The sequence below is a fragment of the Ruditapes philippinarum genome, unplaced genomic scaffold (assembly GCF_026571515.1).
Source record: "Ruditapes philippinarum isolate M1 unplaced genomic scaffold, ASM2657151v2 ctg6097_1_1_1_1, whole genome shotgun sequence".
Taxonomy (NCBI): domain Eukaryota; kingdom Metazoa; phylum Mollusca; class Bivalvia; order Venerida; family Veneridae; genus Ruditapes; species Ruditapes philippinarum.
The window spans coordinates 20,664-92,752 of record NW_026853736.1 but is presented as its reverse complement, the minus strand read 5'-3'; the positions used below and the strand labels follow the sequence as shown (position 1 = coordinate 92,752).

General features: G+C 31.7%; 4 protein-coding genes and 1 long non-coding RNA gene across 6 annotated transcripts in view; all 5 read left to right on the top strand.

The window, feature by feature from the left end:
- Positions 1–13,830, top strand: part of LOC132737663 (protein-serine O-palmitoleoyltransferase porcupine-like) — a 21,991-nt gene extending 8,161 nt beyond the window's left edge. Inside the window, exons 4-14 of the mRNA XM_060724995.1 lie at positions 1–173; positions 4,965–5,005; positions 5,446–5,633; positions 6,106–6,212; positions 7,758–7,883; positions 8,699–8,799; positions 9,225–9,301; positions 9,622–9,685; positions 10,357–10,442; positions 12,752–12,856; positions 13,422–13,830. The exon at positions 1–173 is cut by the window's left edge and continues 41 nt beyond it. Of these exons, the coding sequence (XP_060580978.1) occupies positions 1–173; positions 4,965–5,005; positions 5,446–5,633; positions 6,106–6,212; positions 7,758–7,883; positions 8,699–8,799; positions 9,225–9,301; positions 9,622–9,685; positions 10,357–10,442; positions 12,752–12,856; positions 13,422–13,520 (1,167 nt within the window). The 3' untranslated portion in view covers positions 13,521–13,830. The remainder of the gene's footprint in view (positions 174–4,964; positions 5,006–5,445; positions 5,634–6,105; positions 6,213–7,757; positions 7,884–8,698; positions 8,800–9,224; positions 9,302–9,621; positions 9,686–10,356; positions 10,443–12,751; positions 12,857–13,421) is intronic.
- Positions 13,831–42,783: 28,953 nt separating this feature from the next.
- LOC132737662 (hemicentin-1-like) lies at positions 42,784–50,361 on the top strand. Its single transcript, XM_060724994.1, has 6 exons — positions 42,784–42,969; positions 45,114–45,284; positions 46,608–46,781; positions 47,274–47,450; positions 47,852–47,983; positions 48,844–50,361. The coding sequence occupies exons 1-6, from the start codon at positions 42,822–42,824 to the stop codon at positions 48,918–48,920; spliced, it is 879 nt and encodes a 292-aa protein (XP_060580977.1). The 5' UTR covers positions 42,784–42,821; the 3' UTR covers positions 48,921–50,361.
- A 1,989-nt stretch (positions 50,362–52,350) lies between these two features.
- Positions 52,351–54,146, top strand: LOC132737659 (uncharacterized). Its single transcript, XM_060724990.1, has 2 exons — positions 52,351–52,577; positions 53,179–54,146. The coding sequence occupies exons 1-2, from the start codon at positions 52,457–52,459 to the stop codon at positions 54,015–54,017; spliced, it is 960 nt and encodes a 319-aa protein (XP_060580973.1). The 5' UTR covers positions 52,351–52,456; the 3' UTR covers positions 54,018–54,146.
- Positions 54,147–56,105: 1,959 nt separating this feature from the next.
- Positions 56,106–60,028, top strand: LOC132737661 (uncharacterized). Its single transcript, XR_009626765.1, has 3 exons — positions 56,106–56,707; positions 59,328–59,430; positions 59,689–60,028. It is a non-coding gene; the product is annotated as an uncharacterized LOC132737661 (long non-coding RNA).
- A 7,243-nt stretch (positions 60,029–67,271) lies between these two features.
- Positions 67,272–68,746, top strand: LOC132737660 (uncharacterized). 2 transcript variants are annotated; one of them, XM_060724993.1, is made up of 3 exons: positions 67,272–67,429; positions 67,796–67,966; positions 68,438–68,746. In XM_060724993.1, exons 1-3 carry the CDS (start codon positions 67,306–67,308, stop codon positions 68,665–68,667), a joined length of 525 nt encoding a protein of 174 aa, XP_060580976.1. In that variant the 5' UTR covers positions 67,272–67,305; the 3' UTR covers positions 68,668–68,746. The 2 variants fall into 2 exon arrangements, with proteins under 2 accessions (XP_060580976.1, XP_060580975.1); XM_060724992.1 differs by having other exon boundaries at positions 67,796–68,746.
- The last annotated feature ends 3,343 nt before the right edge of the window (positions 68,747–72,089 follow it).

Below are 72,089 nucleotides of genomic sequence, written 5' to 3'. Positions count from 1 at the left end.
TCAAGTTTGATGTTTGGACTTCTTGCCCTGCACATGTTTTTCCAGCGGAACCTTTTCTATCTTTTACTGTGTAGTATACTGGCCTTTGCCGTACTGGTGATAACAAACTGGAGGAACCGAGATTATTGTGGCCTCTCACTCTCAGTATTTATCATAGTTTATCTTATTGCCTGGTAAGTGGTATATCATAGTTTATCTTGTTGCCTGGTAAGTGGTATATCATAGTTTATCTTGTTGCCTGGTAAGTGTTATATCATAGTTTATCTTGTTGCTCGGTAAGTGGTATATCATAGTTTATATTGTTGTCTGGTAAGTGTTATATCATAGTTTATCTTGTTGCTCGGTAAGTGGTATATCATAGTTTATATTGTTGTCTGGTAAGTGTTATATCATAGTTTACCTTGTTGCTCGGTAAGTGGTATATCGTAGTTTATCTTGTTGCTCGGTAAGTGATATATCATAGTTTACCTTGTTTGCCTGGTAAGTGGTATATCATAGTTTATCTTGTTGCTCGGTAAGTGGTATATCATAGTTTATCTTGTTGCCTGGTTAGTGGTTTATCATAGTTTATCTTGTTGCCTGGTAAGTGGTATATCATAGTTTATCTTGTTGTCTGGTAAGTGGTTTATCATAGTTTATCTTGTTGCCTGGTAAGTGGTATATCAAAGTTTATCTTGTTGCTTGGTAAGTGGTGTATCATAGTTTATCTTGTTGCCTGGTAAGTGTTATATCATAGTTTACCTTGTTGCCTGATAAGTGGTATATCATAGTTTATCTTGTTGTCTGGTAAGTGGTATATCAAAGTTTATCTTGTTGCCTGGTAAGTGTTATATCAAAGTTTATTTTGTTGCCTGGTAAGTGGTATATCATAGTTTACCTTGTTGCCTGGTAAGTGTTATATCATAGCTGACCTTGTTGCCTGGTTAGTGGTAGATCATAGTTTACCTTGTTGTCTGGTAAGTGGTATATCAAAGTTTATCTTGTTCCTCGGTAAGTGGTATATCATAGTTTATCTTGTTGCTCGGTAAGTGGTAGATCATAGTTTACCTTGTTGTCTGGTAAGTGGTATATCATAGTTTACCTTGTTGTCTGGTAAGTGATATATCAAAGTGTATCTTGTTGCCTGGTAAGTGGTATATCATAGTTTATCTTGTTGCCTGGTTAGTGGTATATCATAGTTTACCTTGTTGTCTGGTAAGTGATATATCATAGTTTACCTTGTTGTCTGGTAAGTGGTATATCATAGTTTACCTTGTTGCCTGGTAAGTGTTATATCATAGTTTATCTTGTTGCTCGGTAAGTGGTATATCATAGTTTATATTGTTGTCTGGTAAGTGGTATATCATAGTTTACCTTGTTGCCTGGTAAGTGTTATATCATAGTTTATCTTGTTGCTCGGTAAGTGGTATATCATAGTTTACCTTGTTGTCTGGTAAGTGGTATATCATAGTTTACCTTGTTGCCTGGTAAGTGGTATATCATAGTTTACCTTGTTGCCTAGTAAGTGGTATATCATAGTTTATCTTGTTGTCTGGTAAGTGGTATATCATAGTTTACCTTGTTGCCTGGTAAGTGGTATATCATAGTTTACCTTGTTGTCTGGTAAGTGGTAGATCATAGTTTACTTTGTTGCCTGGTAAGTGGTATATCATAGTTTATCTTGTTGTCTGGTAAGTGGTAGATCATAGTTTACCTTGTTGTCTAGTAAGTGGTATATCATAGTTTACCTTGTTGCCTGGTAAGTGTTTATATCATAGTTTACCTTGTTGCCTGGTGAGTGGTATATAATAGTTTACCTTGTTGCCTGGTAAGTGGTATATCATAGTTTACCATGTTGTCTGGTAAGTTGTATATCATAGTTTACCTTGTTGCCTGGTAAGTGGTATATCATAGTTTATCTTGTTGTCTGGTAAGTGGTATATCATAGTTTACCTTGTCGCCTGGTAAGTGGTATATCATAGTTTATCTTGTTATTTGGTAAGTGGTATATCATAGTTTACCTTGTTGCCTGGTAAGTGGTATATCATAGTTTACCTTGTTGTCTGGTAAGTGGTATATCATAGTTTATCTTGTTGTCTGGTAAGTGGTATATCATAGTTTACCTTGTCGCCTGATAAGTGGTATATCATAGTTTACCTTGTAATTTGGTAAGTGGTATATCATAGTTTACCTTGTTGTCTGGTAAGTAGTATATCATAGTTTACCTTGTTGCCTGGTAAGTGGTATATCATAGTTTACCTTGTTGCCTGGTAAGTGGTATATCATAGTTTATCTTGTTGTCTGGTAAGTGGTATATCATAGTTTACCTTGTTGCCTGGTAAGTGGTATATCATAGTTTTTACCATGTTGTCTGGTAAGTGGTATATCATAGTTTACCTTGTTGCCTGGTAAGTGGTATATCATAGTTTATCTTGTTGTCTGGTAAGTGGTATATCATAGTTTACCTTGTCGCCTGGTAAGTGGTATATCATAGTTTATCTTGTTATTTGGTAAGTGGTATATCATAGTTTACCTTGTCGCCTGGTAAGTGGTATATCATAGTTTATCTTGTTATTTGGTAAGTGGTATATCATAGTTTACCTTGTTGCCTGGTAAGTGGTATATCATAGTTTACCTTGTTGTCTGGTAAGTGGGTATATCATAGTTTATCTTGTTGTCTGGTAAGTGGTATATCATAGTTTACCTTGTCGCCTGATAAGTGGTATATCATAGTTTACCTTGTAATTTGGTAAGTGGTATATCATAGTTTACCTTGTTGTCTGGTAAGTGGTATATCATAGTTTACCTTGTTGCCTGGTAAGTGGTATATCATAGTTTACCTTGTTGCCTGGTAAGTGGTATATCATAGTTTATCTTGTTGTCTGGTAAGTGGTATATCATAGTTTACCTTGTTGTCTGGTGAGTGGTATATCATAGTTTATCTTGTTGCCTGGTAAGTGGTATATCATAGTTTACCTTGTTGTCTGGTAAGTGGTATATCATAGTTTATCTTGTTGTCTGGTAAGTGGTATATCATAGTTTACCTTGTCGCCTGATAAGTGGTATATCATAGTTTACCTTGTAATTTGGTAAGTGGTATATCATAGTTTACCTTGTTGTCTGGTAAGTGGTATATCATAGTTTACCTTGTTGTCTGGTAAGTGGTATATCATAGTTTATCTTGTTGTCTGGTAAGTGGTATATAATAGTTTACCTTGTCGCCTGGTAAGTGGTATATCATAGTTTATCTTGTTGTCTGGTAAGTGGTATATCATAGTTTACCTTGTCGCCTGGTAAGTGGTATATAATAGTTTACCTTGTCGCCTGGTAAGTGGTATATCATAGTTTACCTTGTCGCCTGGTAAGTGGTATATAATAGTTTACCTTGTCGCCTGGTAAGTGGTATATCATAGTTTATCTTGTTGTCTGGTAAGTGGTATATCATAGTTTACCTTGTCGCCTGGTAAGTGGTATATCATAGTTTACCTTGTCGCCTGGTAAGTGGTATATCATAGTTTACCTTGTTGTCTGGTAAGTGGTATATCATAGTTTATCTTGTTGTCTGGTAAGTGGTATATCATAGTTTACCTTGTCGCCTGATAAGTGGTATATCATAGTTTACCTTGTAATTTGGTAAGTGGTATATCATAGTTTACCTTGTTGTCTGGTAAGTGGTATATCATAGTTTACCTTGTTGCCTGGTAAGTGGTATATCATAGTTTACCTTGTTGCCTGGTAAGTGGTATATTCATAGTTTATCTTGTTGTCTGGTAAGTGGTATATCATAGTTTACCTTGTTGTCTGGTGAGTGGTATATCATAGTTTATCTTGTTGCCTGGTAAGTGGTATATCATAGTTTACCTTGTTGTCTGGTAAGTGGTATATCATAGTTTATCTTGTTGTCTGGTAAGTGGTATATCATAGTTTACCTTGTCGCCTGATAAGTGGTATATCATAGTTTACCTTGTAATTTGGTAAGTGGTATATCATAGTTTACCTTGTTGTCTGGTAAGTGGTATATCATAGTTTACCTTGTTGTCTGGTAAGTGGTATATCATAGTTTATCTTGTTGTCTGGTAAGTGGTATATAATAGTTTACCTTGTCGCCTGGTAAGTGGTATATCATAGTTTATCTTGTTGTCTGGTAAGTGGTATATCATAGTTTACCTTGTCGCCTGGTAAGTGGTATATAATAGTTTACCTTGTCGCCTGGTAAGTGGTATATCATATAGTTTACCTTGTCGCCTGGTAAGTGGTATATCATAGTTTACCTTGTCGCCTGGTAAGTGGTATATCATAGTTTATCTTGTTGTCTGGTAAGTGGTATATCATAGTTTACCTTGTCGCCTGGTAAGTGGTATATCATAGTTTACCTTGTCGCCTGGTAAGTGGTATATCATAGCTGACCTTGTTGCATGGTAAGTGGTATATCATAGTTTACCTTGTTGCTTAACAATGTTTGGTTATAAATGCTTGCCAGTATCTGTTAATATATTGTGTTGAACTATAAGAATCTTAGACTCACTGCTGGTACAGAACAGAATATCTAGCTCAAGGGTAATTGGCCATACAGTTACAATGTACCGGAAAACATATTTAGAAATCCTCTGATGTGAGACTTTAGATATTTCAAATGTTGCAATGCCAAGAAGACCTCTTACAATACATACATTGATTATGCTATCCCCATCCTGGTGTCTTATGTTTCATTGACTTATAAAAGAAATTTGTTAAAAAAAGTCCAGAGCTTAACTTTTAAATAATACATCTGGTGGGTAACTTTTCGCTATTTTACAAAATCATTTCTTAATTTGGATCTTAATTTGGATCCAGCTTTTGTTGATTCTGTGAAATGAGTCTGCTGTACATTTTCCCCCAGTAGAAACATCTCAATAATTTTTGTGTTAGATGACAGATTCTAAATAATTCAATGTGATACATTGTTTCGTATTTTTCTTTAAATAAATTCAGTTTTTTATTTTCAGTGAATTTCTTATGGACAAAACTGTCTGGCACAGTATTAGAGGTAAGGCAGAATAATTATAAACTCTGTATTGGATTATTAGATTTATTCTTTATTTATCTAAAGTTGCATGCCTTCATGTGTATAAAGAAGTTTTTTGAAATATCAAGAATGCCACTTTCCATGTTACTTCAAAATTGGAAACAAAAGCATTTCCTATTTTTATCACCGTATTTGAACTAATAGAGTAAGAGCCATATCTGCATATTTTGACATGTTCTATGTAATTTCTGTGGATACCTTGACTTTTATCACATGACATCCTGCTTTAATGCCATGTGTATGTTTCAAGTTTGGGGGCCATACCTAAATATAAAGCATAGATATGGAATCTATGGAAGCTGAAAGGTTCTGTCTTCAAGATTGTTTTATTACGCTATGGCACTATGAAGGATATTACATTAAAAACAAGCAACATTAAGTTATATAATTTTTTTTTTCAGGGGCACAGATTATTTTATCTATGAAGATAATAGGGCTTGCGTTTGATCTCAGTACAGGTGTGATGATCGAGTTCCCGAGTGTATTTGCTTTTTTCGGCTACAATTTTTGTGTAGGAACAGTTATATTTGGGCCGTGGATCAGCTTTTCTGAATATAAACATATACTGTCTCAGCATAAAAGACCAATGGTAAATATCTATAGTATATTTTACCTCTGCATTATTATCCTATGTATAAATTTGTATAGGAACACCGATATTTGAAAATTAGTTAAGTACTTTATTAGTTTTACAAAGGTTTTTGAAAGACAATATGGTCAAGTTTTAACAGTTGTAAGCTTACATGACCTGAATAGCTGTGCAAGGGTTTTATAATAGACATGGTCATATAACCAGTTTGTATATAAAATCTTTATAACTAATTTTACTGCACATAGATTTGATGAAAATAGAAAATTTATTATTAAAATTTAATAAATCAATAGCAGCTCTGTATAATTATAGATAATATAAAATAAAAAAGTCATAATTATCCAATGAAAATCAGTAGTACAAATGCATATATAAATGAATTAATATATAAATATATATATAAGATGTGTGTAAGATTGGCCTTTGTATAAAGTAATATTGTGTTATCTTATTTATATTTGTCTTTCAGAAAGTATTTTGGGTTTTAAAAGTACTGTTTAGTTTGATATGTGCCCTGTTATGTGTTGTGTGCTCTACTTGCCTTGTACACTGGCTTATACTGGATACAAACTTTAAGTAAGTTGTTTTATCTATCATATAGTTTCATCATCAAGTCATCACATGATCGCTTTTTAGCTCGACTATACGAAGTATATGGAGAGCTGTCCTACTCGCCCCGGCGTCGGCGTCCAGATTTCAGATTAAAGTTTTGGTGCAGTAAGATATTTTTCACTATAACTTTGTCATTTCTTAAGGGATCAACTTCAAACTTCAAATATATGTTCCTTATCATCAACCACATCTTATGTGACAAGCTTCATAACTCTAGCACCAATATTTTCAGATTTATCTCCCCTTGAACTTAGAATTTTCCTTTAAAAATACTATTTTTTACTGTTACTTCTTTATTTTTCTTAAGGGATCAACCTCATACTTCAAATATATGTACCTTATCATCATCCCCATCTTATGCGACAAGGTTCATAACTTTAACACCAATATTTTCAGATTTATCTCCCCTTGAACTTAGAATTTCTTTAAAAAATATTATTTTTTTACTGTAACTTATTTATTTCTAAAGGGATCAACTTCATACTTCAAATAAATGTACCTTATCATCATCCACATCTTATGTGTTAATGTTCATAACTCTAGCACCAATATTGCAAGAATTATCTCCCCATCAACTTAGATTTTTTTTCTAGAAAAATGTTATTTTTACTATAACTTTTTTAGTTTTAAAGGTATCTACCTCAAACTTCAAATACTTATTCCTTATAATCAATTATATTTTATGTGACAATGTTCATAACTCTTGAAGTAATTTTTACAGATTTATTTCTCTTTGAACTTAGGATTTTCTTTAAGAAATATTATAACTTTGTTACTTTTTAAGGTATCTACTTCAAACTTCAAATATATACTTCTTATCATTACATGCATGTTGTGTGACAAGGTTCATAACTCTAGTGTGACTATTTCTAGAATTATTTCCCTTGATCTTGGAATTTAGTTTAACAAATGTTATTTTTTTACTATAACTTAATACATAATTATACATAATTGATTTTTCTTTCATAGTTTTGTCCTCCTTACTGCGTCCAGTATTTTATTAGTCGAGCTTGGCTGTCTCCTGTGACAGCTCTTGTTAACTAAGATGTTAAATAATTTTTAAAAGTTAATAATTATACATCATTCATATGAATTATGACCTAACTTACACTTTTTGAAGTCATTATACTAACAGTATATAACAAGATATTTTTTTCATTTTTCTGTTTTGAGTTTATTTATACTTGCCAATGGTTGTCCATATTGGGGAGTCCAATTATTTTAGATTTTTGAGGATAGTGTAATATATAAAAAGAAGCAGCAATTTCAGAAGCTTCTCCTGCTTCTTTGGTGTGCCAAGTATTAAACACTCATACATGGGACATCGATTTAAAGTCTCATCTGAAAGACTGTAAGTAATTTTAGCAACAACCACTAAAAATAAAGAATGTTCTAGTTTAAATTCATGAAAAAAAATCTGTGATATGTCCACTTCATAAATTAAGAGATAGAATGTGTAAGGGTGGAATATTCATGTTTGGAAATAATTTTGTAAATTTATAATTTCAGATGGATTGTTGCATATAGAGATGCCCAGTCATTTAGGTTTAGTCATTATTTTGTCAGCTTTTTATCTGAGGTTACAGTTATACTATGTGGTCTTGGTGCGACACACCTTAATGATGATGTTAGATGGTAGGTTACAGATTCAGATTGCTTTTATATTTTCTTTATTTAGATCAATTTAAAGTGGATTGGTCTGTGATGGATAATCTGAAATAACAGTAATGTTGATAGTTTTTAGTATCCTACATGAAAACTAACTACAAAAAAGTTAAATATGAATATTGTTGGTAAATGTGAGATTCAATACGACATCAATATATAGTAGATAATAAAGTATTCAAGAACAAAATATTGTTATTCATTGTAGAAATTTTCATACCAATCAATTTAGAACTCTATGAACAGTTTGTTTGCCAGAGACATTTCATAATAATATATCAATAATATATTTTAATTGTTTATATCCATATTTGAAATACTTACGGAAAATGTGCCCTTAGTAGACCTGTCCACAAGCTCATTATCTTAAATAGAATTGTCCATCTTTTAGTCTGGACAATATACCATTTATAATTTTTAGGGAAAATTTCAATATATATACAGGCTGAATAGCAATCAGTGTAGACCATGATAAGATGGCACAGATGTACTGGCTGATATAGGTCTGCACTGGTCACATGGGTGGAATCTGTTGCAATTAGCCTGTAACTGGGAGGGGTGAATTTTGTCTCTGATGAAGTTTCTTTCTCATATTGATAGGGAATCATTATTAAAACTTTTTGTTTAAAATTTCTAGTGTCATTGAAATCAGTGTCATAGTGCCATTTTACTATGCTACACATACATAAAAATTTAGATTTAGAAGATGTTGATCTAGATTGATATTTTGTAATATTCTGTCCATATTGAATACCTGATAATGATGTATAATATTAAACTTTCAGGGACCTAAGAGTTAGCAAACCTTATCATATAGAAGTACCTAGATCATTAGTAGAGGTGGTAACAAATTGGAACATCCCAATGCATACTTGGCTTAAAAATTGTAAGCATCTTTATTTCTCTCTTTTCTTCTTCAATTCAGAATGATATAGTTGTCATTTGCTTGATTTATTTTACCCTTTAGTTTAAACATATTTATTTAATCTTTGATTGTGATAAAAGCTTTGACCTACATGGCTGAGTGGTTAAGGTTGCTGACTTCAAATCACTTGCCCCTAACCTCTGTAGGTTAGAATCCCGCTAGGAACTTTAGATACTTTTGTTTGACAAAGCTATCAAGCTAGCTTACTACTCAGGTGATGGCTTGTGCCTGAAATAATACATGAAAGAGCATATGAGGTTTTTGCCCACCAGTAAAGCTGGAAAGTTGCCATATAACCTTTACAGTGCTGATGTGACTTAAAAGCTTGAGCTTATTTGTCTGTTGTCATGTAAAGTTCTGAAATTGGTATTCTTTTTTCTTTGCAGATGTTTTCAAATCAGCTCGTCCACTTGGAAATTTTGCAGCAATATTTCTTACATATGTAGCAAGTGCTCTTTTACATGTAAGTTAAAAGTTTATTACTGTTGTAATGAAATACTATACATGTCAAATTAGGGATTAACTTAATTTCTGAGTTCATGAATTTATTTTTATTTTTCCGTTGGAAAGTATTTGCATGTTGTAATTCTTGATAGAGTTTTCAGAAAGTTATAAAAATTTGATAAATCATTTCAATTAAAGAAAATAAAGTTTTGATAGACCCTACATATTTTATGCAAGGAAAAAGATTCTGCTCTTTTTGCAAGTTGATTGTTTTTTCTTTATTATAATTTTGTTTTAATAATGTGTTGCAATGGTTATATAATTATTTATTTATTTCAGGGTTTAAATTTTCAACTAGCAGCTGTATTATTATCACTGGGTGTTTATACCTATGTAGAATATGGTATGTTACTTTTGTTATTGTTGCTGTTCACATGAAATTGAATTGGAATATAACATTACATTTGTACTTGAAGTGTATTTTACAAAAAAGCCAAAAAAAAAACACTCAAATACAAAATGTCTAATTCTTTGGTTGTCTACACTGAATTATTTAATTTATATGGGAAATTTTGAAGTTACTTGTGGTACTTCATACTGGAATGATTATGCACTCAATCAAGATCTCTCAAAAGACAACAGGCAGATATAAAATGAAAACTGAGTGAATTCAACAGCAAGTCTTAAACATACTGATAAGCATTATTCATAAACCACTTAAAAGAAAAAATCTGGAATGTTGGTTGGCAGGCAGGCACCTAGGCATAATATTATATAAGTCTGTAATTTCAACTTCATTTTTCAATTGTTTTTTAATTAATTGTTACAGTTTAATTGTTACCAAGTGCCCTGGCATAAATTGTCAGGAGTTAAAAATTTGATCATTTTTGGCAGCCCCTGTGCTTTTTTTTTCAGGCATGTAAAAATTGCAGAAAATCTGGTTTGGTGACTATATCCAGTCACTTTTAGTTAACTTGATATTACATTATTATTATAAATCTTCAGCCTTATTCAATTTCATGCTAATATGTAATCAATTCTTATACTAGTATAATGTTTTTTTCTGCTTTTCAGTATTTAGAAATAAATTGTCAGTTATATTTGATGCCTGTATAAAAGCTAGAAGATGTAAAGAAGGCTGTGGACATGCTTATAAATATGTAAGTAATGCTTATATATTCTAATGTTTTATTTGTAGAATTATTGGTATAGATTTTTCTTGAGTGATTAAGAAATATAATAGTGATTAAGAAATAAAAAGAGAAATTTTGTTGGTTTGGTGTAATCACAACTCTTCAGACAGAATAGAATATATTTCACTCTAATGAAAGAATTTCATGTATGTTTTAAACATATTTATTTAAGCTTGATTGCAAAACAAGTTCTTGCAACTTACATTAATCTCACTTTCGAGTCTGCTGCCTGGAACCAACCAGCACTGGTGTAATATGAAGAAACATGGTCGTGACCTGATTAGGGCTCAAACCCATGATCCCTGGGTTGAGAGATAGACACCTTAGCCACAGCTCCCCTTAATTACATGCATTATTATGTTCACAAAATTGTTTTGGTTATGTGTGATGAATCTTACATTCTCTGTAACAAATTATAAAACAAACAGGATTTGTATTTTATAACGGTTAATAAGTATCTTCCACAAATATATATATTTTATAACAATTCATGAAAAATTACAAGGAATCCAAATATTTGTTTTATAACTATTTGTGAAAAACTACTAATTGATTTATATTGATATGGGAATTAGTACAACTTCATCTATAAAATTCATCTTGTTTGTTATATCTTATAATCTGATACAGAGAAGTTTGCATATATTTAAATTCAAAGTATTTTTCCAAATAAGAACATACCATAGACTTCGAATTTGTTCATACTTATAATATGTACCCTTCGTATATGATTAGTTTATGTTATTTGAAAATATTGTATTTTATGAGTGTAAGCAGAATTTTAAAAAAAAATTATAATTCTGCTATCATAGGAAATAAATTTCTCCATAATTATACAGCTTAATTCTTTTACTGCTAAAGCTCATAAATACATGCTTAGGTTTTATCCTGGAATTCATGTCAGTGAAAATTTTCCTTACAACGATGCATTGGTTGTATAGATTACCAGTACTTTATCAAGGGAGGTAATATTGTAATATAGTTTCTGTTATTTTGTGTCACTTGGAATTTGTGGCTAATCAATCAAAACAAAATTAGCTTTAACCTTAGAACAATCTTCACGTCTGCTATATATAGTTGATGTATAATGTTGCTATTTACATGTCCTAACATCATTCAGTAAATCACAGATCATTGTATATATAGGATATTCAATTCTTTTCTCTAAATACAGGATTTATTTTCTTGGAGTGGTATGAAAATAAGTATTTCATGATATGATAATTTTCATACCACAAGAGGATAATATATCCTATATTTATAGAAGAAAAAAAAATAATTTTCTGGTTATTAATTTCCATTAATTTTTGTGTAGAATTTAAAAGAAAGAAGTCTGGTAAGACACCAGTGAAAATACGGAAAATATGTTTCATTTCAATGAAAAATGAATTTTTATATTGAAAATAAGGAAAATAAAAATACACATTTTATATTATCAACAATAATTCATCTACAATTATATTATTATAAAAATTGTTAAGTTTGGTCAGTCATTCTGTATGTCTGTTGGAACAAATTTAATGTTGGCCATACTGTCTTTGTTCTACTTGTATATGCTAAAAGGGTTTTTTCTCAGACACAAAATTCATCTGGCCTAGACATTTAATTTCAACATATTTTAATTTACTTGTGGAATTAAACATTATAGGCCTTTGCCACCAGTATTGAGCCAAGCTAGCCTGCACATCCGTGCAGTCTTGACAAGGCTCTATCCAGTTCGTAGCTCAATTTTTGAATTTGCTTATAAAATCAATGAATACTCAAATGGGCTATCCCAAGTTTTAAAGCAGGTAAAATCAGTTACACAAATTCAGTTGGTTAAGGGTGAAATAAAAAATTTTGGAGTACAGCATTTGTAATTTTCGAACTGAGTTGGTTCTTTATAGTCATCCATATGTGATAACATGCAGCATTTGTGAATTATTAACTGATCTTCTTCTTAATAGAGTCAACGATATGTGATAACATACAGCATTTAAAATTTATAAACTGAGTTTGTTCTTTATAGTCATCCATTTCATGCATATGTGGTAACATACAGCATTTGTGATTTATGAACGCATCTTGTTCTTTCTAGAGTCATCCATATGTGATAACAAACAGCATTTGTGATTTATGAACTGATCTTGTTCTTTCTAGAGTCATCCATATGTGATAACAAACAGCATTTGTGATTTATGAACTGATCTTGTTCTTAATAGAGTCATTTATATGTGACAACATACAGCAATAACATACATCATTTGTGATTTATGAACGCATCTTGTTCTTTCTAGAGTCATCCATATGTGATAACAGCTAACCTGTTATTTGGCAGTGTTGCTGTATTTCATCTTGCCTATCTTGGCCTTATGTTTGATCACAGCTCTAGTGAAGAATCTGTAAGTAATTTTTCATCCTGTTTTCAAGTTTTAAAGTGGCATGTCTCAAGAAGAGTAAAATATTACTTGAAAAAAATATCAAACAAAAGAAATATATATTTATAACTGAAAATAATTATAGATATTTGAAATTCAGGTGAAAATTTGAATATATTATGCAAAATATGACAGAAGAAACTAGTTTAATCACCATTTTCTACCCCATGACTAGACGAGTATGAGAAATTTCAGCCCATTTTGACAAAAAATAGGCCATTTCTGTAGATTGTAATTTCTTTTAATGAAAGCTAAGTCACTTCATTTGTACATTTAAAAAAAATGTGTATCCCTCAGAATAATTTTTCTAAGTTTTTCATCAATATTAATGTCAAACACTGGGTGTAAGTAATAATAGCACAGGAATTGGCTACTAGTTTGGCTCCAACATGCAGTGAGATCAGACTGCCAACTCTACACTAGTGACTACTTCATCATAAGGTTTTGTTGAATAGTTGATTGGCTATTAAAGCAAAAATGCTGTTTTGGATCTTGTGCACAAATATATAGATGCTCTTGTTTATTTCAGGGCTACAGTATGGAACATACACTAAGCAAATGGTCTTCTCTGAACTATCTAAGTCACTGGGTTATCCTTGGGACTTTCCTATTCCATGTGATTATATGATTATGATTGGATAATATTAAGACATGTGACTTTTGTCTGTCATATTATTGGATAACAAAATAATATGATATTTGTCTGTTATTATCCCCCGCCGAAAATTTTCGGCGGAGGATATAGTAATAGTCTCCGTCCGTCCGTCCGTCCGTCCGACCTTCCGTCCTTCCGTCCGTCCGTCCTTCCGTCCGAAATTTTTGTCCGGAGCATATCTCTAAAAGTATTTGAGTTATCAACTTGAAACTTCATAGGTGGATAGACCTCATTGAGGAGGAGTGCAGTGCACAAGAATGATAACTCTACCTTGCATGATTTTTGAGTTTATTGCCTTTGTTATTTTTCAAAATTGATTTTTGTCCAGAGCATAACTCCAAAAGCCTATCAGATATTTAACATGAAACTTCATAGGTGCATAGATCTCACTCAGGAGGTGTGCAGTGCACAAGAAATGATAACTCTTCCTTTCATAATTTTTTGAGTTATTGCCCTTTGTTATTTTTCATACCTAATTTTTCACCTGAGTGGAGCATAACTCAAAAAGTGTTTGAGATATCAACATGAAATGTCATAGAAGGATAGATCTTATTGAGGAGAAATGTTTGTGCCAAAGAATGATAACTCTTCCCTATAACAATTTTTGAGTTATTGCCCTTTGTTGTTTTTTTTTTCATGCTATTTTGTTCCAGAGCTTATCTGAAAAAGTATTTTAGGTATCATCTTGAAATTTCATAGGTGGATGGATCTCATTGAGGAGGAGTGCAGTGCTAAAGAATGATAACTCTGCCCTGCATTATTTTGAGTTATTGCCCTTTGTTATTTTTTCAAAATTAATTTTTGTCCAGAGCATAACTCAAAAAAAGCCTTTGAGGTATCAACTTGAAACTTCATAGGTGCATAGATCTCACTCAGGAAGGTGTGCACTGCACAAGAATGATAACTGTACTTTTTATAATTTTTGAGTTATTGCCCATTGTTATTTTCATACTTAATTTTTCAATTCAATTTTTTTCTCAAAAAGTATTTGAGGTATCAACTTGAAACTTCATAGGTGGATAGATTGTACTGGAGGAGGGATGCAGCACACAAGGAATGATAACCTACCCTGCATTATTTTTTTCAGTTATTGCCCTTTGTTATTTTCAGCCATCAGTATTCACATAGGTTTCAAATCTGTAATCAACTATAGCCAATCAGTTTTCCATTACCAAAAAGACCTCTTAAAAATGGAATTATTCTGCTCTACTACATATACATTCTTCCAATGAGCAAACACATTCGCGCGGGGATGGCCATGTTGACATGGCTCTTGTTTGATTGGTTAGTGAAAAGTGATATGTCTCTTACAATTAATTATATATATAGGTATTAAATGTAAGGATGTGAATGGACGAAAATGTTGTCAAAATAATTTCTGTAATACCATGGACAGAAAACATTTGTCATAGTGAAAAAGAGCATTTAATTTTGTGTGTCAAGAAATTACTGACTACATGTTTAACTTGATATAATTTTCTTCTGTGTTATATGATTGGATAGTAAAAATGTCAGTGTGACTGTGTCTTATGAGGGCAATGATTTGTCTGAAAACAATATTATCAATATTATAAGTTAACCCCAAAGATGATGTTATCCTTTTTAGATTTTAAAAAAAGATAATAATTATTTTAAATGCAATAATTTTTGATAAATTTTTTTTGAAAACAAAAAATGTCTTTTAAAATATAAATCTTTTTTTGAAATAGAATTTTAAAAACTGTATTGTTTTTTTATTGACTAAATAAAAATTTTAAAGAAAATATACTGGGTTTGGTAAGGGTAAATGATTTCAAGGGAATAATTGTATAAAGGAGTTTTTTAAAAGAAAAAAAAAACAGGGGGCCCAAATTAACACTTATATCTTTATTTTACTTTTTTATTTTATTTTTTGAAAGTGAATTGTGCAAAATATGAACATTTTGACTTTTAAACATTACTTTGAAGTCTAAATAGATGTTTCAGGGTACTGCACTTTAGCAAGCTAACTCAAGTTAACTATGTGGGGTGTTTTACATTTAAAATTGTTTAAACTTGCTTTTTTGGGGGGGTGGGGGAGGGGGATTCTAATCAGTACTGGACTGAAAAGTGAGTGTGAGTTTTCATTCATGCTAAAGGATGCTAGATGCACATCATCCTCCCCCCAATTTTGAATATGTTTCTATTTGATTTTTCACAATTTAGAATTGCAATGCTCATATTTATTATCTGTACTAAAGTCTTAGTGTCTTAGCAATTTATTTCAAAATATTTTATTTGCATTAAGAACTGTATGAAAAGTTAGCTCTAAATGATTGCTTGTTCACATGTCCTTAGAAAGAGGGGTAATAGAAGCTAATCAGACCTATTTGTTGTGAAGTGATAATTTATTCAACACCCTATGCCTGACTGATGTTATGTATTATGCCATATGTGATGTCATGATGTGATGTCAGAATTTGAAGATATTTTTGTAATTCAGTTCATGATAAATCATGCATAGATACAGGTTTTCTGGTCAATATGAATGAAAACATCTAGATAAACTTTTCCGTATTGCACACTTTGTATTGCTTAGATTTTTATGTCAGGAATCTGTATCATCAGAAAAATTTTTTTCCTTAAGTTTTGTTAAGATTTTTACTACCAACAGTATGTTATAGAAATAAATAATTGCAAGCTCTTTAGAATACAACTGTACATGTTCATATTTAGTGATACAACCATTAGAATAGCACACTTGCATAATATTCCCTATATAATACATATAGCATGTTTGACATTTTTCATGAGTTATTCTTTTAAGAAAAACAGGACGTTAAGCTAAAAAAGACATGCATTGTCCTTTCTTATTAGGCAAAATGCCAAATAGCAGTTTTGTTTCTGGTGTTGGGACCCCTCACCCCAACAAAAAGTGCAACATCCCTCACCCCCCTAGCACCGGCTTGAGTGGTACTGAGTTTTCAACACATAACTTAAAAATGCTTTTATTAGATCAATAATTTTTTTTTACATTACTGTGTTTATAGAAATGTGCCAAAAGAATTGCCACTTGTTTGCTTGTATGTTTTTTAGTTGTTTGTTTTTTTATTTGTTTGTTTGTTTGTTTGTACACTTATTTGTCACTACCTTACAGTAATAATTTATTTGTTGTGAATCTATACTATATGATGGTTGTTATATAAATATTTTATTACCTAGCCCACCAAATGCTTTATAAATATATTAACTTTATATGATTTCATAAGTGCTGATATTTACATAGAATATACAATTACTTTTAGTGGAGCTGAATAGGGGGAATATATCTCATCAAAGATTTGGGTTGTGATTTTAAATCCAGCATGTTTTCTAAACCAATTTGCTTGATAACGTCAAAGTTAATTTGTCTGCCAGCATTGATTCAAATTAACAAATAGGCATTGATTTTAGGGAAGGGGTAGGTGTTGTTAAAATTGGACTCTTATGACCTTCCCTTATGTTCTGTCCACAGATAGTTATGCCCATTTTGAATATACATGTATGAGTGAATTGTCTTACACATATTAGTTGATGTTGAGGAATGTGTCTTTTAAGTGTTTGTGGGTAGTCTAGGTAAAATGACAAAGGCTAGTTGGTTCTCTTATGTGGCTTAAACAATAATAAGACCAACAGAGTACCAAAATAAGTTAGGTAGGACTTCTGTTAGTCTGTTCATAGTATCAGACGTCTTCCAATTAATTTACTAGAGAATTCTCTGATCTGCAGTCTCCAGATTCAGTGGAGATGTAGGTCATAGCTGATAGGTGACCCCTATTGATTTTAGCACAGATATACATACAATATGTATATTTAGCTCCATGATTTTAGGGTCTGCAGGTGAAAGTTAAATTTTGCCTTGACCACACACAAAAGGCTTGACTTTTCAGATGTTGATCTGTAGATGACCAATATTGATTAGACATATATTCAAAATTAAAACTATTTAATAGAATTTCTTTAAACTTGGCATTGGTAGATAATGATAACAGAAACATTTTAAGCAGAAACATTTTTAGTTCATGTAAAGTCAGTTGATGGAATAGTTAATATAATTACATTTATACACTTTTATTACATGCTTTTCGGTGGTTTATAGAAATATATCAGTGATATAAAACTGGTAATTTCACTGTTTGAAACAGTGAAATTACCACTTTGATAATTTCACTGTTTTGAATTTAAGCCCCTTACGTTGTTTCAGTGAAATACCAGCGTGCACAGAACTGGGTACCAACTTAATGACATGACGTCGTAAATGACGTCACGTTGTATTATTATTTGGCGCGCTTTTCATTCAGTATTAGGTTTAATGTCTTTTTAAAACGTTTCTTTGCATATAAAAAAAGAAAATTTGTTTAGTTTAGTGTGAGATCGAAATATATTTCACCTTGTGAACACCAAAAGTTCATATTTCACTCGTGGCGGCGCCACTCGTGAAATATACCTTTTGGTGCTCACTCGGTGAATTATATTCCGATCTTACACTGAACTAAACAAATATCCTCTATATGTTCATTTTTTGTAATTCTATGGTTGAAATTGTCCACGTATAACTAATTTAATGATATAGTTTTATATGAAATAGTTCATGTCATAATAGTTCTAGTAAGAATGTTTTTTGTTATAGTTATTGCAAGGCCAGTTTTGATTTTACAGTTCAGGTTAGGCCAGTTGATGAAATTGTCCATGTAAGGCCAATTGATAAAATTGTTCATGTAAGACCAACTGATAAAATTGTTCATGTAAGACCAATTGATAAAATTGTTCATGTAAGACCAATTGATAAAATTGTTCATTTAAGACCAATTGATAAAATTGTTCATGTAAGATCAATTTGTGGGATTGTTCATGTAAAACTAAAATTGTTCATGTAAGACACATTTATGAAATTGTTCATGTAAGACCAATTAATAAAACTGTTAATGTAAGACAACTTGACGAAATTGTTCATGTAAGACCAATTGATAAAACTGTTCATGTAAGACTAAAATTATTCATGTTAGACACCTTTATGAAATTGTTCATGTAAGACCAATTGATTAAACTGTTCATGAAAAACAACTTGATGATATTGTTCATGTTAGAGTAAAATTGTTCATGTGAAACACATTTATGAAATTGTTTATCTACGACACATTTATGAAATTGTTCATGTTAGACACATAGATAAAACTGTTCATGTAAGACAACTTCCTTAAATTGTTCATGAAAGACAACTTGCTTAAATTGTTCATGAAAGACAACTTGCTTAAATTAGTTAATGTAAGACAAATTGGTGAAATTATTTATGTCATTGAAATACTGTCTATAAGTAAGGAAAATGTGTGTTGGCAAAATGATATTTTAATACTAATCTAGAAAATTGTTGAATTTTAGTGCCAGTAAGCTTTGCTTAACTTGTTTAGATATGTGCTATATTTAATTGAGTTCATCTTGAATGCATGTTATAAGGTATATATGTCTTATATTTTCATATGAAATGTATCAATTCATGCCAATTTTTATACCCCCGCAAAACAAAGTTGTAAGGGGGGTATACTGGAATCAGCTTGTCAGTCCGGCCGTCGGCCGGACAGCCCTCGGTTTTTTCTTGTCTGACCAATAACTTAAGATTCCTTTGACCCACAGTCTTCATATTTGGCATGGAGGTTAGTCATGATTAGTAGATGACCCCTATTGATTTTGAGGTCACCAGGTTAAGGTCACAGGGACCTTGACTTCAAAAAGCTTGTCCGCCCAATAACTTAAGATTCCTTTGACCTACAGTCTTCATATTTGGCATGGAGGTTATTCATGATTAGTAGATGACCCCTATTGATTTTGAGGTCACCAGGTCAAAGGTCAAGGTCACAGGGGCCTTGACTTCAAAAAGCTAGTCCGCCCAATAACTTAAGATTGCTTTCACCCACAGTCTTCATATTTGGCATTGAGGTTAGTCATGATTAGTAGATGACCCCTATTGACTTTGAGGTCACCAGGTCAAAGGTCAAGGTCACAGGGGCCATGACTTCAAAAAGCTTGTCCGCCCAATTACTTAAGATTCCTTTGACCCACAGTCTTCATGTTTGGCATGGAGGTTAGTCATGATTAGTAGATGACCCCTATTGACTTTGAGGTCACCAGGTCAAAGGTCAAGGTCACAGGGGCCTTGACTTCAAAAAGCTTGTCCGCCCAATAACTTAAGATTCCTTTGACCCACAGTCTTCATGTTTGGCATGGAGGTTAGTCATGATTAGTAGATGACCCCTATTGACTTTGAGGTCACCAGGTCAAAGGTCAAGGTCACAGGGACTTTGACTTCAAAAAGTTTGTCTGCCCAATAACTTAAGATTCCTTTGACCCACAGTCTTCATATTTGGCATGGAGGTTAGTCATGATTAATAGGTGACCCCTATTGATTTTTAGGTCACTGGGTCAAAGGTCAAGGTCACAGGGGCCTTGACTAAAAAAGATTGTCCACCCATTATCTTAAGATTCCTTTGACCCACAGTCTTCGTATTTGGCATGGATGTTGATCATGACCATAAGGTGATCCCTATTGATTTTGAGGTCACTGAGTAAAAGGTCAAGGTCACAGGGACCTTGACAAAAAAAATCTTTTCCCCTCAATTGCTTAAGAATGCCTGTCCGCAGTGTATTTTTTTGACATTTCACATTTGAAGCACGTAGAATACATAACTTAGCAATGCACTGGCTTAGTAACCTCAGATTTGGCAGGGAGGTTGTCCTTGAGCTTTATTGATTCTGACAAAGTGGTATGTGGGGGTATTCACGCCATGATAGTGGCAGCTCTAGTTTTATTATTATTATTATTCAATTACATTTATATACAATATACATCTACGAAATATCTTTTGTTTACATTATATGTCGTCATTACATTTGTACACTTGTATACATAAATTAGACATCTACATAGCTTTTGTATGAATTATACATTTACATAATTTGTGTAATAATACGTCTATATGTATATATAGGTATATATATAGACGTTAAAACATTTATGATCATAATGTCAGATACAAAAATAGATGAAATAAAAGTAAAAGAAATCATTTTGCTTTATTTTATTGATATTTTATTTTCAATTCTGTCACATTTCTTTTATTCAAGAATTATTTCTTACACCTTTCATGTACAAAAAAACTCATGAATTCATGAATAATGCAATCCGCCAAGTTCAGATGGTATATTGATAAAATAACACCATATAGGGAGTGGTAGTTTACATTGTGGAATTTATATTTTTCATCTTTAGTTCACCACCTCTTCAAAAGTGGTATGAATAATGCCATTGGGGTTTCTTTAAACAATATCCTTAGCCACATGGTGGATTTTGACCAAACTTCACAGAAATGACCCTTACAGTAATATGAATGGTTTTGATCTAATCCATAAGTAGGAATAAGAGTTAAAATTACGTAATATTTTTTTTTTAATCTACAAGGCACAGGGTATAGATATCTGACATAGTGATAGCACCATCTGTTGATTTTTTAAAGCTGCATGCCTCCAAATGTTAATAAGTCAAAATATTTCAAGAAAATGTAACTTGAGAACGAGGTTCTAAGATTAAGGAATGTAAATTTTAAGGAAAGTAAATAGATTCAAGTAAAAATTTACATGTTTTGTGTGATTAATGATTGATATTACAGTATTCATCACTATATTTCTACTGCTTTACTAATGCAGTATGAGGTATTTTTTTGCATATTTTTGGCCTCTTTTTGGTTACTGTGAACTGTTATGTGAAAATTACTTTCTTTGTTCACTTCACAATGTCAAGATTTTAAATTCATTTTCAAAATTTTCATAAAAAATACAATGAACCTGGAGGCATATAATTACCCCTGGATTGAAATTGAACTAGTCCTAGGTCACGTGCATTTGTATCAGAAACACATTTAAATTTTCTTGTTTGAAAAGATTGCTTAACTATTTGGCATGCAATGCTACTAATCAGACATATAAAAAAGTTATATTAATAAACAACACTGTCTGCTTCAAACAAACGACTTAATATCAGAAAGTTCCTTACATATGTTCAGAAACTCTTGAAAGTGTTTACGTTTCACATGATAGACATGGTATTGTTTATATTCCTGTATTTTCATTGACAACATCATCTACATGGTGAGCTTTTGCGTTGTAATCCACAATTTCTTTAAAAATATCTTTCAATGTTTGCCAGACAGGTTATTTACTTATACCTAAAACACTGATTAGCAGCACACTTATTCATTATCAAACAACTGTTAAAACATGTTCACCACGCCCGAACATCTGTATTAGCGGTAGTCTCTTCGTTACAAAATACGCCACTTTTAAAGCAAAAAAAAAATATTAACGGGGAAAAAAATATCTTACAGAAAATATATGATTAAATTCGGATGAAGTCATGAAAATAAAAAATGTTTTGTCGAAACGGGTAATTGCAATAGGAAAGAATGCAAAAACGTGTAGGGAAGAAGGTAGAACGTGTAGAAAAGAACGTAGAAAGTATTCATTATGTAATCACACGGCGACGAATCCCAATATCTTTTATGATAATCATAACATAAAAAATAGGGAATCAAACTGTTCAAGCACTTCGCAAATTTGATTAAGTTATGAATATGAAATAGAGGATATTAAATAAGTTTAAGTTCAATACTGAATTTATTGCATGAGCTGAATAAAATTATATTATGCGAGCCTCTGGCGAGCATAATATTATTATTTTATTCAACGAGTTCTATAAATTCAGTAATGAACTTACGAGAATTTAATATTCTATTTATCACATACCCAAAATAAAGACCGTTTAAAGTGAAAAGAAGAGATATTTTTCATTGACGCGCCTGTGATATAACGCTTACATTTAGCGCGTCTTTACACTATGTTTGTATAACGCTAATGACGTCACGTCAAAATATAAGCACGGGCGTGCAATACCATTTTAATTAACGGACTCGCAAAATCGGCACGGGTGTGTGATAAAAATGACTATTGGATACAAAAGATAATGTTATTAAATTAAATGAATTATTGAATTTGTTCTCGGCAAATTACATGTACCAACTTAGACCTTAATCTTTCTAAGTACATTTTGTTTGCTTAATATTTTGTCTGTAAAGACTCAAATACTTGTTAGTTTGCTATTTTATCACTGCATTCATTCATTCATTCATTCATTCATTCATTCAGTCATTCATTCATTCATTCATTCACTTTGATTTGGATTCGCACACCATTGTGTTATATTTCGCCAACAGTAGAGAAATTTTAAATTTCATTTTTTTTTTCAGTTACATGGTCCATGACTTCATTAATTTATCCCATCGTACGTAAAAATTGTTGACGCATACAATAAACAAGGAAATCCGATTCTCACATGGATTGTGATGGAATTTTTATTGACCGTTAAATCAAGGGATTGCATCATGTACTGATATAATACCGAATAATGCGAACAGTGTTGCAAAACTATCTTATATTACATCCTCCGTGATTTAAAATGAATGATGTTTATTAACCTAGCTATGGTCACATCCGGTTCAAATGAGATAAAATATAATGCCCTGACAGTGACAAGGTGCTTTTGTAATAGGCTCATAGACAGAAATTAAAGTACAGTTGAACTGGTTAAACTTCCGGCATTTTCAGTAATTTGTCTTGTATATTTAATTAATTCATTATGGTTATAAAATTTGGTACATGTACTATCAGGGACTGGAATAGAGTTGCTCAAGACTTCCATTGTCTAAATTATATATTTTATCAAATAAAAGGTTTTGTTTTAAATCTTCCATATTATTTTTCATTCTCTCTATATTAACATTATTTTCGATTTTTAAGTATATAAGAAATATATTTTACTATTTCAACTGAGCCTGATTATCCGGAAAGAATATCTTACAGTACCGGTTACGCTTAACAATTTAGTTTAGTTGGAATTTATATTGCACAAATGCATACGAAGACATGTATTTATGACTGATCATTAATCTTTTAACTTTCTCTGTTGGTAAATTCATATGTTTTTGTTTGATTTATAGTTTTCATACGGTTCCTCATAAACGTTTGCTTCATAAACTTTCAACATATGGCATTACAGGGAAATTGCATCAATGGATTCAAAATTTTATTTTAGATAGAAAACAGCGTGTTGTAATTAATGGTAATATATCCAAGTGGAGTAATGTTATTTCTGGTGTACCACAAGGATCAGTATTAGGTCCATTATTGTTTGTTATCTTTGTGAATGATATTCATGAGGCAGTTAAATGTGTTTGTAGACTCTTTGCTGATGATGAATTCTGAGAAATATGTCTGATCAACAATGGCTTCAAAATGACATTAATACACTATGTAAATGGAGTGACGACTGGTAACTCAGATTCAACTCTAACAAATGTAAGATAATGCTGATTGGAAACAGCATTTTTGATACAAAATACAAAATAAAAGACAACACTGGTATTAATGTTGATATTGAAATCATTGACAAGGAAAAAGACCTAGGTATTAATTTCACGTCTAATTTGAAATTTGATGAGCTCATCGGTCGCACTGTTAATAAAGTAAACTCTCATATAGGGTTGCTGAAAAGAAATTTTATTCACATGGATAAGAAGCAATTTTTGTTATTCAAAATGATAAAAATGTATTAATTATTTACCTCTTGTTTCAAGTGTTTCCATCCTTTGTATCAGGTTCATTGTCACCGAGTCAACATAACAGTAGCTGAACGGTATAATTAGGATTAACAAAAAATAGTCTATAGTTTTATGCGATCCCATTGCTTAATTTGAATTAAATAGAATTAACAATGCAATTATTGTACATGCATTAAACACTGAAGTCTGATAAGACTATCTATTTGAGATAAGCACGCATATATACGCCTACGTTATTTAGTAATATACATCTAGCAAAAAGGAAACAATTATCACGTATGTATGACATTTGCAAATTTTACATTTTTGTATTCCAAATTGCATTTTTTCATATTACTGAAAGTGACGTGTTTGATTGAATAATATACAGCTATAATTGTATAGATAAGATGAATATGCATATGAAGTACACCATCTGCAGGGAAAAAAATGGTTGTTGTCGAGATGTGTTGCTCTAGAAAGGCATGCACAATTCATTGTGCTTTGGGAAATTTGAAACTGTAAAGAGTCAATTGCCCTACAGGGGGCTGTTCTGTGGAGGTTGCACTATATTTCTTGACGTTTACTTTCCTATAGTAAAATAAATAAACGTTTAACGGTTTGAAATTATTATTTTCCTATATTTTGTCTGTAGGAATTATCTAATTGTGTTTTTTTTTTTAAATTATAATCAAGTAGTGAGTTATTTGGTTTTGCATTCGTAACTTGCTCGGGCTTGTCACAGATACTATCATACTATATACGCGATATGTACATGTAGCACATACTACAAAAAGAATGCATTAAAGAAGTTTATCTTACAGACCCAATAATTGTCTGCATCGTTTTAGGTTTAAATTGATATTTATATTTGTATATGTGTTGTGAATTTGTTACGAATTATTTATGTTTTAACTACATATTTTCAAATGAACGTAGCATACATTACAATTGGTACCACTGGTATTGGTTTTAAGTAAGTGATAAGTAAACCTACAAATGGTTACCAGTGGGTATACTCTAAATGCAACCTATGTGATATAGAAACCACGTAAAAATTGTGGCAGGCTATGTAAACTATTATGAATAGTGGAGTTTTCATTAGATGTCTTTCTTAAATTTATTGACCATTCGAAGAGGCGCAGCATATATGATGAATTTTGTCAGATAAATAGAGCTTCTGTTATAAAAGTTTATTGAAATTTCAATAGGATTTTTTATTTTTATTCTAAAGGCCTATTATGCCCCAGAAATATTTTTATTTTTATTTCCCCAAAGCTTTTTATTTTTGTGTACTTTTATAGTTTCCAAAAAGTTTTTAATTTGCCTTTTATCTTTACAATATTTTCCTTCTGTTGCTTTTGACAATTAGTACAGTTATAGCGATTTAGTATTTTGTATGGAAGTCAAAATACTACATTGTTTACCTTTTCTTACTTTAATGACAAATTGTTTCACATTTAATGCTACTTTACTCAGGTAACAAGCATTTGACACATTCTTAAACCATGATTTAAGTTTGCCTTCTCTAAAGAAGTAAAAATTTAACTGCTTCTGAAGCATAATGTGCCTTTAATGTTTCGGAAGGTTATACATGCCTACGAAATGGTCTATTCGGATTCTCAGAGCATAATAAATGATCATAAAACTAAAATTTATTCTATATATTGAATATAATATCATTATGGAAATTTGTTTTAAAATTCTATAGGATTTTTTAAAATGTTTTGAAGAGGATTAAATATGCCGGCAAAATGGCTAGCTCGGCTAAAAGAGTTTTTTCTTTAATCTGTCTTTGTCTTGAATTTATTTAAAGTATACCAATCTTTCATTTTTACTTGTTACGCGATTATTTTGCTTCTACAGATTTTCAATCTTTTTCGCAACAGACAAACATATCAAAATTAAAATTTCAGACATGACATTATTTTGTGAATTTTTATGATTAGGTTTCTATCTTTTTTCACAAAAATATGCAACTTATTAAACAACGGTCACAACAAGAAAAATTGGTAGATGCGTTCGGATTATTCAACAACAATTACAAAGATTAGTGTGATGTTCGCTCAATTTGGTGGCGTTTTTGCTCTGCAGCTATCAACGTTTAACTTTGTTGTTTTACTTCTGTTTAATGTTACTTGATAAAAATAATGGGGCAGGCTTTTTCCTGTACCTAATCATTGGTCATTATCAATCATTGTCCAATCAGCATTATAATAGGCATTGTTTTGAAATATAACGCTTATTCAGCATAACTATACAAAAAAAGAATGAGCAGAATGTCACTTTAAAACTTAGATTAAGTCGAGAAAATCAAATATCGCCTGCTGAAACAGATAAGAAAAGTGACATTGTGGTCCAGTTAAGCAGAATTGACTATATATTTCAAAAGATTTAATGTCAATAATAATGGTAATTGTCTGACAATGTTTATGATAAAAAAAATACAACTGCCTAAAATATTAAAAGGCTGTCCCACTCTTAATTAATTGCACGTACCAGGTAATTCCGATGAATATTTACAGAAATTCCTTTGGGCCATATGAGTTATTTATCTTTTATGCGAAGTAAATTATAAAATTGAAAGGAATTCTGGCAAAATGAAAAATCATTTTGACTTTCATTTGTTCACTCACTATATACATTTGGATTAAAGGGATCCACTGAGGTTTTCTTGACATGACGGGACACACAATAATTGATCCAGATTATTAATGTTTCATTTGATAATAACTTGATGTGTGCAAATTTCGGAACATTCGCTCACTCCTTATCCAGAATAATTATACTAATTGTGAAAAATGACCCAACATTGATATGTTCACCCAAAAATGAAGTAAGAATAGCGCAAATTTTTTCAATTTATTTCTTAGTATATTTCTTAATTATTGAAGACATATCTTTCTGCCAGCCGATCGAATTTGAAAATCGGTTTTTTAGGCCTTTGGACCTCAGGAATGAAGTAATGATTGACTAAAGCAATGAATGTACAGTCATTTACTTTCAGATATATTTTTTATATTTTCCAAACATACAAGGAACCTAAGATTTTCTTCGTTTTGACAGCTACATGTACTTGCTAACTGATGTGAAAACTCTCGCATCGTACGTAACAATTGTTGACGCATACAATAAACAAGGGAATCCGATTTCAACATGGATTCTTATAGAATTTTTATTGACCATAAACATCAAAAGGGATTGCTTCCTGTACTGATATAATACGAATAATGCAAACAGTGTTGCAAAACTATCTTATATTAATCCTCCGTGATTTAAAAATTGAATGATGTTTTATTAACCTATCTATGGTCACATCGCGGTTCAAATTAGACAAAATTATAATGCCCATGACAGTGACAAGTTGCTTTTTGTAATAGGCTCATAGACAGAAAAATAAAGTACAGTTGAACTGGTTAAACTTCCGGCATTTTAGTAATTTGGACTTGTCTAAATTTATTAATTCATTATGGTTATTATAAATTTGTTGCTATCTTTTTAGCATATTATGAACAAAGGACGGAGAAGAGTTTGCTCAAGACTTCATTGTCTAAATTTATATATTTTTATTAAATAAAAGGTTTTGTTTTAAATCTTCCATATTAGATTTCATTCTCTCAATATTAACATTATTATCGAGTTTTAAAGTATACAAAAATTACATTTTACTATTTCAACTGAGCCTGATTATCCGGAAAGAATATCTTACAGTACCGGTTACGCTTAACAATTTAGTTTAGTTGGAATTTATATTGCATGAATGCATACGAAGACATGTAGTTTATTTTTCTTATTAATGACTGATCATTAACCTCTAAACTTTCTCTGTTGGTAAATTCATATGTTTTTGTTTGATTTATAGTTTTCATAATATTGTACGTAATTGTATAATCAATGTTGTGATATATGAAGAAAAATAAGAGTGTCGTAAAAGACACTCTTCTTTTTTCACATGATCAATATTCTAAAATAAACACGTAAGTAACGTGGTAAAAATTTACGATGGAATATAACTGAAAGACAGCATCTAATACGGCGATTAGTACTTCCATGACTCAAGTTATTTCTATATGTATTTGCTAAAAAAGATCCGCCGTTAGTATTGAAATAACACATAAAAGGGGCATATTTGTTCTAAATTGAACAAGCTATAGATCACAATGATTATCTTTATTCATAAAATTCCAGTATTAGTATAAAATATTTCATACGTGAACATTCCAGTAAAACTTGTGAATCGTTCACCCCAAAAGGCTCCATCTGCAGGGAATATATGTTTGACCCAAACTTCATCTCCAACATTCATTTGTGTTGCCACAGTAACAGAACCTTGTGCATTACTGTTTGTGTTTCCTACACCATATGCTTTCGCAAGGGAAGTGCCGTTTTTTGTTTTCTGGGCATGTATCACTGTACCAGCGGAAAGAACTGAGGTAGAAAATAGATATATTCCGGCTTTTGGTGCAATGAATAACCCATGTTGATTGTGGTATCCTCCGCCAGCGTTCAGTAAAATTGTCTTCATCTGTTCCAAGGTGTTTAACCTCGCTTCTGTCAGACACCGCGTGAAAAGCTACTGGGCCTGCTATGTTTGGTACAAAGCGTTTCTTTCTCCGTGTGAGTTGTTCTTTTTCGCTTTCCTTATTATTCGCTGTTCCTTTTAATAACAATTGTGCATTTCTAACCACTGGCTTACTTAATTCAGAACCATTGGCTTGTGATGACACATTCTTTGGCTTTGTTTTATTGACATAAACCTCTGATTCATTTGCTTTATTGAACATTGTATCAAATATAGTTGTGCTAGCTTGTAACACCACCTTGTCTGGATCATTACTTGAAAATTGTAGTAGATTGCTTTCCTCTGACAATTTATCTAGATTATGATCAATCTTTGGAACACTTATCATATTTTCTTGTTGTGGATTAGAAAGTTTGACCAAGTTTTGCCTGAGGTTTTCAATTGTGAGTTCCATGACTTGTATCTTTTTCTCCTGCTCACCAAGTTGTTTTGTTAGACGTTCAATAACTATGGTTTTTTCAATGTCTAAAAGTCATGGAAAAATAAATAAATAAATGTCAAAATGTCTTCAGTTACTCTTGTATAAAAAATTGTTTAGACTCTATCTGACGTACACTTAGCTAGCTTCTGTAATGATGAAGAAATGTAGAAATGTTACTGTAAATATTTGAGTGTAGGACAAAAGCCCCCCCGGACAAAAGCCCCCCCTTCTAAAAATGACAAGGTGGACAAAAGCCCCCCCATGAAATTTACACATAGGACAAAAGCCCCCCCCCCCCAATCAAAAATACAGGTAGGACAAAAGCCCTCCCCCATCTTTTTTCACACGCACAGGTGCTCAAATACATCAAATTTAACACAAACTTTTAAATGAAAAAGAAAAGAATTTGTTTTGATGTTTATTTAAAATGTATATATTGAAGTGATATCAAAGTATATGATAACAGATGAAATAATGCATGCATGCGAAACTGAATTCATAGATTTTTATATACACAACAAGGGTCAGAAGAGTAGTAATGTTCAATCACTTGGGATCAAATTAATATCCTTAGCACTATGTCACCTACATGTGATGTCCATACATATCTTTTAAACACATAAAAACACAACTTTAATACACTATATGTAAATTTGATTGAAAATGGGGGGGGGGGGCTTTTGTCCTACCTTTACTTTTTTAGGCGGGGGGGGGGCTTTTGTCCTATGTGTAAATTACATTGGGGGGGGGGGGGGGGCTTTTGATGCTACTTTACTCAGGTAACAAGCATTTGACACATTCTTAAACCATGATTTAAGTTTGCCTTCTCTAAAGAAGTAAAAATTTAACTGCTTCTGAAGCATAATGTGCCTTTAATGATCGGAAGGTTAAACATGCCTACGAAATTGACTATTAGGACTCTCAGAGCATAATAAATGATCATAAAACTAAAATTTATTCTATATATTGAATATAATATCATTATGGAAATTTGTTTTAAAATTCTATAGGATTTTTTAAAATGTTTTGAAGAGGATTAAATATGCCGGCAAAATGGACATAGTCTCGGCTCAACAGAGATATTTTCTTTACATCTGTCTTTGTCTTGAATTTATTTAAAGTATACCAATCATTTCATTTTTACTTGTTAACCGATTTATTTTGCTTCTACCAGATCTTTCAATCTTTTTCGCAACAGACAAACATATCAGAATTAAATTCAGACATGACATTACTTTGTGAATTTATGCATTAGGTTCTACTTTTTCACAAAAATATGCAACTTATTAAACAACGGTCACATACCAAGAAAAATTGGTCAGTGCTTCGGATATTCATCAACAATTACCAAGATTACGTGTGACTGTTCGCATCATTTGGTGGCGTCTTTGATCTGCAGCATCAACGTTTAACTTGTTGTTTACCTGTAATGTTCACTTGATAAAAATAATGGGGCAGTCTTTCCTGTATCCTAATCATTGGTCATTATCAATCATTGTCCAATCAGCATTATAATAGGCATTGTTTTGAAATATAACACTTATTCAGCCTAACTATACAATAAAAGAATGAGCAGAATGTCACTTTAAAACTTAGATGAAGTCGAGAAAATCAAATCGCCAGAAAAGTGACATTGTGGTCCAGTTTTAAGCTGAATTGACTATATATTAAAAAGATTTAATGCCAATAATAATGGTGATTGTCTGACAATGTTTATGATAAAAAAATACAACTGCCTAAAATATTAAAAAGCTGTCCCACTCTTAATTAATTGAACGTACCAGGTAATTCCGATGAACATTTACAGAAATCCCTTTGGGCCATATGAGTTATTTATCTTTTATGCGAAGTAAATTATAAAATTGAAAGGAATTCTGGCAAAATGAAAAATCATTTTGACTTTCATTTGTTCACTCACTATATACATTTGGATTAAAGGGAACCACTGAGGTTTTCTTGACATGACGGGACACACAATAATTGATCCAGATTATTAATGTTTTATTTGATAATAACTTGATGTGTGCAAATTTCGGAACATTCGCTCACTCCTTATCCAGAATAATTATACTAATTGTGAAAAATGACCGATATGTTCACCCAAAAATGAAGCAAGAATAGCGCAAATTTTTTCAATTTATTTCTTAGTATATTTCTTAATTATTGAAGACATATCTTTCTGCCAGCCGATCGCATTTGAAAATCGGTTTTTTAGGCTGTTGGACCTCAGGAATGAAGTAATGATTGACTAAAGCAATGAATGTACAGTCATTTACTTTCAGATATATTTTTTATATTTTCCAAACATACAAGGAACCTAAGATTTTCTTCGTTTTGACAGCTACATGTACTTGCTAACTGATGTGAAAACTCTCGCATTGTACGTAACAATTGTTGACGCATACAATAAACAAGGGAATCCGATTCTCACATTGATTCTAATAGAATTTTTATTGACCATAAAATCAAGGGATTGCATCCTGTACTGATATAATACCGAATAATGCGAACAGTGAACATTGCGAAACTATCTTATATTACATCCTCGGTGATTTAAAATGAATGATGTTTATTAACCTAGCTATGGTCACATCCGGTTCAAATGAGACAAACATATAATGCCCTGACAGTGACAAGGTGCTTTTTGTAATAGGCTCATAGACAGAAATTAAAGTACAGTTGAACTGGTTAAACTTCCGGCATTTTCAGTAATTTGTCTTGTCTATTTAATTAATTCATTATGGTTATAAAATTTGGTACAATCTTTTAGCATATTATGAACCAGGGACTGGAATAGAGTTGCTCAAGACTTCCATTGTCTAAATTATATATTTTATCAAATAAAAGGTTTTGTTTTAATTCTTCCATATTATTTTTCATTCTCTCAATATTAACATTATTATCGAGTTTTAAAGTATACAAAAATTACATTTTACTATTTCAACTGAGCCTGATTATCCGGAAAGAATATCTTACAGTACCGGTTACGCTTAACAATTTAGTTTAGTTGGAATTTATATTGCATGAATGCATACGAAGACATGTAGTTTATTTTTCTTCTTATTTATGACTGATCATTAATCTCTGGTGAATCCATAAGTTTTCGTTTGATTGATAGTTTTCATGATATGGAAGCACATTGTATTACATAGATACGGATCTTTTAAGTCGTGCTCTTCAAATTAACTGTAGGGAAAAAAAAAGTACACTAGGGCATAAAATACCACACTGTTTTTTTATCCTTTAAAACAGGGGTTTCCTCCGTAGAGGCAGGGGGAAATGTAAAAATTATTAAATTTTTAAAATTTTTTTGGAAAGGAAAAAAAATTTTATTTTCTCTCTTGTTTGGAAATGGTATAAGGGTTTGAAACAAAAAGAAGAAATGGGCCCTTGTATTTTTTTTGGTAAGAAATTTAGACTCATTTCCATTTTAGTGCATTCCATCTTATACATGTACCCCCAAATCCTTTTTTCGTTGAAATTTTCGTTTTTAATGAAAAAATTAGTCAAAATTGAGCCCCTTTCATGAAAAAAACCCAACATAAGGGGGTTTGCGACCAGCTTGGATCCAGACCAGCCTCGCATCGCACAGTCTAAATCAGGATCCATGCTTTTCACTTTCCGTTTCTCTACTTTTTTATGGGGTTTTGGTAAGCGAACGGGAAAATGGACCCTGATAGCCCTGCGCGGATGCGCAGGCGGGTCGGGGATCCAGGCGGGTGGTAAAACTCTTTTATTTTTGGTTTTTTGTTAGGCGCGGTTTATATACTTTACTAATGAAAATACAAAAAAAAGACAAATTTTGGGCATGTGTGAAAAAACCCTTTCCAAAAAAAATTAAAAAAATTCGAACAAATAAAAAAATTTTCCCACCCAAATTTTTAAACCTTTTAAAATAATTTTTTGTCTTTTCTTGGTGATTTTCCATTTTTCACTCAAACAAAAGTCCTTCATTTATTGTAGAGAGTGAAACTATATTTTGATAAATTACAGTGAATTATATAGTTCTATCTTGTTCTTTTACAGCTAGATGCTTTGAACTCCCAGATTCCTGTTAATTTTAAGAATTTTTATTTTTAAGACTGTGCGTTGTCAATTGTGCAAATAAATTGATCAAACGAACTACATATTATAACATATGCAGAATATCATTACTTCATTTGTAACGGGGTACACATTTCGTTATTAAAAAGTAATTTATGTTACATTTGAATAATGCATGCAAAGTGTCACTTGCTATATTTATATGAATACTGTTTTAACTATCAAAGTGAATATATATTAATGTTTGTTTTAGATGAATATTTGAAAATGAGCCGCGTCATGGACAAAAACCAATATAATGAGTTTGCGGCCAGCATGGATCCAGACCAGCCTGCACATCCGCGCAATCTGATCAGGATCCATGCTGTTCGCTTACAAACCCTATTACAAGTAGAGAAACTGATAGCGAACAGCATGGATCCTGATCAGACTGCGCAGATGTGCAGGCTGGTCTGGATCCATGCTGGTCGCAAACCAGCTAACACTATGTTGGTTTTGTCATGACTCGGCTCAAATATGTTTACTTATCTAGAGACGAGACGCTTTAAAAATTTTGTTTTTAAAAAGGCAAATGCATGGAAATAATCATACTTGACACTTTTAACGCTTTCACATATTTTTTAACGGAATTAGAATATTTGTACTGATCTTCGTAAAAAATAACCGAAATCGAATAGCAATTAAACAATCCTCGCGCTAGTATAGCGCTTCAAAGGGAAAATTTTGAAAAAATTTCCACCCTTTTAATTTTTAGAAAAAATTGCACTTTTTTGTCTGGAAGTTTTTTTACCAGGAATTTTTTTTAAATTTTACAAAACAGAAAATTACTCAGAAAAAATGTTATAAATAAAAAAAAACCAATGAAAATGACGTGATTACCCAGAGCAGAGTTCTGTTAAAAATTCAGTTCATTTATCTAGGGGATTTTTGGGCATTAAATTTTTTTTGTAGTAAATTTACCGGCTATCCATTTTGGGGAAACCCCGAGGAATGATTCACACAAGGGGCGGTGGTGGGCAGCTACTAAATAAATACATATATTTTGTTTAAAAGCGGGAGCGTTAATAATCACCGCATGTAAAAAATTAACAAAAACTAAGTGAAACGTGCTCTACTTTTCAAAACACATGAACGTCTTTAAAATTTTAAAGTAAAAAAACTATTGCTATAACGCCCTTGCAAAAAAACGTGCATTTCTTTTCGAGGAATACATATCATTTAAAAATAAAGCATGGGACTGGATTTATTTGTTTTCTGTTTTTTTGCGGGAATTTCAGTTTCAGGGATTTTAAAGGGAAAACTCAAATTTTGTTAAAAACATTTAATTTTATCCAAAATTTTAAAAAAGGGTATGTTTTTAACATGGGTTTTTCATTGGGAAAAACAACAATAAAAGTCATGGTTTTCTAAAAAACAGTATAAAACTATAAAAATAAAATTGTAAAATGTTTTTTCAGAGATATTTTTCGATTTTTACAAGTGGTTTTTGTTTCACCCGGGGCCCCAAAATCCTTTAAAAGAGCACTTAATAACTTTTTTTACCATCACGGGGGAAAATAAGTTGGCGTTTTGAATTTTTGACCCCCCTTTTACTAACCCCTAAAGTAAAAATTATATATTAACTTTACATAAAAAATTTAAAAAAAGACAAAAAAGCAAATTTAACTAAAAGGGGTTAAAAAATTATTTCTGGACAAAATTATACGTTTCTGTTTAACAAAAACTAAAATTTTAAAAAAAAGACTCTTTCTTTTGTAACGGGAAAAATTTTAAAATAAAAAAAATTAAAACCCTTTTTTACGTATTCTGAAACGATTTATATAAAAGAGGTTTTAAAATTTTTGTTTTTGTTTATTTTCTTTTTCCCATAAACCTTATAAAAAAAAGGCATTTCCTTCCCTTTATGCTTCCCTTTTTACAATTAAAAATTAAAAAATTTACAAATTTCCGAAAAAATAACCTAGGAATTAACAAGCTAATTTGCCCAAAGGGTGGAGTTTCATTTGAGTTTTAAAAATTTCCTCTTATAATACTAATAAAATTAAAGACCCCCTCTTGAAATTTTTTGGCGGTTTTTTTCATGGAAAAAATCTGTCCGATAAAACCATTTGGCTTAAAAAAAAAAATTTTAACCCCTTTTATAAAGAATCTTTTATCTTCTTTACACTTATAAAGCCAATAATTTTCATAAAAAAAGGTTTAATTTTTTGTGTAAAATTTAAAGGGTTTAAAAATATCCATGTAAATTTAAAAAATTAAAAAGCCCAATTTAAATGGGAACTGATAGGTGAAAATTTTGAAAACTTTAAATATTAATGTTACACAATATTATTTAGATAAAATGGAAAAAACTGACTTTAAAAAGTTTAAAAAAAACTAGGGCCCCCTTCATGTAAAGCACTTAAAAAAAGTTAGAACCATTTTTTTTGTAATTTTCAGGAAAACCAGACTTGTTCCTTTTCACATTAAAATTAAAGGGCACGTCGTCAAACGAAAGATCATTTATAAATTCTATCCATATTAAACTATAAGTTTTACACAAAAGGTTGCTTTTAAGTACATATCCCAGATTGTCATTGGCTATAAATATGTTTCTGATTTTCTAGACAGGGTTGTGGAGTGTAACCGCTGTTGCTGTAAAAACATTGAAGAATTAAACATTTAATTTAAAATCACATTTTCTCAGAAACAGCCTAACAGTTGGACTGGTTTGGAGAAATCTTCAAATTTTTGAGAATTTTCAGAACTTTTATGGAAATCTGCCAGGTACCAATAACCCTAACTTTCAAACCAATTGACATTTAATATCTGACTTTCAGTTTCGCATGCCACGTTATTTCATCTTTCATGTTTTACATCATCATCCGAAAATAAACTTTTAAAAATGAGTCATATTTTTGATAAAGATAGGGAATGACATGTCATAGTGTGATTTTAACAAACCTTTAAATATGTAAAACAAGGTAAACAATGAAATTAACGGTTTTTGTAAGTAGTCATGTCATATAGATCTACGCTTTTCTCAATTAACTTTTATCTGTAGAACACGTGTTTGATCATTACAATGAAAACATGCAGATGAACTTATTAATGTATTTACACTGACCAGGAAAGAAGCTTTAATTTAAGGACTAAGAAATCTGAGGATTCAGCGTAAGCCTAATGATTCATAAGAAAGATTTCACATTGCTGTTCATGCCATAATTTCTTTTTTATATTGCATTTTTGTATATTGTAAATTTAAAATATTGTTTTAAGTCAGTCAGCTCGCTGCTGTAAAATTTAAAATTCGTCAATAGGTCATCACTATAAGGAGCTGTTTTCGACCCGGCCGGAAATAAACCACTTCACTTTATATCTTTTCTTCTTTTTTATGAATTTGTCTTGTGTCTAGGTTTTTTTACATCATGCTTTTCCGAATACAAAAAAAGACAAATATATAAACAACTTTGGCTATGATTTAAGTTGAAAAAAAATCGCCATTAAGAAGATTTATAATTAAAATTGTCATGTGAACAATATATATTTTTTTCAGCATCATGCGATTTAATACATTTTTTTAATCTTACTTTAATCATAATTTTATAATTCCTCTTGGAGTTTAACTCAGACACACTAACATTATTATAGACATCGCATTATCAACAAAAATAAATATAGTTTCTTCCTAAATTTTTTATTTCGCTAATATGATATGATGTTTTGATATCTTTAAAAAAAAAATCTTCGTTCATCAGATTTTTGCAAAAAATTTTAATTTGACCGTCCGAGGAACCGTGCGTTTGTAAATTTTCGTCCTCAAAATATGATGATTTAGCTACAATATTTGCTTATTGACAACCTTCTGTAGCTACTCTATTTTCAAAAACATGATTCATTTAGACACCGAGAATCTTCTGGAATCGAACAAGTTTTGTTTAATGAATATAAATCAATTAAGTCGCGGAGACGCTTGGATTTTCCTCTCGAGAGATTCACGCGCCCTTTGATGTATAACCGCCCCAATCTTTAAACCCAAATTTTTTTCTGCTCAAAGTTGAAAAAAGATTGAAAATGTGATTATTTTAAATTTCCGGGGAATTTTGTTTTAGGGCCCCCCTTTTTTAAAATAAAATACCCGGAGAAAAACGCCCAAAATTTTTTTTTATTTCGTTTTTTACATAACCCCTTACATTAATAAAAAAGCTGGGCCCGCTAATAACTATTTTATTACTTAATTTTTTCCCACTGACCTTTTTCTATGGGGAAGAATCTTTTCAAACTTCTGAAAAAAATTTAAACTAAATTTTAGGGCGGTTTCCCCTTTTTCCTAAAAATTCTTGTTTTTTGGAACAAAAACCTTTTAAAAATAATGCTTTTTTTCGGAAATTAACAAACCCCGGGGTTTAAAATAAAATATATTAAAATTTTCCTGCTTTCCGCCTTTATTTTCCCTGGTAAAACTTTAAAATTATTTTGGAAACTAATAAGGAATTTTAAAAGCCCACCCATTAAAGGGGATCCCTTTAATTTTATGAAGATTAATCTACAAAGAAAAATAAAAAAAAAAATCTTGGTAATTTTTTAAATTTTTTTATTTTACATTTTTAAAAAAAAAACAGATTTAAAATTTTTCGAAAAAAGAGTTTTTTTTCAAAAGGGTTTTTACCGGGCCCCCCCAAAAAAACGATTCGTGAAAAAACCAAAACGGGGACCTGTTTCCCTTTTTTTTATGCCCCACATTTAAACAGTATTTCCTTTCCAAAAAAATTTAAAACCCAAATTATTATTCCCCTTTTTTTAACATATAAAAACCCCAAGGCCCCTTAGGCCTCCCTCCGTAAAATTTCTTTAATATTTAATTTTTTCTTTTTTTCCCCTTTTCGTTTCACCCTGAAAAAATACCAAATCCCGGTTACAGGCTTTAAAAATAATTTCTTTCCTTACTTTTACGAAAGTAAAATTTTTTTAAAATATAATAATTATAAATTTAAAGGGGTCCCTTATTTAATACCTGAAACTCAAAACAATTTTCCCGGTTTCTAATGTTTTCCCCTTAAGGCCCGACCGGGGTAGAAAGCTTTATAATAACGGTTTTTTATAAAAACACCTTTTAATTAAATAAAAAATAAACATTGGAAAATAAAAAGGGCGGAAAATGACATTTTTTTTCCCCGGGGTTTTTAAGTTAAGAAAAATCAAAAAAACAATAATTTAAAATTTATTAAAAAAATATCCCCCTACCCAAAACGTTCAAGGGTTTATAAAAATTTTCCTCATTTTAAAGGTTATTTAAAAAAGGGCGTCAATAAATTTCATTTTAAACAATTCCTATCTTCTCTTTTGGCAAAAATGTAGTCCCCCCTTTAAAAATGTCCTTATTTTCTTTTAATTTAAACACTTTGCTTGTAATTCCCCTTTTTTTATTTACATAAATATACTCCTGAAAAAAAAAACAATTTAAAAAATATTGGGGACACCTTCTAGAACGAACCCAAATTCAATTTTAAAAAAAGTTGGTAGACCCGGGTTCCTATATTTACCCAAAATGGGCTTTTTCTACAAATCTTTGCCTGGTGAAAGCCTAACTTTAAAAAGGAAACAACCCCAAAAAATTAAAAATTTTGTTAACCCGTGAAACTTAGAGAAAAAAGGGCCCGAAAAAAAAACAAAAACAAAACACATTTCGGTCTATACAATTTATTAAAATTTTCAAAATTAAATGCCTCCTTCCAAAAATTTTTAAACCTGTCCAATCAATGGTTTTTTTCCAATTTAGAGGGGAACCCAAATTGGCCAAAGGGGGTGTTTAGAACGTTGCATGTTCAAAAATCGACCAAGGTCTTTTCCGTACTGGGTTTTGGATCTTCAAATGAATTCGATGTACATGTAAATGGATAGTAAGTGTTTAATTCCTAAAGCAAATCATGTAAATGTGTAGTATTGTACGAACACACAAGAGTGTAAGATAACTTTTTTACAAAGTGCTTACGGTATCTGCCTCTCAACGCAATGGACTGTAGGTTCCAAACCCTAATTGGACTAATTGCCTAGGTTTCTTGATTAGAAAACGCAGTACCTTGATGGCTGAGGTTAAATGTGTCGTTCATAAAAAGCTAAAGACATTCACAATTAATGATTAAGCTTAAGATTTATAAATAGGTACTTTTAATCACCACACCTTATTGTTTTGTTTTCCATTAAATAAATAGTTTTCCGTCTAATTGATTTCATAAAAAGCGCACTGATATGTAGGTTCATTTAAGATAATCTGTCAAAGAAAAAGGAAATAATTAACATACCAAATAGTATATCAGCCCCTTTCCTGCCCCGTTTTTATAATAAACCCCCCCCCCTTATTATTTAAATTTCCCACAAAATTTATTTTTCGGGTAACGAAAAAACATCCAACAAAGGGGGGGGGGACCATAAAAAAAAGTAACGGGCCCAAAAAATGGTTGTTTTCAAAGAAAAGGCCCCACACAACTGGGTTTGGTAAATTTTTTAAAAATTTGCCCTTAAATTTTGTGAAACATTTTTTCCCCAATTTAAAAAGTTTTTTCAATATACATTAATTAATTAAAAAACTTAAAAATGTGTTTTTTATGTTTCAAATTAACAGGAAAATGCCAATCTACACCGAAATTTCGAAATTATATTTACAAATTGGGGGTTGTTGGGAAATCCCCTGAAAATTAAAAGGGAAAACGGGGGAAAAAGAAGGCTTTTTCGGGAGCGACAAAAATAAGTTTCTCCTTTTCCCCAAAATAATTTTGGTACTTTTATTTATTTTAAATTTCTTAATCTTTTTTAAATTTTTTCCCAGGACCCAAAGTAGGAAAGAAATAATACCTTAATTTGTTAAAGGGAAGGGAAGGAAAATCAAATGGAAAATTTTAAAAGGTTCTATACCAAAGTTTAAAAATTTAAAATTAACTTTGTTCTTTGTTTTACGGGAAATTTTTTTGGAGATATTTTGCTTTTTAGGTTTTTTATGTTTTTAAATTTAAATTTTTTTTGTTTTGAATTTTTTTGGGAAAAGGGGAAATTTTTTTTATTTTTTACTGTAAAAGTTTTGTTTTAAGCCGTTTTTGGTTTTTTGACTTTATTTTTTTAAAAAGGGTTTTAAGGTTTGGTTCAAATGTTAGTTTTTTTTAAAAAAATGTTTTATTTGGTAAATGTTTTAAAATTAATTTTTTAGTTTGTTTTATGGGTTTTGTGTTGCTTTTTTTAAAGTTTTTTTGGTTGAATTTTTTTGAATTTAATTTTTTTGCTTTTTTTTAAAGTTTGGTTTTTTGGTTTGCTTTTTTAAATGTTTTTTTTGGGGGTTTGGGCCTGGGGGGGTTTGTTTAGGGGTTTAAAAGCTGGGGGGGGAATTAAGGAAATTGTTTATTTGATAATTTTTTTTAAAAATTTTTTTTTATCCCTTTGGGGTATTAGAATGGGGTTTGTTTTTTTGCTTTTTTGGGAAATTGTTTTTTAATTTAAACCTGGTTATTTTTTTAAAAATTTTAAATTTTGGGGGTTCCGGGAAAATAAAGGTTTGCCCTTTTAAATAAAAAATTTAGTAATTGTTTTTGGAATTTAAACCAAAAGTTGTTATTTGGGGGGGCCCCCCTTTTTTTTTTGGGGGGGTTCCCCTTTTTTGCTGTTTAAAAAATTTTTCCCTTTTTTAAAGCCTTTCTGTTGAAATTGGGGTTTTTATTTGGGGGCAAATTATATTTTTTTGTTTAAAAAGTTTCCTTTGCCAATAATTTGGACTTTTAAAATGTTGATATTATAAAAGTTTTTTTTTCCGGGAAAGGTAAGGGTTTTTGTTTTTCTTTCGGGAAAAAAATTGTTTTTTGGGGGCCCCTGGGGTTTTAATTTTTTTAGTAGTTTTTTGGGGACCCCGGGTTTTGGGGTTTACGGTAAAGGAAAGTGCAATTTTTCCTTGCGAAAACCCGGGGGATTAAAACCCTTTTATCCCAAGAACCAAAATTTTTTTGAAAGGGGTTAAAATTTTTTAACCCCGTCCAGGTTTCTCTTTCTAAAAAAATTTTTAAAAAAAGTTGGGGGTTTTTTTTCAAAAATTTTTATGAGAAAATATTCTTTCGGGTTTTAAATATGAAGCAACATTAAGTAAAATTTTAATAACGACGACTAAAAATAAATTTTTCCCTTTTTGTTTTTCTTTTTAAAAAAAAACTTAAATGGAAAATTTTTTACCATGTGATGGCAGACATTTTCATGTTCCCTTGTTTTTACACGAGTGTTTCGTTGATTTTAAAAATTCATTTCCAATACAAGATAAATAAATTTTTTTTTTCATGCAAATAAATCTTGCAAATTTGTTTGACCCAAATTTCCCACCAATACGTGGTCTTTTTTCAGGTTTCCAAAAACAACAAGCGCTTAATTAACAAAAGAAAGGGACAGTGATAGCCCTCCAAGCGTCCGTTAACTAGATTCCCCTTGCTAAACTTCAAATCATACAAACAAAACGGGTTTTAGGAAAAAGACTTTAATGGGGGTTTCAAACCAAAGGGGAATCGGTTTCATTTGCATCACCGATAATAAAAAATTTTTCGGGTGTCAGGAAAAAAAAAGCGAACCCGCTCTTTTAACGCCTTATTTTTCGAAAATTTTCCAAAAATTTTATCAAATGGATCTTACCCCCCGTTGGGGGGAAAAATTTAATATTTGTGTTTTGTTTGGAAAAGAATATTGAAAAAAATTTTAAAATTTTGATGTCTTTATTTTACATTCCTTTTTAAATATAAAAAGAAATTCTCCTTTGGAAAAATTTTTAAAAGTTTTACTTTTTGCTTTCAAAAAGTTTGGTTTTTCCCCAAAAAAACGGAAGTGATGCCCTTTTTAAAAAATTTTTCGGTTATTTTTTGAAAAACAGGTCCAAAAATTCCAAGTAAAAAGGAAAAAATTTCCCAAAACCCATGATAAAAATTCTTGAATAGGTTTTTTTACCCATTTTCTTAACTATTCAATGTACATTGTTAATTATGTCTTTGTTACATACTGTACATATCTGATATAAGTTTAGTCATTTTCAACTGAAGAAATACAGTCAACTTTCTTTATCTCGACATCGCTTTTCTAGATGGTTTCGTTATCTCGAAATTCGTTATCTCGAAAATGTACACTAATGCGAATAATCGTATTACACACTTGACATTGCTCGAATGCTGGTGTCACGAATATGTATTAACGCTATATTCATATTTCTATTCTTAAAGAAAATATTTCCTTCTGTGTATTTCCTTCAGATTTTTGTACGCATCATTTTACTTTTTTAAGGTATATCACATAAGTGTGCTATTCTTGTGGATTGTATCGCTGAAGTCGACTGCTTAAGGTAGTATTTTGGCTCGTGTAAATAATAATTTGCTAAATCAATGAACGCAACCCATTAGAATAGCATACTGTCGTAATATGCCTTATTTACTCGCCCCTTTCTGTATCTACACAATTAAGTTTTTAATGCCTGCCACTATTTAAACCGTTTCAGTTGTCACAATTCTCTGTTTTTACCCAAAATGCACTGTTCATTTTCTGTTATATATCTTGGAAACATGTACACTATTTAAGTCGACGGTAACTGGGGAGAATGGATGACTTGGATGACGTGCACGGTATCGTGCGGGGTCGGAATCCGGCGGCGGGAGCGGTTCTGTAATAGGCCGAGACCAATGCACGGCGGTGAGAATTGTGAGGGGCCAATGTTGGACGAAGAATCGTGTAATGAGGAACCATGTGCAGGTAACACTGAAATTAACGTATTAGTTATAAAGGTTATTCACATGTTATATAATTATGGCCCAGTATATATGGTTGTAAGCGTTTATGACTGCAAACAATCTATTTTATACAGTCATATAACCTGTCAAAAATCTTAGTAACCAAAATTATCATAGATCTACTTAAGGAAACATGAACACTTTTCTAAAAACTGACAGCATCCGTATACTATATTCCTGGAAGGATAATACACGAAACGAGACTTATTTGACCTGAGTAATATACGAACCAGAGTTGATATAGATCCCAGAATGCTATATTGTCCCGTTTATCTCGTCAGCAATTTGTGATATTGCAAATTCCTTAAATTTACTATTTTAAATAACACCCTCCCTTTCTACCCCTCACAAAAACAACAAACAAACAAAAACATACGGAGTTTGAATTGCGTTAAATTAAGCAATTTTTAGCTCGACTTTTCTATGAAAAGGGGAGCTATCCTACTCGCCCCGGCGTCGGCGTCGGCGTCGGCGTCGGCGTTAGCGTCGGCGTTGGCGTCACACCTTGGTTAAGTTTTTCGTACCACCCCACTTTATTTCAGAAGTATTACAAGTATGGCTTTGAAACTTACCATACTTGTTCACCATCATAACCTCCATCTACAGACAAGAGTACATAACTCTGTCAAGGTTTTTGACAGAATTATGGCCCTTTTTTGACTTAGAAAGTGTATTGAGCTTGGTTAAGTTTTTTGTACCACCTCACTTTATTTCAAAACCATTGGAGGTATTGCTTTGAAACTGACCATACTTGTTTACCATCACGACCTTCATCAACAGACAAGAGGACATAACTCTGTCAAGGTTTTTGACAGAATTATGCCCCTTTTTGACTTAGAAAATACATTGAATATGGGTAAAATCCACTTATTGCCTTAACCTTTGAGATATTGCTTTGAAACTTTTAATGCTATTTCACATCATTACCCCATCTGTACGCAAGAGAAGGTAACTCTGTCAAGGATTTGTTTTAAAAATTAAGGCCTTTTATCGACTTAGAATCTTGGTTAAGTTTTTAGTACCAGTCCACTTTTTGACTGAACTGTTTGAGATATTAATTTGAAAGTTGGAATACTTGTTTACAATCATGATTCCCAAACATGTCCAGGAGAAGGTAATTCTGTCAAAGATTTTATTTGAATTATGGCCCTTAACTGTCAATGTTTTGTATTATAGGCAAGCACTAAAAAACTTAAAAAATCTAAAAAAATTCATTCCTATCCACTTGTTCACTTTACCATAAATTATGTCATATAAACATTGCTGTAATATTCAAGGGTATCAAACAACTAGTTCACTTTAAAAATACAGAGATTCTTGTATTGCCTTTTACTGCAAAAACTTTTTTTATTGGCAAGCAATAAAAAAGTCGAGCGCGCTGTCTTACGGACAGCTCTTGTTGTGTATTTTTATCGTACATCTCAATGGCAATTGTAAGATTTATGAAAAAATCGCACCTGAGTTTTATCTACTGTCAGGTAAAATTTATGCTGTTTATAAAACGTTTTGTGAGCATTAAATCTCATAACTTCAAACAAAAATGAAAGAACTGATCATTTTCATACAGACATTTTTTTTAATGAACCGTATTATTTACTATGAGTTAACTTCACTGAAGTTCACGTGTATATAATTTTACGATATTACATAATCGAAAACATTCTTTCCTAATCATATTTTATGATAAACATACCTTGTAATGCTACATGTTATTGATTTAGATAGGAATTGTGGTTTTATATTAAATGTGTGTTAATACGTACATCTTGATCAATGTTGTTTTTTTTTAACTTCAGACAATAGGCATTTAAGTACTCTATTTTACCTATACGTATTTAAAAAACGTAATGATTCAGCAAAAAAAGAAAAGAAAAAGAAGTAAGCGCAAGTAATTGCCTACCTCTTTATTAGAAAGTATTAGCCCAGGGTTCTATGATATCACGATACTTAACGTTTATTTGAAAATATCTAAATTTAAAAAACGTTGAATTTATATCCCCCGCCGAATACTTGTTATTGATGTAAATTTTTGTTTGTTTTATTGCGTCTGCGTCTTTTGATTTATTTTGTCTGCGTCTTTTGATTTAGTATAATATCTTTAAATAGTTGATGGAAACTGGGGCCTGTGGACACGGTTTGGTATGTGTTCACGAACATGTGGGCGTGGCGATATGACAAGAACTAGAGAATGTAACAGCCCCGCCCCTGCTGGTGGTGGCAGACCTTGTCGAGGGAGGAGCGTTGATACAAGGCGTTGTGAAAGACGGAAATGTGCAAGTAAGAATAAAAGCATTTCATTTTCATTTATATAAAATTAATGTCCATATTTTTGCCTAAATTATAATATGGCTAAGCATGCAGCAACGAAAAGAGATCTGGATTGCAAGAAAAGGCAAACAAAAGAAACGTTTATTATATACATATAAATGAAATATTGTGAAATATAATACAATAATACAATAAAATGCATATTTCCCCCTCCCCCGTATTTTCACTGTAAAAAGTATTTTTCGCTGCAGTGAAACATATTTTTATATTTTCACTACTTTCTGCATGTGCGGTTCAGCCAATACACAAAGTTAAAGGGGATGATTTTGGAGTCATAAGGTCAAAAAAGTAAAAATAAATTTATGAATTCAAGATTTCAGGTTCATGAATTTCCGATATCAAATTCACGATTTCAGCTTTATCAATTTAACTTCATAAATTCATGTTTTGAACTGCACGATTTCAATTTCATGCATCTTCACGAAGTTCAAATCACGAATTTGCGGAAGCTGAAAACGTGAATTCATTAAATCGTGAATTAGTGAATTCTGTATTTTGAAAGAATGCTTGAAGATGAGCGTTTAAATGTAACCATTCGTATTTCGTAAAACGAAAAAGTATATAAAAGAAAATATAACCCTTTTACTATACAGGAAACAATTCATCTCATGTTATAAAATTTATCTTGTTTAATTCATGGCTAACGCCACTCATGAAACATTTATTTTCAAACCACTCAATGAATATAAGCTTTGTATTTATTGAAAAAAAATGAATATCCTCTATATTAATGCAGTACATGGTACCAACAAAGTAAAGGTGGCTTCTAGTCTTAATATTTCTGTAAAAAAACGCAGACCTCATATAATATTCAATCTTAAAATTACGTTGTTTTTTTTTCTTCAAATCTTTGCATTTTGTTACGGACACTGTAATATTCAAACCCACTACTTATTCACACCGCATATCTTTCGGCTCTACCGATAACACAAGAGTTTAATTTGAGATATTTCATATGTAGATACAAGTAAGTATCAATTATAAACTTATGTTTCATTCTAAATTCAAACTTATCATTTGAGCCACGTCACGACAAAACCAACATAAAATGGGTTTGCGACCATCATGGATCCAGACCAGCCTGCGCATCCGCGCAGTCTGATCAGGATCCATGCTGTTCGCTATCAGTTTCTGTACTTGTAATATGGTTTGTAAGCGATCAGCATGGATCCTGATAAGACTGCGCGGATGCGCAGGCTGGTCTGGATCCATGCTGGTCGCAAACCCATTATGTTGGTTTTGTCGTGACGTGGCTCATTATACTTTTTCCAGTTCATGGAGGGTGGTCAATGTGGGAAGGGTGGAGCAGTTGTCCGGTCACATGCGGCTCCGGTGCACGTACTCGAACACGTGCGTGTAATAGACCGATGCCTCGCTTTGGTGGACGTCACTGTGATGGATCAGAATTAGATACAGATATCTGTGATATTGGAACACCATGCCCAGGTAAAAGAAATGCTCAGTATATTAACAATTCCATTTCGTCCTACGGTGTCGATGGTTACAATTAAATGGTGATGATGCAAGCTGTATACACGAAAGTGTAAATATTACATTATAAGTAAGCTTTATCTTCGTATTATATGTTAAGTTTTGTCTTCATATGATAAGTATATCTTTATCTTCGTATTATAAGTTTAGTTTTGTCTTCATAATATAATAAGTTAAGCTTTGTCTTCATATTATAAGTTTAGCTTTGTCTTCATAGTATAAGTTTAGCTTTGTCTTCATATTATAAGTTTAGCTTTGTCTTCATATAATAAATTTAGTTTTGTCTTCATATTATAAGTATATCTTTATCTTCGTATTATAAGTTTAGTTTTGTCTTCATAATATTATAAGTTTAGGTTTGTCTTCATATTATAAGTTTAGCTTTGTCTTCATTTTTTAAGTTTAGCTTTGTCTTCATATAAGTATGATTGTTGTTGTTGTTTTCAGTCGATGGAGGTTGGTCAGAATGGTCAGATTTCGGAAGTTGTCGGGCCGGACCTTGTCAATATGGTCATCGTATAAAAACACGTGTTTGCGATAATCCTAGACCTCAATATAGAGGGCGCATGTGTCGAGGTCGCAGCGTGGAACGTGTTCCGTGCAAGAATGAGGAGGGATGTCCAGGTGAGTTCGGCATCTTGTCATGATGTAACGTGTTCAATGACAAAAAAGGTGTTTATGTAGTAATTGCAATGTATAAATCAGCATTAAGAAAAATTGAGTCAGAAATTATGTTACATCATCATCATCATCATCATCATCATCATCATCATCATTATCATTATTAGCAACAGCAATATCACTGTTTCTGCTGATATTCACTTTAAAGAACATCTTCAAATGTATTAAACCCTATGATAATGTTTCTATATGAATGATGAATATCATCATCATCATCATCATCATCATCATCATAAGTCTCATCATCGTAATCATTTTTTTTCATTATCATAAGTATCGCTATACATATGAACTGTGTATAAACGTAATCATGGATGATATTTCTACTGTATATTTACTTAAAGTTGATGGTGCTTGGTGTGATTTTGGACTATGGTCTCCGTGCAGCGCCACCTGTTTAGGTTATACATCGACACAAACACGCTCACGTGCATGCCATTGTCCGGCGTCTAAAAATGGCGGCAAAACATGCGAAGGTAAACTTTCATTAATAATAATGAAAATAATATAAACACTATTTGTTAAAGAAATGAATAATGTCCATATATAATAAAAATGTACGTAAAATACATTTCTTTGATTCATAATTATAAAGTTTTAAGTGCGATTTTTATTTAATAAGTTGACTATATATAAAGTACTAAAGAATATAGATAAAATTTATGTCTTTACTTTTCCCGTAAGTCAGCAATATTCTTGCATTTGGTCATTTTTATATAACATTTAAAGTATGCAAATACAAAATAATATCAGCCAATGCTATTTCCATGTACTTGCTGACCATGTGATATAAATTATGTCTTTTTATGATGTTATAATGGATCGTTAAAGTGGACATGTCCTCTACGGGCATTTTGTCATATGTATTTCAATAATTTATAAAAACTAACAACAATTGAAATTTAACAATTGGATATTGTAATAAAATATTGCTTGCAGAAAAAAATATGTTGGGAAATTTCGAAATGATATACATGTATTATGAACATTTATTGTATTACAAACCTTCCATTACAGACCAGTCAGTTAACTTTAAATTCAAACTGTGTTAATATTTTTTTATATACATGCATATCGCATGTAATAAAAATATTATTTGAAACAAAACTTGTATGCACCAGACTATCTTTCTACTACCCACGAGACAGTTCTGATGACAAAGGGAAAACAAGTCTTGTTTAAACCTTCCGAGGCCTCTGACTGTAAGTGCAATGCGATGCTTTTACAGAGGCTTCTTAATCGTAAAAATTCACCATTATTAGTGTTGGTCATAATCTAAGGAAGTAATAATAATAATTATAATTTACAGTGGTTGCGTATTTTTGTTGATTGACAGGTGATTACTTTGAAACCAGGGACTGTTCTGGTGTTGTACCATGCCCAGATTCACCAACAGTAGACATTGATGGTTGAAAGTCAGGGTCCAGACCGTTAGACAATTTCAACATACGGCAGACGACAGGGAAATGATTCATTAGTTTGAAGGCGAAAATTAGCAAGGACTGTGCCTTGATTAAGGGCAGACATCCTGATTTAAAATGATTTTTTTGGGGTAGTTGTTATTATTTTACATATTTATTAAAGCAGCACGCTCATGTTAATTTTCATGAAAATTTTGGAAATGTATTTAAAAGTAAAATATTGTGAGATGAACAAATAAAGCAATTTCCATATTGCAATGGGTACTTACAATCCAAGAAATTTACCAAATAGTGGTCAACATATGCAAAAAACAGCCCTTAGTAACGCAGTAGAAATACGGTGATAAAATACTGCAAATCAGTCTTAAACCGCATAATATTATAACATGTAAAAAATCACTTGGATCTTAAATCTAGTAACCTTTCTTAAAAAAGTTAGTACATTTTTCTCAATATTTATTTCCCTGAAATATTTTGGCTCATCAGGCGTGCAGCTTTAATTATACATAACCTTACGACTTTGGTCATATAAACGTACAACATTTTACACTGGGTTATATGTCACCGATTATTCTATGAAATGAACGTTTCAAAAATGCAGTAGTATGTACAAGTCTACAGTAAAATATTGTGACTTGATTGTTAAATTTCCTTAACTGGTTCTGTTACAGTTGATTTAATAGAGAACCCGAGGTCACGTTACTTCTATGCTTACGTCATCACTTTTTTCATGATAGAACAATAATAATGCATAGTTAATCAGCAGCCGAAATAAGTTAGTTTGCAAATTTGCACGATCCGCCCGAAATATAATATTGTACATTTAAAAGTTGGAAAATTATAGTCCAAACTTTAAAGCAAAAAAGCATCCGTTGCACAAAAAAATGATGTGAATTGTTAGTGTCGTCTGCATTTACCCGCCATTTTATGATAAATCTTCGCAATTATTGTTTCTTATTATCATATACGATTTTGTAAATTTTAAAATACAAAATGTATATTTTTATTTTTAACATTAATTTTTGCCTCATTTTAGAGGGAAAAACGTGTAAATTGTAAAATCTTTGTGCATTGTAAATGTTCTTTATAATTTGGCAATGTAGCTTAGGCCAGTATATATGTAGCTGTTTTTTTTTTTCGTTATGTGTTTTGCTTTTTATTATCTTAAAATATCAACGTTTGGTATTTTATTTGTAAAATGTTGGTTTTTTTAACCTTTCTTGAATTTCATGCGTAAAAATGCTGTACTAGTATTTTTCATTTTATTCTATTCTTGTTTTTTCATGTGTACTAAAATAACATTGAATGTATATACCTTTTTAGATGTTTTTTTTTCTCATATGTCTATTCATCGATTTATGATTAATTTTTAATCAATTGCTTTTATTCACATTGTTAAATATCGTACTATTGATAATAAAATACATAGAATATTTCGATTTTTATCTTTTTTATAATGTTTTAATTATCATTCTTAAAACAAATAAAATGTCTAAAATTGTTGTTCAAAATAACAAAGTGTTTTTCTCAGCGTACCATTAATACCCTGATAAAATCTGTTTTGGGATTTTTAAAATGGTGGTCAGCCAACGTCACCCGACAAGCCAGTAAATCAATTAAATAAGTCCAGAATGTAACACATTTTCAAGTGTTTATCTTGCTACAACTAAATAATTTGTAATGAACTAGTCTTGATATAAAAGCTGCCAAAGGTCGTTTAGGACATTCTTTAATCAACAATTGAAATGAGATAAAACTGTTCCAATGCCTTCGTGTCTTAACATTCCTAAAATGATAGTCATTCCTAATATCGCTGTATACTTGTTACTGATATTTATTCGTGTTTTTGCTATGTTTCCGAATAAAAACGTTCACTCTCATGCATGCTTTGTACAATACTCATAGTTTTCTGAGTCGAACGCAATAGAAAAAGAATGATGACACTGTTTTAAGTATTTATTTAACAAACATATATGTATGAGGGCTAATGAATCCTTATCATGCAAATGGGGCAGACTAACTACCATTGTTTAGCTAGATGTGTCCATGATTAAAATTAGGAGATATGAAGACGTGACAATATCGTTCAAAGTGTCTGGGACTAATGTTATTTGTTATTGTTATTGCGAAGTGTTTTCAGTGAAAAATTCGAGGTATGATCACCAAGAACAATTTGAATATCCACACACACGTTTATGGTCAAACGTGGACAGGAAACAAAGAAATCGTTCTAAACATTTTTATAGTAAACTTGTGTTTCAACACTCTTTGTCTATTCTTCCAGTAAAATATTCATATCGTATCACGTGATTCAGAAATCTTAGATAGTTTAAGCAGAATTATTATTGTGACATCCTTTAAAAAAATGCATCTTACGTTTTTAGGTTTTGCCTAATACAAAGAAGAGTCGTCGGTAGGACAGCAACGCTCGACTATTCTTAGTGCTTAATAGTAAAAAAGCCTTGATTAAAAGGTAAAACTTTCTCAGTAAAGAAAAAGGCAAAATGTTTCTTTAAATCCATATTACAGTTATAGGCCTTGGAGAGAGTCTTATTATGCTCTTCAAGAAGAGTATAAGATTTCAACAGGTTTCAAAGCCTTATGTCAATGAACTTTGAAAATATTTGAGGTATTACAAAAACTTAACGTAAATTCTAAGTCGGAAAAAGGGGCATAGTTCTGTCAAAATGCTTGATAGAGTTACCTCCTCCTGTTTAAAGGTTGGGGTTATGATGGTCAACAAGTACATGCAAAGTTTTAAGGCCATATGTCAATGGACTATAAAAATATCTGAGATATAACAAAAACTGTAACGTAAATTCTAAGTAGAAAAGGGGGCATTATTCTGTCAAAATGCTTGATAGAATTACCTCCTCCTGTCTACATGTTGGGGTTATGATGGTGAACAAGTGTGCAAAGTTTCAAAGCTATATGTCAATGGACTTTGAAAATATTTGGGGTATTACAAAAACTTTAACGTAAATTCTTAGTCGAAAAAGGGGCATAATTCTGTCAAAATGATGGTGAACAAGAATGCAAAGTTTCAAAGCCATATGTCAATGGACTTTGAAAATATTTGAGGTATTACTAAAAATTTAATGTAAATTCTTAGTCGAAAAAGGGGCATAATTCTGTCAAAATGCTTGATAGAGTTACCTCCTCCTGTTCACAGGTTGGGGTCATGATGGTGAACAAGTGTGCAAAGTTTCAAAGCCATATGTCAATGGACTTTGAAAATATTTGAACTATTACAAAAACTTTAACATAAGTGGTTACGCCGACGCCGACGCTCGGGTGACTACAATAGCTCTACTTATTCTTATCGAATAGTCGAGCTAAAAATAATACAAATATTTTGCAAATATCATATATACATGTAAGTATTTTCTTCTACTAATACAATGTAGTAGTAAAAATCACAAAGTTACGTTTATGCATACTTATCTAAATTAGATTGCCTTATCAGTGTAAGTGAATGAAATCGTTGATGATTTCGTCTTTATACTCCTATCTTATGAAAGTAAGGCAATGGGACCAAGTAAGACAAAAAGCTTCTTTCTTCTGACACTTATATTACCATTTTCTTATTGCTATGTCGATTCTGTGACCTTGACATTGATTCAAAGGATGGCAGCCCTAGAAACGAGAGGTATGTTGATACGTTTTAGCTTTATTTTATTTGATCTTAGAAGAACATTTGTATCTGTTGTGCTTAATTTGTTAACATACTGAGTGTCAGATTTTAATTAATCCATATGGTTTAATTGAAAGGAGGATTTAAATATCATTATAATCAAGTACAACATCATCAATAGCAACCATAAATTACCAAAATGTTTGTGACATACGTTGTCCACTAAGCAACAATTTTGTTAATGAAATACTGCCTTAAATTTTAACAAATTATTATTAAAGCGACTTACTCCTGGTGAAGTATGCAGTATATACAATTTTCACTTAAGGTTACACGAACAAGCAATTGTGAATGGCAGCAGTGGCTTAAGGGTTAAGGTGTCTGCCTCTCAACCCAGGGATCATGGGTTCGAGCCCTACTCGGGTAACGATCATGATTTCTCATATAGCACTATTACTGGTTAGTTCCAGGAAGCGGACTCAAATGTGCTTAATATAAGTTGCAAGAACTTGTTTAGCAATCGAGCCACAATAAATTTGCTTAAACTAAGAAACTTTGGTAAACAGCTAAAAATTTTACATATCTTTAATAGAGAATTTTATGGCTTACATTTTAGACAAAGAAAAAACCATAGTATTTGAGCGATTGACTAAACAACTTGGGTACCAGGAGGAAAATATGAAAGTCATGAAACTCACTATTGAAAACCTCACGAAAGACGTAGCTAAACTTTCCAGTACTTGGCAAGAAAATGACGAAAGATTTCCAAAACTTCATCATAATCTGAGTAAATTGTCAGAAGAAAGCAATCGACTACAGGTACCAAATAATCATCCAGAAAAAATGTTGTTACAAGCTGACACAGGCATATCTGAAACAATCTTCAATCAGGCAAATGACTTGCATTTTTACCTAAATAAAACACAACCAAAGAATAAGACAATGGAAGCCAAGAAATCTAAATATAGCAAACAAGTGGTCAAGGGCGTATCAATTCCTATCAAGGATAAGAAACATCTAAAAAGTAGTAAGGAACGTTTAGTAGCAAATATAGAGGGTCCAGTAGCATTTCACGCGGTGTCTGATAGGGGAGAGATAAATCATCTTGGAACAGATGAAAACATAAAATTTGAGACAATTTTACTGAACGCTGGCGGAGGATACCACACTCAACATGGGTTATTTATTGCACCAAAAGCTGGAATATATCTATTTTTTACTTCAGTTCTTTCCGCTGGTTCGATGATATACGCCGAAATAGCAAAGAATGGTGCTTCCCTTGCAAAAGCATATGGTCGTGGGCAATCTAAAACTATTGATACACAAGGATCTGTTTCCGTGGCAACACAAATGGACGTTGGAGATGAAGTATGGGTGAAACATACATTCCCAGCGGATGGAAATCTATGGGGTGAACGATTTACAAGTTTTACAGGAGTGTTGATATCGTCATGATATTTAAACAAAATTGGCAGCATTAAGATTGTCTAATTACAATGCTAAACATTTTCAATTGAATTTATTTTTTGACGGCAATGTCAAATTACAGCTGAACTAAAATTGTTAAAAAATTAATATTGTTTTTATATTTTATCCTAGTAAGTTGACTTTTGTGATATTTTATCGTAGATATTAACTTGTATTCTGCTAGGATATACAAGAATTATCTGATGAATAATATGCAATAAATGGCTTATATGTATACTATATAAAATGTGAGTATCAAGTCGACGTCATGTCAAATGATGTGACGATGTCATCGTATTTTACTCAAAAGGCATTAGTTAATTAACGTCAATTAATTTCTTCCGAGTGTCATATATTTTATTGAAGATACGAAAGTTGTCATGGACGTTCCAAGAATTAGTCCGGACATTATTATGAGTAACATTTTTTTTCAGCTTCGGGTCCACAAATTTGGAACCCCATTTATTGGAAAGACATACATACAATCACACAAGTATGCATAGTCCTACAAATATATAAAGAAGATCAGTAAAAAACTTTAAAAAAGGTAACATGTGATATGATACAGTTTCAAAATTTTCACATTACATTTATAATATAATTTTGAATAGCGATCATATAAATATTCGTTAGGAGAACATTGTAATACAGTGGTTTAATTATTATATTATATAATATTTATACACAGATAATTTTGTGAGATAGTTTTTACATTCATTTAAATATTGTTATTTTCTCATCCTTGTCACTATAGTGTCCCCAGCTAGAAAAAACCTAAACGAAAAGTGTATACGAAAAACAGATTAGGTCTTCTCGTGGATTATGGTTTAGAAAAAGTTTTATATGAAAGTATTATGTTATGTAAAGTTCACAAAATTAATTACATGGTAGAAAGAGTTATTAACACCAAGGACAAGGACTATCTTAATTAAAATTAACCACAAATCCATGTCTCATTACGGAATAGTTTATCAACATATTTCTATTATCACAGAATCTTTATATGTATTTATAGAAATGTATAAAGAAAAACCGCATTTCAATGTTTCTAAAAGTCGTGTCTCATAAAGAAGGATAACTGCTATAATTTACCTAACATATGTTACTAAATTTACTTCCCTATATGAGAAGAACAAAATTGCTTAGTTTTTCTTCCTAGTTTAAGGTAATTTTTCAAATATTGCATAAAAAGATTTAAACAAACACCTACTCTATCGTGGACCTGAACTCAACCAGAGCACGACCTGGGGCATAGAAGCTCCAACACGGTCTTTTGGCAACGCGCGCCCCAGGCCGTGCCAGTTGCACTCCCAACCATCGACCCCTAACATGCTAATGAAGATCGGGAGTCAGGAGTACCCCCGACTTCACGATGAGTCAAACATGTATGCGCTCCATCAATCTTAATATCTAAATAATTGTGTATGTTGATGTAAAAACAACATACCTGTAATTGTTTGAAATTAAAACATTTTCTACCACACGATTCTAAAAAAAGCCTAAAGAGAGTAAATATCATCTCTATTGGAAGTGTACGATGTACTGGTGGCCCGAAGCTTTTTTTATGATGTGTCACAAAATATATGTATTACATTATAATGAAAGAAGAATATAAGAAAATATTTAATGAAAATTTTTAAAGTCTGCCAAAATTGACTAACATACCGACATTCATAAAAAAGATGTTAGAGTGTTTCGTTATTTTCCCTACAAAAAAAACACGTATTGTCATCTTTTATTCCAATCTTAGTTAAAAAAGTATTTGTTGCTAGGATTCTATTTATTAATTTGTACTGGAAGTATCTTAAGTTAGTATCTGACGTAATTTTGTGAACAGTTCGTCGTTTGAAAACTGTAATGTTCTATCTCCAATTTTTCCAATAACAAGTTAAATACACAATTTTGTCTGTAATGGACTGTTCTATCTCCTTGGCATGTTCTATTAGGGCTTCAGAGCTTCATAAATAAATTACAACATAACCATCCTGTTCTATCTCCACAAATTTACTATGTCTTGATAAATAGACTGTTCTAACTTACTGGACTAATCATATCATCGATAAATGTCACGTGACCTCCCAGCAAACACCCGACGTTGACACAACGTTGGATCAACGTTGAATTTTGGTCGCGACGTCGGTGACCTTCATACAACGTTAAACCGACGTTGAATCTCCGACGTCTAACAGACGTTTCATTTTGACGTCGACTCGACGTCGGGTTTTGGTCGGTAATCTGACAATAGGTGAATTTAATTTATGAAACCAATATATATATAAATGAAAGCATAAACAGCTAGAATTTTAAATTTAAGTTTAGAAAGGGAAAATTATATATTTATTTATCCATCAAAACAATAACAGTATCACGTGGGTGGCTACGTACGATATTTGATAGGTGGCGCTCGGTAAACGGATAGTCGCAGATCAGTATGAAATATATTTGCTCTATTTTCGTTTAAATAATATCTTATCTCCTCGAATTAGTCTAAGAAGTGTTTATATAATTTACAATGAAATTGTTATCATTTTTGAGGGCTTTATTTTATAGTGGTAAATAATTTAGTAAATTCGAATTGGCGACATAGGCCTATATCGGATTTGAAATTCAGTTGTATTGGCGGACAAAAAAACAACGAGCTGACAGACAAAGTTGAATATTCCAAACAAAATGAAAAGGTAGGCAAACATTATATATTGTTTTTCAATGCTTATTTACCGCATGTTTGCATGGATTCGATGGCTATTTGATCATTGTAATGTTTGACTGGTAAAACCTAATGTCACGTGATTTCACGAGATAAAATTTTTTTTTTCCTCGTAAGAGCACTATATTATTTACTATAGAACAGTCTGTATCATCGGATCATTTTCCCCGCACTATATCGCCAAGCCAAATAAATGCACAAACAATGGTAGGAAATATCCTAGCAATTGAAATCAATAAAAAGTTAAATGCAGTACGTTAGACTCTTATAATTTATTCAAATGCTGGTAAATAAAATTCCCTCTTATTTCTAATCAACATGAATTTCCCTTACATAAGGGGCCAGTCATTTACACATGTATCAGCTGCACAGTTTGATTTTGATATCTGTGTAGTTGTTAAACTACTCGTTGTTAATTGAAGTACTTTACCAATACTGTAAGCATACCATGTGTTTCTTATATAATGATAATGATTCATGGCATTTGATACATGTAAATGATACGACTTTGGTAAGATATATCTGAAAGCACATTGTTTCTGACTAGCTCTCTTTTTAGCTCGACTATTCGAAGAATATGAGAGCTATTGTAGTCGCCCCGGCGTCGGCGTCGGCGTCAGCGTCCGCGTCGGCGTCTGCGTTGGTTAAAGTTTTTTGTAAAGTCAAATATCTCAATTATTACTTGAGATATTCAATTGAAACTTACAATACTTATTTATAGTAACAAGGTACATCAGATTGACAAGTTGGATAACTCTGCCTACAATATTGACAGAATTATGCCCCTTTTAAACTTAGAAATTTTGGTTAAAGTTTTTTGTAAAGTCAAATATCTCAATTATTGCTTGAGATATTCAATTGAGACTTACAATACTTATTTATAGTAACAAGGTACATCAGATTGACAAGTTGGATAACTCTGCCTACAATATTGACAGAATTATGCCCCTTTTTAACTTAGAAATTTTGGTTAAAGTTTTTTTATAAAGTCAAATATCTCAATTATTGCTTGAGATATTCAATTGAAACTTACAATACTTTATTTATAGTAACAAGGTACATCAGATTGACAAGTTGGATAACTCTGCCTACAATATTGACAGAATTATGCCCCTTTTTAACTTAGAAATTTTGGTTAAAGTTTTTTGTAAAGTCAAATATCTCAATTATTGCTTGAGATATTCAATTGAAACTTACAATACTTATTTATAGTAACAAGGTACATCAGATTGACAAGTTGGATAACTCTGCCTACAATATTGACAGAATTATGCCCCTTTGGAACTTAGAAATTTTGGTTAAAGTTTTATTTATAAAGTCAAATATCTCAATTATTGCTTGAGATATTCAATTGAAATTTAAAATACTTTTTTATAGTAACAATGTACATCAGTTTGCAAAATTGCATAACTCTGTCTGCAAAATTTGCAGAATTATTTGCCCCTTTGAAAGTTAGAAATTTTGGTTAAAGGTTAAAGGTCTTCAAAGATATTTACTTGAAACTTTACACATGCACTTAGGGTCATAATTGTATGTCACTGACCAAGTTCCATAACTCTATCTTGCATTAAGGCTGATTCATATTCCCTTTTCTACTTAGTCTCTTGGTTAATGTTAACATGCAAGTTTTACATATCTCAATAACAATTAAAGATATTTATTTAAAACTTCACATATGCATTTAGGGTCATAATTGTAGGTCACTGACAAAGATCCATAATTCTATCTTGCATTTAGGCTGATTTTTCTCCCCTTTTTCAACTTAGAAATTCATGGTAAAGTTTTGCTTGTAAGCAGTGAGTGTTATCTCAATAACTACTGAAGGGTTTGTGCCTTTTTGGGACAATTTTATGCATTCATAATAATAAAGCAGTGATTTACTTGATAAAACATCTTAATAACAAGCCTTTGTACCTTTTCTGTCAAATTTATGTATTCATAGGTTATTAGTATTATTATACTCAATAAAACACCCTTGTGACATTACCTTCCGAATAGTCAAGCCAATACTGTATAATTGGCCTATAACATGAATTTATAAAAAAAAATTGGCCCTTTAGTGAACTTAAAAAATTTAACATTATGAAGGCTCTTTTACTATCAAGCACTTAGAATAGTCGAGCATGCTGTCCTACTGACAGCTCTTGTTATTAATGTAATCAAACAACATATTATAAATCAGAAAACACATTATCATAGTTATAAATCAATAAAAGTAATAGTTTGTTAATTAGCCTGCTTATCAACAAGTTATATGTTCGTATCATAAAACGTTTGTACACTAAGCCAGTCTGTCCTATATACACCTAGCAGATCGGATCATGCTGGGCAGAGATGATATCTATAAAAATGACAGTAACATGTGAATTTCTTTGATGTTGTTTGAAAATTTGTATAAATTACATTGAATATAAAAAATAACAATATCAATTTTTTGCGGGAGTAGAATTAATTTGGTATTTGTTATGTAAGTTTTTCATGCCCTTATGAGTTAACTAAGATTAATAGTATTTGGATTTTGCCTATTGTATTAGACAAACATCCTTCCACCACATGGTTAAATTCTAAAATGATTATATTTCGTCTTTCAGATTGTGGAAATTATGATAATTCAACATCTGGCAAAAGTTCAGGAGGAAGATGAAAGTATTAAGAGGAAAAGAAAAACGAAAACTTACCAAGATTTTGTGACAGGTATATTTCAAAATATTATAGAAAATACAGTGATCTTATTACCCTTGATTTTATATAATGAAATTCACGAAGCCATTTTTATCAAAATCAATAGATATATAGGTACACTTAACTACATATGGTTTGAACTAGATAGAAAATAATAAATATCTTTTTTAAGTAGTTGGAGAGTTTATCAGAATTTCGTTTAATTGTAATATGTAAAAGTGATTTATTTCTTGCACTTGTAATTGATTATTTTATTTTTTTTATTTTCAGAAAGTGTGATGAGATTTAGGTTGGAGACGGTAATGATACGCTTACAGTATGCCCCAGATCGACACAGTGGAGGACGACGAAAGAAGATACATAAACATTGCTATTTATAATAATAACAAAATATTCAGAATATTGTTCCATTTTACATTCAGATCTAGATTCAGTTATAAAATACAAAGACAAATATACAATCAGTGAACTGGATAGATGATTGGAAAATCCCAAAATCAGGGTGATCAGTTCATGATCAGTGGTGAAATAAAAAAAAACACATGCATGGATGTTTACTATACAAAATGTCAGTGGTAATATTCAAGAAGGATTGTGTGTATCTAATTTCTAAAACATGCTTATTTAATACATAAAGCGTTATTAAAGTACTTACGAGAAGATATTATAGATATTAAGATATTATAAAGATTTTTTGCTATTTAGGAGAAGAATTTAATACTATTCAAATATATTGTGATTTTTTAAAAACAAATCTCATTTTGTTCATTATATGTATCGCCATAGCAACCCTATACCATACGAACGCCGCAGCTAAAAAAAAAGTTATATTTACCATTTTGAAATACTTAAAAATTGTCCTTATTTTGGCGTGCTTCTTTAAAATATGAAAATGACGGCAACGTTCTTTCATATCGTTTATAGAACATTTAAAAAAACAAGCGTCGCTACTATTTTTTTTGTTTGTTGGAGATGTTAATGGAGACAGGGGTGTGTCACCAGAGAGGAGCACGACGTTGTTGGAGCAGAGGGCAGTAATTAAGTTCTGTGTTAATCTTGGTATGACGCCAAAGCAAACTAAAGAAAATATGGAAATTGTATCTGGAACAAAAAAAGTGTCTTATTCGTTAGTTTATAAGTGACACATACACTTCTGTGAGGGTAGAGAAGAACTTTAAGATGATAAGAGATGCGGCAGACCAATTAAAACTTGTTGCGATGCGAACGTTATGCGAGTGAAATTGAAGGCAGAGTTAAAGGGACACAAGTTAACCGGGTTCCATGATTTGCAGTCCATAGCATTGTCTGTGTTGCGTTTATTTGATACTTCATTGTATAAGAACATTTTCAGTCGGTGGGTACACAGGTATGAACGATGTGTAAAAGTTGGTGCTGCATTGTATTTGAGAAGATGTAACGCCGACGTCACGACGTAGCGTAAGTTGCAAATGAGCTGCGGCGATCAGCTTTACATGTATTTCTGAAAACTGTCATTTCGGATAAAATATATGGATTATTTATCTGAAACTTACACATCAAATTGATAAATAATTGAATAAATGTCAAATATAATTATATTAACTTTCCTTCCCCAAAAAAACAATTTATGGAGTGTGTCCACGAATTTATTGATCAACCCTCGTACTTTCAAGTTTAATAGTTTCAAAAAATATTATGTAAATCTTGCATTTGTTATCGTACCACATTTCTTGTTTGGAACTTGTGATTCCGAGTATGCAAATAAATTGCTAAATTTAAAAGAATGCTTATTTGTTTACCCTATTATTAAAAAAATCGTATTCCAAAAGTTTTGAATGAGGTTAAAGTCTAAATCATGGTCAGAAAATTTGGTCAGATAAGGTTGGATTATGGTCAGATAATGGTCAGAAAAGGTTGGATTATGGTCAGAAAAGGTCGGATTATGTCCAAATAATGGTCAGGAAAGGTTGGATTATGGTCAGATAATGGTCAGAAAAAGTTGGATTATGGTCAGAAAAGGTTGGATAAAGGTCATTATATGACGTTGTATAGACGTCGGTTTTCTGACGTCTAAAAAACTTTCAAATCCAACCTTCTGCCAACGTTTACCCAACGTCAGGGTCTAACGTCAGTACAATGTTGGTACAACGTCTTTTGTTTGCTGGGCTGTGGGATATATGCAACATACTGTTCTAAATCCAAAAGTATCGTATCAAAACATAGCATCAAATCACGTGATAGCAGGACACCCGCCATGTTGTACGAAACATTTTGAGTTAGATGGTTTGTTGTTTATTTAATATATTAATACTAAATATAAGTATTGAATGATATTATGTATTCATTTATTCCCTCCAATCATTGACATTTTAGTATTAAGTCCTGTAAATTTACTGCATGTGATTAAACAACAAGCAAAACTGATCATGATTTGAAAGTAATTTCGGATGTGTATTTTCGGATAGAAACAACTGTGATCATACAATTTCATCAAACAAATTCGTAAAAAAGAAAATTTGTTATATGTTCTAAAGTTTCTTTAACGTAAGGTACATTCTGTCTCAGAAACCAATTATTTATCTTTATAACAGACACATATGAGTTTAAAAAATTGACTGTACTCATTGCCAATATGAAACAAAAGCATAAGATGGTTTAGGTTACTGACCAATGTGGAATATTTTGGAAACTATAACAGAACTCCAAATATCAGGCTTTTGAGAGATTAAGATAAAAGCATTTCTGGGGCAAAAAAGGCCTTTAAGAAAATTTATAGATATTATACGTTTACATATAATATATGTTTTCGAATGCGTTAATGTTATATAACTAATAGATTGCTTTAAAGTAAACACATTTTATACCAAAGACAGAAGGAAGAAAAATATTCTTATACGTATATTTTGTTTGTCTTGTAATTTGACTTTGAATTTCTAAATGAATATTTATATAGCATTATGTTTGTAATGTTTTTGTACACGAACAATCTTTAAATATGACATTTTTCAAATATAAGTCATGCCTGCTCCACCTTTAAGGTCTTTTCTAGCAGATATGTTTTCATTGCCTATTTAAGTTATAGAAACATTTTTTTTACATACCTTCAATTATAAGAACTTCTTACCAACACACAGAACGTGTAAAGCGCATAACAAAATAATTACTACTATTTCATACTTTTGGAAGGAATTTGAATTTGACCATCTTTTGAATTTTCATAAAAAAAATCTTGAAAGATTTTCCCAGCATTCTAGAAAATTTGAAAGTTTTCTTTTCCCGTTTGCGGCTATAACTTTCTTTTTCCAGACATTGAATCACTTTGAATGTGGCCAAAGTTATAAAAATAGATAAAATGTCTACAAAATTTATGTGGGTATTTTATCTTTATTTATTTAAATTATTTGTTTAAATGTCATTTAATAATGTAATGGATTTAAGGATTTTAATAAGATTTCGAATGTCATAGTTCATGTAGTTAGATACATATGGTCTAAGAAATAGTGTAGTGTCAAAGTCAACTAATCAAGGGATAATTAGCCGAGAGCATTTTGGCAGCCTTTTAAAGATAAAACATATTGTTTTATATGATATAAATCAATTCAACTTAAAAGACATAATGTTCTAAGTCACATTGAACACTCTGATTTTAACATTTTTTGAAAAAAAGTTACAAGGACTGTTCTATCTCCAAATGTTTTTTTAGGTTTTTAAGCAAGGAAATATTAAAATCCACATATCTTTAACGATACTGAGTTGTTTTCCTGACACCACGTTTATTTGTTTTTAAATTTTCAAAATCCGACAATAAATAAAAAAGTTATGCAATACTAAATCTTTACATGCTTTTTTCTCAAAAACAACAAATTGGCACTTAGAACAAAACGTTTTTCAAGCGACGAGTTGTGTATACTTTTTTCCATTCGAAAGTTTCGGGTTATAATAGTTCATGTTTCCATTTATCTTGAGATGTTGGGTGTTTTTATTGTCAACTAAAATTTCATAAATAGGATGACGGCCTTTTATGTTTTGTGTGATTACTTGAATTTGTTTGGGAATGATTGGTTTCAACGTATTAAACTGTTCAGTATATATTTCAAGTTTAACTCTAAAATGTGTTAAGGGTCTTAAAAGTCCCTTATATTGCAGGAAATGTATGTTTAATTGTAGAATATTTTGTATAGTTTGTAAACTATGAAATTGACCATCATTATCTGTCAAATCAGCAACAAATGTAATACCTTTTTGAAACATATTATTATAAAAAATCGATGAGCCTCCGACCTTCAGTTGGATTAAACCAGATTGGTTGCTAATGATATTCCCCCCGTTGGCCTACAGGTTAAGGCGTCCACCTTCGGATCAGGAGCTAGGTCGAAGGTTCGAGCCCCACGGGGAGCGTTAATTGAAGGATGAATGTTTCTCGTGGGACTCGTTCCGAAATGGCCGCTTCGTTGAAATGCATGGTTACCGATTTCTATCCGCCGGGCGCCTGGCATAGCGGTAGGAGTTGGGAGGTACTTGGTATACAACAAAAGGTGTCTCATAAGTCAGAAATGGCTGGCCCTTTAAGAAGGGATGACACCATTATTAACAAGACCTTTACCTTTTATACCTTTTATTTGAACATTCGGATAAAATATATCCATGTTAAGAAAATATCTTTCCAAAACGGGTTATCGATTCTATGTAACTGATTTTTTACAAAGTCAGGACCCAATTTTGAAAGATTATATATATCTTGAAAAGAATGTTCGATGATGTTTTTCTATTTTTTGTTTTCATCGAACATACGTCTGATCCAACTTTAAAGATTGAATGAAGGATTTTAGTTTAATCATGTTTAAGCCACCTTCTGAAATCGGTTTAATAAAAACTTCTCGTTTAATCTTGTCTCTTGAGTAATTCCAAAGAAAATTAAAATATAGAGATTCTAGTTCTTTGATTATTTTGGAAGAGAAATAAGTAGATGATTGATTTTTGATAAAGTCAATGTTTTAATAACAGGTATTTTCCCATTCTTTTCGACCATTGCTGTAAAAACGATTTTATATCTGCTAATTTCTCATTATAGTTAAGATTGATTATCTCATTCAGATTGAGCGAGTATTTAATTCCAAGAACATTGAAATTTTCATTTTCCCATGAAATATTTTCTCCTGTTTGAAATTTAATATCGCTACCCTTCATGCTTCCAAACCAAATAACCTTAGTTTTATCTATATTGATGCGAAAGCCGGAGGCATTGGCATAGAATTTCAATACCAAAGGCGCATTTTTCAAAGATTTTTTCTACCATCCAAAGTCTTGTCGTCTGCATATTGTGAGACAAGGTGTTCTTTATCGCCTATTTTGATACCAGTAATATTTTCATTTTTACGTATTATGAGGGCCAATATTTCTGCACAGAGTATGAACAATAATAAGTCTGGTATTTCATTTTTTTCTGTGTAATGAAAAATATCATATAAACTTATTGTGTTTTTTCCTTCAGCTGTTAATCCATCTGAACCGGGTTTTTTTTTTTTAGATTTTTTTCATATTTGAAAGAGCGAGAGATTCTTCTTCTTTTGAAATTTTACCGTCCATCAAATTCGTTTGATTAACAGAAAGTTTGGGAATACCATTGATGTTCAAATGTTCATGAAGGTTAATATCTATGACATTTCTTTCAGAATAAAGATCTTTGTAAAAATTCCGAACTTCTTTTATAATTTCTTCTTCGGTTTTTGTTGTTTCCCCATTAGGTTTTTACTAAATTTGGCATACGTACATTTGCTAAATTAAATATAATTTCGTTTTTCGAGAGAACAAAAATATTGTGTTGGTTGTTCTCCTTTGTCAACCCAAATTGCCTTTGACCTTATTTTAAAACCCTCTTGTTTCCTCTCTCTTGTTTTATTCAGCTCCGTTGTTTTAGTTTAAATTTATTCCTTGTTAATTTGTTCGTTTCTCTGTAATTTGTTAAGGTTTTCAACACTTTCTTTTTCTCTTTTATTGGATTGCTTTTTAAAAATCTGGAGCATGAAATAGATTTAACGCGTATTTCCATGAGTAATGTTTCGAAAAATAGTTGATCGTTTATTTTAAATTTTATGTCAGTATCAGGAATAATCTCTAAGTTTTGATTTTCTTCCGAATAATTTTGTTTTGTATCTTTTCTTACTTTTTTAATTTAAACGATGTGTTTAATGTCTTTCAATAAAAAATTATTAAATTTCCCGAAGAGTTTATTTCGTTTGATGGTATTACTTTTTAGTATAAGGCAAACAATAGAATGGTCACTTCTTTATCCAAAATCTATCCTAGACTCAGTTGTAGTAGTTTATTTTTGTTTTTAAATTCAACTGAGCTGCAAGAAAAACTGCTAAAATAATGACGTTGGCAGAAACGGGAGAATGAGGCGAAGATATTCTAAATGATATGTCCATCCTTACCAAAGTGTTGAAAATCGTTCAAAGTGTGTAAATGACATGAAAGATTGAGAGGAAGCTCATAGAATACTATAAAAAATGTGGATCAGCCTTGAGGTAAAGAATATGCTACGCGGCCATCACCTTGACTTTAAAATTGACACAGAACGCTGTCATTGACTATAATTATATTTTCTATATTTACATGTTCAACAAATGAATTCAGAGATAGCGTAAATGTGTTGCAATAAGTGTCGACTTCTTTTTTTAAGGTAATCCTTCACTGAACTTCGAGTGCGTTTAGAATTGACTGACGTCCTTGAACATTGCTAAAACTGTTAGTGTGTTTCGGAAGATTTTGGTGGCACGTTTGTTTTGTTTTTTGTTAAAATTCTATATTTTTTATCGTATTTGTTTAATACATTCATTATTCAAGAGCCATAAGATACTTAGAATAACAATGTTTAAGAACAATTCCGCGTACTTTAAGGACAGTCCTCGTGTATTGCCAAGTGATTTGAATATCTAAAAATGATTCGGATCTTGCCAGAGCATGCGGTAAAGAAAAACCACGATACGATATTTATGTTTAAAATGAAACTCTTGTCCGGATTGGAACATCAATGGCTTCTGTCTAAAATAACGTGATTTTCGTTTTATCAAAGGAGTTTTAATATAAACAAACCTGTGATATGGGGCTTTTTGTACCATGATTTAAATGAAAACAATATCTTTAGCTATATTGTATTCTTATTACATAGTTCTTAGTTTTAATTTTGAAAGCATTTCTAAAATAACACCGGAAATAGAATTAACTTCCGCAGCTTACTTAACAAGGTAAACTACATGCTATAATGTACGTACTAAACAGTGCACCACCGTATGATAGATAGTGCAACTGAAGGTCAGAGAAATTAACGGATGCCAGTAATAAAAATCTTAATTATGGCCTGATATGTAAACCCTCTCTAATTATGCTGCCAATTTGCCAAATCCAGAAAAGTGTTGTATGTTATAGTCTGCAGTCAGCATTTTCTGTATAATTATTCTTTAAACAATAATATATTAATAATATATTAATATATTTAAGCAATAACATAATTATATTACACGACTCCTCAAATGATACCACAAGCTAGTTTAATTAACAATCATTAATTACAAACGAACGTGTGATACTTTACGCTTGCAAAATACATTGAAATCAGCTCCTTTATTTTCTTATTGAAATTAAAAAGAATATATATAACGAAGAATTTGAAAATGTGATATATACATGAAGATAATTATTTATTTGTTTATTTAATTGTTTTTATTATATTATTATTTCTTTCTTTTAAATTTGCTTTTCTTGACATGTTACAAAATGTCGTAGGCGTAATATTCACGACGTAAGTTCATACTTATCCAAATTAAGATTGTCTTATCAGACATAGAATTAAAACTTGTACATTTAAACTTGATAAGTGTTCTTTTCCACTTCAATACAAGCAAGAAAATGGCACCGAATAACGCCGTAAACTCCTTTCTGCTGATGCTTTTGCTGTTACCATTTTCCTTTTGTTATGTCGGCTCCGGAACAATGACTTTGATTCAAAGGATGGAAACTCTCGAAAAAAGAGGTAAATTTGTACAGTTTTACTTATAGTTCTTATATTATCTTTTTCATTTTTTATTAAGTCTGTTGATAACATATGGAGAATTAGATACCATTCAAAGCCATATTTGCTAAATTGAATGTGGATATTATTATGATTTAGTGCTCCTCAGTACATGTTGCAATTTTTCCGCCTATGTGACAGAAATTTGCCGCTAAGCTACTGTTATGTCAATGTAATACCTCCTTAATTTTGTATATATCATTATTGATTGAATTTGTACATAAAAAAGATAAACAACAGTTTTAAGTCTTGATACGGTAATTTGCTGTATGAATACACCTACACAATTTACCTTTACTCTGGAGAACTTCATGACTTATATTTCAGACAAAGAAAAATCCATAGTAATTGATCGTTTGACGAAACAACTTGCTGACCAGGAGAGAAAGATACAAGTCATGGATCAAACTATTGAAAACATCATGAAAGACGCGGCAAAATTTTCTTATACACAACAAGAAAAGTACAAAAGATACACCAAGCTTCAACATGACCTAAGTAAGTTGTCAGAGGAAAGCAGAAATCTACTACAATTTACAAGTAATGATAACGACAAAATGCTGTTACAAGTTAATCCCACAGTATCTGATAAAAGCCGGAAACCATCCAATAACTCAAGTTTTTATGAAAATGAAACACAAACGAAAAAAGAGGCATTTAAATTCAAGAAATCTAGTGAACAAATGGTTAAAAACATGCCTATATCTATCGAAAGAACACGTAGTAATGGGGATGGGAATATACGAAATCGAAAAGAACAATTAAAACGGAGTAAGAAACGTTTTGTAGCTAACATAGAGGGTCCAGTGGCATTCCATGCAGTGTCTGATAAGCGCAAAATTACACATCTTGGAACAAATGAAAATATTAAATTTGAGACAATTCTTCTTAACACAGGTGGAGGCTACCACAGTCAACATGGTTTATTTATTGCACCAAAAGCCGGAATATATCTTTTTTCCACTTCAGTGTTGACGTCTGGAACAGAGCTCTATGCTCAGATAACGAAAAATGGTCTCCCTCTGGCGAAAGCCTTTGGTCTAGGAAATTCGGTAATGGATGCACAAGGTTCTGTTACTGTGACAGCTCAAATGAATCTTGGAGACGAAGTTTGGGTTAAACATATATATCCTGCAGATGGAAGTTTATGGGGTGAACGATTGACAAGTTTTACAGGGGTTTTGATATCAAACAATTAGACATTAATTTTGTCAAATTATCAAAAATAGTATATCAACACTGAAAACATTAAAGAAATAAATAACCTTAAAGCTTAAAGGCCTAGACAATGATTTTTCCAATCAAATTAAGTGACATCCCAATATTTCAAATACTTATGTTACTTATTGATTTCCGAAAGAGTAATACATTGTACATGTATATAAACAATCGTTCCTACAATAATGCTGTTGCACTCGTTCAGAAATACAGTTTACTTGAATGATAATGTTGCAATAATTACAACATCAAATGTAAGGTACAGTTATCAAAATAGCAATACAATTTTCCAAAATAATGGCGCATTCTACAATTGTTCAAAATAATGGTACAGTACAAGCTACAATTTTCAAAAAAAAATGGTGCCAGCTACAATCTTCCGGAACACCCCTGCACGCTACAATTGTCCATAAAAACAACAATCTTCCAGAACACCCCTGCAATCTAAAATTGTCAAAAATAATGGTGCAAGTTATAATCTTTCAAAATAATGGCGCAATCTACAATCTTTAAAAAAAATGGAACAAGCTACAATCTTTGTAAATAATGGTGCACGCTTCAATCTTCCGGAATACTCAGAGATCACGCTACAAATTTTCCAGAATAATGGTGCAAGCTATAATCCTCCAAAATAATGCAAGTTATAATCTTCAAAAATAATGGTCCATGCTACAATATTTCCAAATTATGGAACAAGCTACAATCTTTCCAGATACAATCTTCCGGAATACTCAGGGATCACGCTGCAATCCCCCAAACTAATGGTGCAAGTTATAATCTTCCAAAATAATGGTGCTAGCAACAATCTTTCAAAATAATGGTACACACTACAATCTTTCAAAATAAGGTTGCAAGCTACAAACTTCTTGAATACTAAAGGATTACCCTACAATTTTCAAGCATACTAATAAAAACTTAAATTTTTTTGAATACTGGTTCACGCTACAATTTGCCGGAATACTGGTGGAAGCGACACTCTTCCCAACTACTGTTGAAAGCTACTATCTTCAGAAATACTTGTGCAAGCTTCAATTTTCCAAAATCCTGGTGCACGCTACACTCTTCCGGAATACTGGTGCACGCTACACTTTTCCGGAATACTGGTGCACGCTACACTCTTACGGAATACTGTGGCACGCTACACTCTTCGGAATACTGGTGCACGCTACACTATTCCGAAATACTGGTGAAAGCAACACTCTTACGGAATACTGGTGAAAGCAACACTATTCCGGAATACTGGTGCACGCTACGATTTTCCGAAATACTGGTAAAAGGTACAATCTCTTGTCCATTTAAACAAAACATGTTTTCTAGTAAGATTACGATTTTCCGGAATACTGGTAAAAGGTACAATCTTACGGAATACTGGTGCACGCTACAATCTTACGGAATACTGGTGCATGCTACAATCTACCGGAATACTGGTGAAAGCAACACTCTTACGGAATACTGGTGCACGCTACTATTTTCCGGAATAATGGTTCACGCTACAATCATCCGGAATACTGGTACACGCTGCAATCTTACGGACTACTGGTGTACGCTACAATCTTACGGAATACTGATGCACGCTCCAATCTGACGGAATACTGGTGAAAGCAACATTCCTTCGGAATACTGGTGCACGCTGCAATTTTCCGGAATACTGGTGCACGCTACAATCTTCCTGAATACTGGTGAAAGCAACACTCCTTCGGAATACTGGTGCACGCTACAATTTCCGGAATACTGTTGACGCTACAATCTCCCGGAATACTGTTGACGCTACAATCTCCCGGAATACTGTTGCACGCGACAATCTTCTGGAATACTGGTAAAAGGAACACTCTTACGGAATACTGGTGCCCACTACTATCTTTCGGAATTCAGGTGTTAACTCCAGTCATCGGAAAAATAGGTGCAATATGCAGTCTTCCGGTATATCAGTGTAACCTATAATCTACAGGTATACTGACGACAATTCATACAAGTTTGCTTCTTTAAAAAGAAGCATGCGAGATGTCTATTTACAGCTGTTGAAGAGATTATTTAATTGTTCAAATAGCGGGAAAGTAAGAACTTCTGATTAGTCGAATGGCATCTGCAAACAAAAGCAAAATATCGGCTATTTCCGTCAGTCTCTCAGATTAGGAAAAATCAGCGAGGTGTTCCGAAGTTAAAGAAGCAGCCAATTTCCATATACGGTTCATAAGGTCATAAAATAGTGCTTGTGATATTGTTACGAAATTACTCTGTTTTAACAGAAATCTGCCTTAACACATTTTCACTGAAAATGTCTATCATTTAAAACTATATGCTTGTAAAGATTCAGTCCAAGTAAAAGCATGATTACAAAATCAATTAAAATAAAATTATGCATCATAATTGTATACTAGCAATAGTCTAAAAGCAAAGTAAACACTTAAACTACAACAACACAACTCAACAACAACCACTCTTCAACTCCAATAAACTCAATGAACCCCAACAAAAAGCGCATACAGCTGCAAAAGTGGATTGGTGCGTGACCCACTTGCGGAAACCAGTCTGCAGGACTCCTTGCACTACCTGAATGCTGCGCTTAACAATGTTCAATTGAGAATGCGCTCATTATACCTTACCAGATACCTTACCAAATTATTCTTGCATATCAGACTGGCGTTTCCGTGAGTTTTACCCATGCCGGAAATTTCATCTGGCATGGGGGTTCCAGATGAGTCGCGTGCTGTACAATGGCACGATTAGGATGACGTCATTTTACCGTTATGAATGAAGTTGTAATTCATACGCCGTTGTAAGAAAGTAGTTATGGTTGTAATGATATTAATTTTCATTGAAAATAAAGATAAAGAATTTAAAGTATAATGGAATATGGTAGAATATGCAAGAAAAAATATCTGACATATGTTTGCGGTCCGGATCGGAATATCCGTCCCTCGGTCACCCGCCCATGGGCGGTAACTCGACAAGCCTCGTTACAGCCCAATGGGCGGGTCACCTCAGGACGGATATTCTGATCCGAACCGCAAAATATGACAGATATTATTATTCCTACGCACAGGTCATGTTATATTCAGATTAAGTACTATTGTAGATTTTTTCCGAATGTTTTGTAAACCATTTTTTGCATAATTATACTTATCTTATGCACTTTCCATAATTAAAAAGAGGGGCCAGATATTTAATTTAAAATAGTGCTTTCACTGATGCCTACCTGGTAAGGAAAGTAATTCCATTGAATACAAACAATACTTACAAGACTTGTAAATGTTATGTGACATGACTGTACTGTGTCCTGTTTGTGTAACTACTGTAGTCAGTAACATAAGATGATAAAAATATCAAAGTCTGTGTTTTTATTATTATAATTGTAACAAATATACAAATAGTAACAAAAGAGACTACATGTATATACTTTAAT

Excerpts from the sequence above, each read along its gene's own strand:
- LOC132737662 (XM_060724994.1), top strand. The coding sequence starts at position 42,822 with ATGACTTGGATGACGTGCACGGTATCGTGCGGGGTCGGAATCCGGCGG. Across the intron at positions 45,285-46,607 it reads TGAAAGACGGAAATGTGCAA|TTCATGGAGGGTGGTCAATG; the intron begins GTAAGAATAAAA and ends TACTTTTTCCAG. Across the intron at positions 47,451-47,851 it reads GAATGAGGAGGGATGTCCAG|TTGATGGTGCTTGGTGTGAT; the intron begins GTGAGTTCGGCA and ends ATTTACTTAAAG.
- LOC132737660 (XM_060724992.1), top strand. The coding sequence starts at position 67,306 with ATGGCACCGAATAACGCCGTAAACTCCTTTCTGCTGATGCTTTTGCTG. Across the intron at positions 67,430-67,795 it reads GGAAACTCTCGAAAAAAGAG|ACAAAGAAAAATCCATAGTA; the intron begins GTAAATTTGTAC and ends CTTATATTTCAG.
- LOC132737659 (XM_060724990.1), top strand. The coding sequence starts at position 52,457 with ATGGGACCAAGTAAGACAAAAAGCTTCTTTCTTCTGACACTTATATTA. Across the intron at positions 52,578-53,178 it reads GGCAGCCCTAGAAACGAGAG|ACAAAGAAAAAACCATAGTA; the intron begins GTATGTTGATAC and ends CTTACATTTTAG.